Source organism: Thalassophryne amazonica, chromosome 15, assembly GCF_902500255.1.
Source record: "Thalassophryne amazonica chromosome 15, fThaAma1.1, whole genome shotgun sequence".
Lineage (NCBI taxonomy): Eukaryota > Metazoa > Chordata > Actinopteri > Batrachoidiformes > Batrachoididae > Thalassophryne > Thalassophryne amazonica.
In genome coordinates this window covers 94144833-94216034 of record NC_047117.1, presented here as the reverse complement: position 1 = coordinate 94216034, position 71202 = coordinate 94144833, and the positions used below count along the sequence as shown (strand labels likewise).

Below are 71202 nucleotides of genomic sequence, written 5' to 3'. Positions count from 1 at the left end.
TCTATGCGAAGGAGATGTGTTGCACTGCATGAGGCAAATGGCGGTCACACCAGATACTGACTGGTATCCCCCCCCCAATAAAACAAAACTGCACCTTTCAGAGTGGCCTTTTATTGTGGGCAGTCTAAGACACACCTGTGCACTAATCATGGTGTCTAATCAGCATCTTGATATGGCACACCTGTGAGGTGGGATGGATTATCTCAGCAAAGGAGAAGTGCTCACTATCACAGATTTAGACTGGTTTGTGAACAATATTTGAGGGAAATGGTGATATTGTGTATGTGGAAAAAGTTTTAGATCTTTGAGTTCATCTCATACAAAATGGGAGCAAAACCAAACGTGTTGCATTTATATTTTTGTTGAGTGTATATACGTAATACTTGTTCAGGTGGTGGGCATTTTATTTTTTTAGGTCTGAATACAATCACCATTTCTGGAAGCAATTCCATTTTCAGAACGAGGGTCCAAACCTGTATCAGCTGCCTAGCAACTTGAAATTTTTTATGTTTGATGGGTTAGGATTAGAATTTGTAAAATACAGAAAATGTTGGGAAACTGGACCAACATTTCTGCTTCCAGACCATGACACTGTGCACTTCTGGAAGTCTTGTGCAGTCACACAATTTCTACTGTCCAGGTCCCATTTAGCAATACGTAAAGGTCCTGTCACACCTTGATGATTTAGCCTGCGTATGTCGGCTATATTAAAAACTCTGGCGCACGCTGGCGTACGTCTAATAAATAATGCAGCTGTCACACCTTGATGATTATCCAGCATCTGACGACAGCCACGTTTCCACTCAGTGGTTCTGGTCAGTACTGCACGGTGTGGTGCACGTCAGAAACAGAGTAATTTAACATTATTTTATTTTTTATTTTCATTTTTCATCTTGGTGGACCATTTTCATTGTGGACAGAATGCTGATGAGTGGATTGGCTGTGAGAAATGCTGCCGTGAATGAATGGAGTGCTGTGACTCTTAACTTTTATAGCGTCTGGTGCTTCCTGATCAGCGGAGCTGAAAGCGCCGAGTGGCTGCTTTCAGCTCCGCTGATCAGACTTGATCATCCTCTGATCAGGTCATCACAGACCTGAATAATGAAATGCTATGATGATTTATACTTTTAAAGCGCCAGTTGACTGCGATCAGGTGTGATCTGAATGAAGTGCTGTGTGATCTGTCGGTTTGGTGATCACCGACAGCGATGGCGCTTTAAATGTTTAAAAAGCGCATTAATCAGGTGTGATCACCCTGATCGATTGATCAAGCCATGTGATGATCACACCACAGCGACGGCGCTTTAAAAGTTTAAATCATCACAGCACTTCTGTGAGCGCAGCACCGGCATGAGAAACGCACCTGGAGCAGGAAAAACCACAGAGGGACTTGCTTTAAAACGCTAAGTTTCCAGCCACAAATTAAAGAATTTTCTGAGGTCATTTTAAAAAAAAAAAATCAAGAGATTTCTGTGGATTCATGTCCATCTGTGATGGTGAATTGTACTGAAATTAACAGGTCAGATTTACTCCGTGTAAATGAAACAGTCTGTCTGCATGAGGACCACAGCTTTCAGCCAATCACTGGCCACCATTAATGGACCGATTTAGACTCATGAGTAAATTACAAGAAACATCTGCCAACAATCACATAACTTACCTACAACTTATGTCCAGCATGTGCAGGACATATGAGTCACACGCTGGCACTAACTGAAAATTTTCAGCATGCCCAAATTTTTTTGAAGAGCTCAGCTTATTAGGACGAACATCAGCGAGCTTCAGTGTGTTTCAACGTGCTCTTAACTTATAAAAAACTTACCATTAACTTATTGGACTTATGCCAGCTTGTTTAATACGGTTGGCATGCGGTGGCTAAATCATCAATGTATGACAGGACCTTTAGATTTGCAAAATGCACTGAACATATTCAATACACAGTTCTAATTTATGTTAACAAACATAACAGCATGCACTGAGGTTATCCATTTGACCAAATCATTTTATAACTAGCTCTTCATGGTCAATGTACATTACACAACAAAGCTTTGTTGGAGCAATCCAGCTTGAAGCATTAAAAAATGAAAAAGTAAATAAATGGAAAATATGATTTTTTTTTCAAATCATTATGTATTTTATCATTATTAATGTACCACAGCAAACATTTAACTGTAGAAGAGATATCACTTATAAACAGGGTTGGGTAGGATTACTTTGAAATGTAATCCAAAAGTAATCAGATTACAAGTAATCCAAATGTATGTACATACATCCATGTAATCCATATGTATTCTTTCAAAGTAATCCTACCCAACCTTGCTTATAAATCATATTCATCTGATGAATGCTAAGTCAGCATGTTAGTCTTCTTCTTGTAAGTAATGGTGGTTGTCAAACCTGTTGGTGCATTACCGCTACCAAGTGGACAGGTGTGTACCAGCAGACTGACAATGACAAAGCAACAAAGGCTAAAAATACTGTATAAAATGATATTTTTGCATGTAAAGAACCTGCAGTGAAAATGTTTTACATTGGGTAGCGTTTATAAAATAGGTAGCTGACATTATGCAAAGTTTCTATAATGAGTTTGAATGACCTGTGAGTGCAGAATGTTTTTAGAACATCAGACCTCAACAGTTTCTAGAAGAAAAATTCAACACTTTAACTGTTAATGACGTAATTTTTTTAAGTTAATTTACTCTCTTAATGTATTTATAAATTGTTTAGGTTCTTGTTATCATAAACACACAATTATCATCAACATCAGTATTATTTTTAGATTTTATTATTACTTCTATTTTGTCATTTGATTTTTAAATGGACCACATGTTGTATGGCTGGGGGGCCTGGCTGCCTTTTTGTTTCTGTCTTTTGTTTTTCCTTCCAGGTGGCTTGCATTTGGAACTGAGTGGCTGTGTTGCTGAGTTTATCAGGACCTCACCCTGATCACCTGAGGCTGATCACCTGCGGCTCATCAGGACTCACAGCTGTGGTGCATCTGCATGGATTGGAACATGGTGGCATCTAAGACTGGAGTGCACAGTGTGTATTTGCCAGAGACACGACCTTGTGACCAGACGGGTGAGATCGTCGTCTCGGGAGCCATCTCATCATCAGTGGATGCAGAGAACGTCCAGGTTTGATGCACGGTCTGTGAAAGAGGAGGGGGTGAGGTCTCACGCTCGTCAGCACACTTCCTGAGGTACGTTAGATTTTGTGACTAACATTTATACAGTCAGTAAATGTGGTGTCCCTCACACCTTTTTATATTGAGCTGTATGTTAGTCATGTATCAACTTCCCCTGCAGTGGAGTTTTGTGAACTGGATGTTCCATGCCTGCAGGTTGGGAAGTTGATTAGTAATCAAGCGAGGAAGTGTTTGCTGTTTGTACACCTTAAGTGTTCTCTCTGTGTGTAGAGTGTGGACTCACATAATGGTTCCTTCTTTCACAGACTCAGTTTGTTGCGGCCACCTGGGGGGTGTCGGCGGGGTCCTTGGGTCCGAACGGCTTCTGGCTCCGGACCGTTAGCGCTGCTGGGAGCGCACCACGCCAGACCGCACTTTGTTCTTTATGTATCACTGTTATGTATTAAATTCAGTTAGCCTTTGTACCGTGCTCTGCTTATTTCATACTGGGTCCTTCAAACGCTGGTCGGTTCTCCGAGCTGCGTCCGACACATAACACCACAATGGAAATAAGCGTCCTCACTTTCTTGTGCCATCCATGTATTTTTTTACATTTTTACAATTACATTATGTACTTACACACACACACAAGCACACCCCTGATTTACTGCCCCTGCTGGATTGGCATGCGAGTCCAGAATGTAAATATCAACGTCCATTGTTCAGTGTTGTTAGCTAATATCCATGATTTCTTCAAAAATATTAGTTCTATAAAAATTCCATTTTGGCAGCGTTTACCCAAAATACATAAACATACCAAAAAGCAAATGTCAGCTCTCCGCAGTTTGCCCATGTTCAAAATTGCATGCATGCACTTATTTTTACACACACACAGAAATGGTGCTGAAAGACATCAAACACACTATCCTTCTCACTCATGGAAACAGAAACCTGACACTTAACTAAACTGACTGAACCAATCGAACTACAAAAAGACAATAATCAACAACACTAACAACACTGTTAAACTAACATGGACCACAATAACATTTAAAACCCCCAAAACCCTGAACTCCCTTGGTACATTGCAGTACAATATCCATTGTTCACTGCTGTTAGCTGATATTGCTAATTTCTCCAAAAATATTTGTCCTATTAACTTTTTGCAGCGTTCATCCTTGACCCAAAGTACATAAGCATACCAAACGGCAAATGTCAGCTCTCCCTGGTTTCCCCATGACTGAACACACACGAACACACACACACACACACACACACACACACACACACACACACACACACACACACACACACACACACACACACACACACACACACACACACACACACACACACACAGGCCATCTGGCTGTTATAATATAGCTTGCCACCACCCAGGGTTATTTTATTTTGTTATTTGGTTATTTTATATTGTCTTGTTTGGCATAAAAGTGTGCAACATGTCTTCAGATGATCCAAAACACAGCTGCTAGAGCCCTGACTGGAATTAGGAACTTTGACCATATCACACCTTCCCTATCTGCCTGTGAGTGTCTGAGCAGGTTTTGAGGTTCTGCTGCCAACCTAGAAAAATACTGAAAGGATGTCCTTCCTGTTATCTTTTGGAACTTATTAAGCCTTATGTTCCATTAAACGCTTTGCACTCACAGGATGTTCATAAACAAGTTAAGAAGCCTGCAGGATGTAGAGCCTTTTCTTATCGCGCTCCAATTTTCTGAAACAATTTGTTACTGGAGGACAGAAGGTCAACCCCTGCTGAATCTTTGAACATCAATCTTAAAACACACTTTTTTAGTGTAGTTTATAATTAACTTTTATTTTAGCTCATTTTATTTGAATATTTTATGTTTATATTGCCTGTATACTTGGTCAGCACTGTTGCCTCACAATGAGAAGGTCCTGGATTCACTTCCCATCTGGTCCTTTCTGTGTGCAGTTTGCATGTACTCCCCGTGTTGTTGTGGGTTCCCTCCGGGTGCTTCGGCTTCCTCCCACTTCCAAAGACATGCATGTTTGAGTAAACTGGAAACTTTAAATTGGCAGCAGGTCTGCCACAGAGTGTGAACGTGTTTGTTTGTTTGTCTATATGTGACCCTTTGACAGACTGGCGTCCTCTCAGAGTGACCCCGCCTCTGCTGGGCTAGACTCCAGCCCCCTGCGATCCTGAACTGAAGTGGGTATAAAAAAGAATGAATGAATGTTTGTTTCATGTCAGATTGATATTGTAATGCACTTTGAAATACACTTATCCTGAAAGTGTCATCGAAAAAATAATTATTACAGGTTCTTTAGCTATATGGAGGACGAAGAAATTGAGATTATACATGTACGCATTTTATTAGAAATAAGTTCTTTGGGCTTGTTGCTATTTGTTTGGGTTCGCCACAGCAGATCCGATATGGATCAGATTGATTTGGCACAAGTTTTTCACCGGATGCCCTTCCTGACTTAACTCCACATCGCAAACAAGTGCACTATCCACTTATAAATTAGTTATTATTATTATTATTGTGTATTAATACAGTATGTACACCTGACAATACAATCAGCCACAAACCAATAGATAAGGTCCACTCGTGGTAAAAACAAACAACGCCAGAATCTTTATTACAAACATAAATTAAAATTCTGCTAAACAAACGTTGATAAATACCGTCCAGCGCGACTTGAACGGACTTTATTTTTGACACAGCTGAGTTCTGAATTGAAACAGAAACCTGCTTATGATCCCGAACCGAATTAGAAACAACTTCATCTTTGCAGAAAACAACTTGTAGGACACTGAAAATACGTCATAACAGTCTGTTAAATATCAGCTAAATGTAAGATCCACGCGCCAGCCGACAGCAGCTCTAAGGTTTATCATTAAATCCGGTTACAGGGCGGTTTAAAAACGCTTTTTGGTCGTTTTTGTGACGAACTTTAAGCCGTAAACACATCGGGCCCGCCGCTAACGTTAGCTTAGCTGTCGGCGCTAGCATCCTCAGCCTGTTCGGGTTTTTCCTCACAAACAGCATGAAGTGACACTTTGTGCCACAGTAACAACACTTTATTAACTTATAACCGAGCCCGAGGTGCGTTATGTCGGCGTTTATCCAGCGGCTAGTTAGCTGGTTAGCTCTTACCTTCTCCACTGCAGACTCTGTGGGGGTGACGGCGGCAGCAGCGTTCAAAAACAGCCCCATTTTTTTTAAACAACACCTGTTGTTACCGGAAGATATTCTGATCGTCCATTTCAATGAACACCGACAAACGCACAGACCGCAGCAACTGGTGGACGTCGGTGCCGCTGACGGTCGGTAACACCGGACCTCCTCTGCGTGGGCGTGGCCTCAGCCATGTGCAATAAACATGTCAATCACAACTGGTGCCCCGCCCCCTGCTTATTATAATATAATAGCCCTGTAGTAAATAGTAGCTACATGAACAAGGTCTCTTCAACTTTTTAAAATGTTTCTCCAAATAAAAATCATGCATTTTCTTTAGCTGAATCAAATCACAACTGATGTACAAAATTTGTCTTGCAATTAGGAGATTTCTTAACGATTAAATAGCTAGTAAGTGTTAACACCTATGACCTCACAGAGCTACTGAGATCAAGTCAGGTCAGGTCTAGGAGCATGTTCATGCCAGGAAACGCCAAATCCATCACACCATGGAAGCATTCCGGACCCTGGCTGGCAACCACCCAGGCAGACAAACGGTCCATTCCCATTTCCTGAAGGTAGCTGCCTATCTGCTACAGTGAAGTGAAATGTGACTGTGTTCTTGAACTTTTTCAGTAGCTGAGGTCCTCAAAGTCTCAACAGCTGCACACCCAAGAACATGCAGTATCTGCTGCCACCAGGGAGTGACTGAAAGCCAGCATCTTAGTCTTAATCCAGGACAGTCACAAACCCAACTCCTCTCTCAGCTTCACAGGTCCTGCAATTAGGGCATCCTTTGATTCCACAAAAATCACACCCAGACAGATCAGCAAATCTTTCCCCACTAACAAAAGGACCTAAACAGCTGTTCACCACAGCCCAACTCAACACCCAGGTCCATGCAAATACTGAGCAGAGCAGGAGCCAGAACACATTCACAAGGAACACCAGAATTCACTGGGAAGAAGTCACAGACTTACTCTCCAAAAGAACATAGCTGTGTCCTTGGCCAGGTGGATCATGACTGTGTCCTTGGCCAGGTGGAACGTGGCTGTGTCCTTCGTCAGGTGGACCGTGACTGTGTCCTTGGCCAGGTGGAACGTGGCTGTGTCCTTGACCAAGTGGAACGTGGCTGTGGCCTTGGCCAGGTGGAACGTGGCTGTGTACTTGACCAAGTAGAACGTGGCTGTGGCCTTGGCCAACTGGAACGTGGCTGTGGCCTTGACCAAGAAGAACGTGGCTGTGGCCTTGGCCAAGTGGAACGTGGCTGTGGCCTTGGCCAGGTGGATCATGGCTGGGTACTTGGCCAGGTGGAACGTGGCTGTGTACTTGGCCAGGTGGAACGTGGCTGTGTACTTGGCCAGGTGGATTGTGGCTGTGTAGTTGGCCAGGTGGAACATGGCTGTGTACTTGGCCAGGTGGAACATGGCTGTGTCCTTGACCAAGTGGAACATGGCTGTGGCCTTGGCCAAGTGGAACATGGCTGTGTACTGGTGGAACATGGCTGTGTACTTGGCCAGGTGGATCATGGCTGGGTACTTGGCCAGGTGGATCATGGCTGTGCCCTTGACCAAGTGGGACATGGCTGTGGCCTTGGCCAGGTGGATCATGGCTGAGGCCTTGGCCAAGTAGAACATGGCTGTGGCCTTGGCCAGGTGGATCATGGCTGAGGCCTTGGCCAAGTAGAACATGGCTGTGGCCTTGGCCAGGTGGAACGTGGCTGTGGCCTTGGCCAAGTGGAACATGGCTGTGTACTTGGCCAGGTGGAACATGGCTGTGTACTGGTGGAACATGGCTGTGTACTTGGCCAGGTGGATCATGGCTGGGTACTTGGCCAGGTGGATCATGGCTGTGCCCTTGACCAAGTGGGACATGGCTGTGGCCTTGGCCAGGTGGATCATGGCTGAGGCCTTGGCCAAGTAGAACATGGCTGTGGCCTTGGCCAGGTGGATCATGGCTGAGGCCTTGGCCAAGTAGAACATGGCTGTGGCCTTGGCCAGGTGGAACGTGGCTGTGGCCTTGGCCAAGTGGAACATGGCTGTGTACTTGGCCAGGTGGATCAAGGCTGTGTCCTTGGACAGGTGGAACATGGCTGTGGCCTTGGCCAAGTGGAACATGGCTGTGTACTTGGCCAGGTGGATCATGGCTGTGTCCTTGGACAGGTGGAACATGGCTGTGGCCTTGGCCAAGTGGAACATGGCTGTGTCCTTGGCCAGGTGGAACATGGCTGTGGCCTTGGCCAAGTGGAACATGGCTGTGTACTTGGCCAGGTGGATCATGGCTGTGTCCTTGGACACGTGGAACATGGCTGTGTACTTGGCCAGGTGGAACATGGCTATGAACTGGTGGAACATGGCTGTGGCCTTGGCCAAGTGGCACATGGCTGTTTTCTTGGCCAAGTGGAACATGGCTGTGTACTTGGCCAGGTGGATCATGGCTGTGTCCTTGGACAGGTGGAACATGGCTGTGTACTTGGCCAGGTGGATCATGGCTGTGTCCTTGGCCAGGTGGAACATGGCTATGAACTGGTGGAACATGGCTGTGGCCTTGGCCAAGTGGCACATGGCTGTTTTCTTGGCCAAGTGGAACATGGCTGTGTCCTTGGCCAAGTGGAACATGGCTGTGTCCTTGGCCAAGTGAAACATGGCTGTGTCCTTTGCCAGGTGTAACGTGTTATGTCTTTCGCCAGGTGGAACAAGGGGGAGACCTTGGTCTTCTCAGGGTACTGGGGTCCTCAACAGAGGTGACTGCATACTGAATCATGTCCAGAGAAACACATCACATGGACTAAATAGAGTAGCTGATGTTCCCCCACAGTGTCAGTGATCTTCCTTATCTGAGTTTCACTAAGTAACCATTCATTTGACAAAGTCATTCCACCGGGACCCAAGGATCCTCCAAAGAGACCTGGTATCAAAGACAACCAGACCTTACCTTAGGTCACTGGTTAGAGTCCACGTCTAACAACCATACAGCTAGACAGGAAACACCGGGACCATAAAGACTTGGACCATCACTGAAGAGTAAAACTCACCTAAACTGTCATCATATAAACCGAATATTTGCACTCATTGGACAAAAGTCCCCGTGTTTTTGCATGTTTTTCCATGAAATAAACACCGTATGTATCAGATTTTGTATAACAGATTTTTGCTCACATCTGACGAAACATCCCGTCCAATCGCAATGTATTTCCATCAAAAAAACCCTTGCATGTACCGGACAGAGCAGTCTGGACGTGCTCAGTAACTGAGGTACAAAACAGAGTTCAGCACTGACACCTGCTGATTCAAGGAAAGTGCGTACTGTATTGTACTGTTTCTTTTCAGCACTGTAGCCAGGCTGACAAAGAGTCAGAGCTCTATTGAGCTGAGTATTCCATTAACTTTAACTAGTAATGACTTCATGACTTTCTTTGCTAACAAAATTTTAACTATTAGAGAAAAAATTACTCATAACTGTTGTGAAAGTGACGTGACACGGACCCACAACAGGGGGCGTTAATGAACCGACAATGGATAAGCCAAAAGTAACAATTTAATGTTGTGAATCGCACAACAACGTACAGACAACAACAATATGGTGGACTGTCAATCATACACCAGGTGACGTGTGGGCAGGCTCGACGATAGAAGACGCCTGGAGAGAGAAGAGCTGGATCCCACACAGCTCCACCACCAACGGAGCCGAAGAACACCGGAGCCGCCAAGCCCTGCGCCCCAGGTGGCCGCTGTCTTCAGCAGTCAGACCCGGTACTGCTGGCAGAAAACAGAGACAGTCCAGATGAGTGTGAGTTCGCACACTCAGTAATCCCACAGTCTGTCTTAAGTAAAGGAGGGAGAACCTCCACCTCCAATCACACACACTCGTGCAGCTCCTGGTCAACCACTTATCTGAGTTGGGGTGTGAGGCGAAGCCGTCGCTGTCACACCAAACGCCAATCCTCCAGATAAGGAAACACTCCAGGAAAACGGCTGCAATAGAAGTTTAGGTTAAACACACACAGTGTCAGGCAGCAGAGAAATTACCTGAATGGTAGTTGATTTCTTGGCGGGGAGGTGGAGTTGCAGTCCGGCCTTTATGGTGGTGGTGATGAGAAGTGAATGAGTGACAGCTGGTATGGATGATGAGTGACAGCTGTCACTCCTGGTTGCTCCGACGCCCTCTTGTGCTTGAAGCCCGCACTTCAAGCAGGGCGCCATCTCGTGGTGGTGGGCCAGCAGTACCTCCTCTTCAGCGGCCCACACAACAATAACCATCCCAAAGACGTATCGTTATCTTTGGCTGCTTTCAGTGATGCCGGTATTTGGTTAGACTCTTTCTCTCCGATTGTTCTGTCTGAGTTATTTTCATTAGTTACTTCATCCAAACCATCAACATGTCTATTAGACCCCATTCCTACCAGGCTGCTCAAGGAAGCCCTACCATTATTTAATGCTTCGATCTTAAATATGATCAATCTATCTTTATTAGTTGGCTATGTACCACAGGCTTTTACGGTGGCAGTAATTAAACCATTACTTAAAAAGCTTCACTTGACCCAGCTATCTTAGCTAATTATAGGCCAATCTCCAACCTTCCTTTTGTCTCAAAAATTCTTGAAAGGGTAGTTGTAAAACAGCTAACTGATCATCTGCAGAGGAATGGTCTATTTGAAGAGTTTCAGTCAGGTTTTAGAATTCATCATAGTACAGAAACAGCATTAGTGAAGGTTACAAATGATCTTCTTATGGCCTCAGACAGTGGACTCATCTCTGTGCTTGTTCTGTTAGACCTCAGTGCTGCTTTTGATACTGTTGACCATAAAATTTTATTACAGAGATTAGAGCATGCCATAGGTATTAAAGGCACTGCGCTGCGGTGGTTTGAATCATATTTGTCTAATAGATTACAATTTGTTCATGTAAATGGGGAATCTTCTTCACAGACTAAAGTTAATTATGGAGTTCCACAAGGTTCTGTGCTAGGACCAATTTTATTCACTTTATATATGCTTCCCTTAGGCAGTATTATTAGACGGTATTGCTTAAATTTTCATTGTTACGCAGATGATACCCAGCTTTATCTATCCATGAAGCCAGAGGACACACACCAATTAGCTAAACTGCAGGATTGTCTTACAGACATAAAGACATGGATGACCTCTAATTTCCTGCTTTTAAACTCAGATAAAACTGAAGTTATTGTACTTGGCCCCACAAATCTTAGAAACATGGTGTCTAACCAGATCCTTACTCTGGATGGCATTACCCTGATCTCTAGTAATACTGTGAGAAATCTTGGAGTCATTTTTGATCAGGATATGTCATTCAATGCGCATATTAAACAAATATGTAGGACTGCTTTTTTGCATTTACGCAATATCTCTAAAATTAGAAAGGTCTTGTCTCAGAGTGATGCTGAAAAACTAATTCATGCATTTATTTCCTCTAGGCTGGACTATTGTAATTCATTATTATCAGGTTGTCCTAAAAGTTCCCTAAAAAGCCTTCAGTTAATTCAAAATGCTGCAGCTAGAGTACTAACGGGGACTAGAAGGAGAGAGCATATCTCACCCATATTGGCCTCCTGTTAATTCTAGAATAGAATTTAAAATTCTTCTTCTTACTTATAAGGTTTTGAATAATCAGGTCCCATCTTATCTTAGGGACCTCATAGTACCATATCACCCCAATAGAGCGCTTCGCTCTCAGACTGCAGGCTTACTTGTAGTTCTTAGGGTTTGTAAGAGTAGAATGGGAGGTAGAGCCTTCAGCTTTCAGGCTCCTCTCCTGTGGAACCAGCTCCCAATTCAGATCAGGGAGACAGACACCCTCTCTACTTTTAAGATTAGGCTTAAAACTTTCCTTTTTGCTAAAGCTTATAGTTAGGGCTGGATCAGGTGACCCTGAACCATCCCTTAGTTATGGTGCTATAGACGTAGACTGCTGGGGGGTTCCCATGATGCACTGTTTCTTTCTCTTTTTGCTCTGTATGCACCACTCTGCATTTAATCATTAGTGATTGATCTCTGCTCCCCTCCACGGCATGTCTTTTTCCTGGTTCTCTCCCTCAGCCCCAACCAGTCCCAGCAGAAGACTGCCCCTCCCTGAGCCTGGTTCTGCTGGAGGTTTCTTCCTGTTAAAAGGGAGTTTTTCCTTCCCACTGTAGCCAAGTGCTTGCTCACAGGGGGTCGTTTTGACCGTTGGGGTTTTACATAATTATTGTATGGCCTTGCCTTACAATATAAAGCGCCTTGGGGCAACTGTTTGTCGTGATTTGGCGCTATATAAAAAAAAATTGATTGATTGATTTACTTGATTAATAGCCTGGGTGTTTACTTTTTCAAAGTGCACTCAGACCCAGTGTCACAGACCGAACAGTCCACCTCTAAAAATCAGTCCGCCTGCCTTCACTGCACATGCGTTATTTTGGACTACAGCAGCACGTCTGAGACAGAGTCTCTTCACCCAAAGCAATCAAATGGATTAATGTGATTATTAACCATCAGATGATAAAGGTAAAGGGCGTTATTCAAGGCCGGTGATTATTAACAAAATGCTGCTTGCTGCCTGCACTGTGATATGGTGTTAAGTTTCACACATATCCCAGGGTGTGATGAACCAAACCGCTTTAGATCCGAGCCCCTTGTGGGGCTGCGAACCCTCCTCAAATTCTGATGTGCACCTGCTAAATGTAGTGTATTCTATCAGATGTCAGGAAAACTGTAGCGAACACTACATAGGTGAGACGAAGCAACCTTTACACAAAAGGCTATACCAGCACCGCAGAGAGGACGCCAGTGGACCTCAGTCTGCTGTTCATCTCCACCTTAAAGACACTAACCACACGTTTGAGGACAAGGAAGTTAAAATATTAGAAATGGTTTGAGAGGGGTCAAGGAGGCATTCTTTGTGAAACGTTTGAAACCCAGCCTTAACCGGGGAGGGGGTCTGAGACACACTTTATCCCCTGTTTACAATGGGGTACTCAGGTCAAAGCAGTTTCAGTCTTTTGTTCATGGTAATGAGTCATTCACGTCATCAGCAGAGTCGTCAAGGGAGTCACAGCCACCCTGTCATTAGGAGGGTGCTAACTAGAGCACAATAGGTTCTAATTAGAGCTACTGTTTAGCCACTAGCCTATAGCAGTCTGCCTCTCGGTAGGAGGGGTCTGGTTAGGTTTAAAACTCCAGCTTTTGTGACTTTGGATCATTCTTCTCGACAAGAGTCAAGACAGAAGTCAGACCACCAGAGCAAGAATTTTAGCTGAGGAAGCTTCTGCGATTTGAAGCGAAACGTCCTCGCATCAAGCAACCCAGTCCAGTCGAAGATTCAAGCTTCTCTACTATGGAAACCACCTGGACAACTGAGATCCTACACAGAAAACCTGCTAAATGATGAAGACTGCAAAGCTTGTCATTGGTCACTTTTCCTGTTTCGCTCCTTCCTCTTCCGTCATATTTTAAAAGTTTCTGCAGTGCACCCACCAATTACTTTAAAAGGGTCATGCGCACGTCAAGGACATTGCATGGCCACAGAGTTACGGAGATGTAGAAGCATAAATCAGGCTTTAGGATTTTAAGGTACCACTCCGCAGTGGGCTTAGAAAAAAAGAGTGACTCCACCAAATGTAATCTTTTTAACGCACATAATTTATTAATTTGCTTGTTTTAGGTAGGTATTTATTTTTTCAACGTTTTGACCCGACCATTAAATGAGGTAGGTCCCAATTTAAGGTCAGGAGTTTAATCAAAGAAACACGTAATACTAATTGGTGCCGGGAATTCCCCTTACATCGTCCACCGCCTCCTGACTGTCACTAATCCTTTACATACAGTAGTGTTCAGAATAATAGTAGTGCTATGTGACTAAAAAGATTAATCCAGGTTTTGAGTATATTCCTATTGTTATGTAGCGGGATGAAGGTCCCGGGTCCTGATTGAAAAGACGTTCCCGCTAGCTTGGCTAACGGGGAATTCCCCTTTGGCTGACCTGGTAGAGGAATGGTCTTTAGTGCGAGCCGCACGGGTTCGATCCCACCGCCGTCCCGGCCACAAAGGTCCTGCGGTCACAGTTACATGGGAAACAAGGTACCAGTAGATTCAGTAGATTCTCACAAATCCAACAAGACCAAGCATTCATGATATGCACACTCTTAAGGCTATGAAATTGGGCTATTAGTAAAAAAAAAAAAAGTAGAAAAGGGGGTGTTCACAATAATAGTAGTGTGGCATTCAGTCAGTGAGTTCGTCAGGTTTGTGGAACAAACAGGTGTGAATCAGGTGTCCCCTATTTAAGGATGAAGCCAGCACCTGTTGAACATGCTTTTCTCTTTGAAAGCCTGAGGAAAATGGGACGTTCAAGACATTGTTCAGAAGAACAGCGTAGTTTGATTAAAAAGTTGATTGGAGAGGGGAAAACTTATACGCAGGTGCAAAAAATTATAGGCTGTTCATCTACAATGATCTCCAATGCTTTAAAATGGACCAAAAAAAAACAGAGACGCGTGGAAGAAAACGGAAAACAACCATCAAAATGGATAGAAGAATAACCAGAATGGCAAAGGCTCACCCACTGATCAGCCCCAGGATGATCAAAGACAGTCTGGAGTTACCTGTAAGTGCTGTGACAGTTAGAAGATGCCTGTGTGAAGCTAATTTATTTGCAAGAATCCCCCGCAAAGTCCCTCTGTTAAATAAAAGACATATGCAGATGTTACAATTTGCCAAAGAACACATCAACTGGCCTAAAGAGAAATGGAGGAATATTTTGTGGACTGATGAGAGTGAAATTGTTCTTTTTGTGTCCAAGGGCCGCAGACAGTTTGTGAGACAACCCCCAAACGCTGAATTCAAGCCACAGTTCACAGTGAAGACAGTGAAGCATGGTGGTGCAAGCATCATGATATGGGCATGTTTCTCCTACTATGGTGTTGGGCCTATATATTGCATACCAGGTATCATAGATCAGTTTGGATATGTCAAAATACTTGAAGAGGTCATGTTGCCTCATGCTGAAGAGGACATGCCCTTGAAATGGGTGTTTCAACAAGACAATGACCCCAAGCACACTAGTAAACCAGCAAAATCTTGGTTCCAAACCAACAAAATTAATGCCTCGCAGATGTGAAGAAATCATGAACAACTGTGGTTATACAACTAAATACTAGTTTAGTGATTCACAGGATTGATAAAAAAGCAGTTTGAACATAATAGTTTTGAGTTTGTAGCGTCAACAGCAGATGCTACTATTATTGTGAACACCCCCTTTTCTACTTTTTTTTACTAATAGCCCAATTTCATAGCCTTAAGAGTGTGCATATCATGAATGCTTGGTCTTGTTGGATTTGTGAGAATCTACTGGTACCTTGTTTCCCATGTAACAATAAGAAATATACTCAAAACCTGGATTAATCTTTTTTGTCACATAGCACTACTATTATTCTGAACACTACTGTATATATAACAGATTTTGATTATAATGGACAAAATTTGCTGGTCCACCTGAAGCCATTATGTGTGAGTTTAACTGTATTCTTAAATCTTGTTCATTAGATGAAAGTTTTCCAGGCAAGCTGATTTACATTTAGAGGATCGTAGGCAGAACATTGTGTGCTATCAGGTTTCCTCTGTTTTATTATTATTAATGCACCAAGCCGTTACATTCAAACGTATTCATCTGTGCAGTGAAATTAACATTCAAGTCAAACAGTGATTATATATTACCTCACATATCAGTTTGTAAAAAGCACAATTGTAGACTCCGCTATTGTCAAGATTACCATCGTTACTCTGACGAAAGCTAAAAAGCAGTTGATAATCACCAGTCCCGTTCATGGGGCTCCCTGTAAGGTATTCCTAAAAGACTAAAAACATCCTTTTCCATCAGTGTAGGAATCGGAGTGCCACCAAACACCTTCAAACTCCCTCGACGAACCACTTCTTTGTTGAGCGAGTGCTCCGATAAGCTCATGTTTTTGAACTTTGCCAGGGCTCTCATGGAGCGATTGAAGTGCGCCGAGCCAGTGAAATACATAAGTGCACAGGCAAACTCATTGTAAGGCACCACGATGATGTCAAGTCTGCGATGGCAGTGATCTGGTCCCGGCAAGCGGCACACACCCATATATTTCTTCTGTTCCCCATTCTCCTCGTGGCTCACCAGGTCATCTGTCAAAAAACCTTTGGAAGAACAGTTATACCAGTCAGTGCCTCTGTGAAGACTCTCAGGAAAAGCTGGCAAGACACTGAGTTAAAGACAGAGACATTGTGTTTTGGTCATTCAGCTTGGTGGCTTCTTCAGTCTACAAGCAGCGGTCACCAAGTTTTCGAAGACAAGATCATGTTTCATGTCAGACTGAAAGCAAAGATCTAAGAGGTGGAGTGGGACAACTGTTTCACACACCGTCTTTAGCCAAAAACAGCATTTGATGAGTATCTATCTTGTTCACACATCATGTTGGGTGATCTTGTATCATGGAGGCTGTTTGGTTTGTCCAAATTATTTTGTATTGGGCATAAAACACAACACAAACAATGTTGTTTATTTGGTATAAATCAGTGAGGAACACTCAGACCTTTACAGTGGAGAAGCCAACCAACATCTATCTGTACAACTGGAACAACACCTCAGAACAAAAACAGCAGTTGACCTTCACTTGAAGGGCAAAGGACATTCCTTTGAGGACAGGAATGTGCACATATGGAATACGTAACTGTTTGAAAGGTGTGTAAGATAAATTAACTATATCAAAGTGTTTGAGCAAGTAGGTCAGTGGGATAAGGAGTTGGGCTCCTCATATGTAGACCTGAGTTCAGTTCACAGATGCAACCAGTGTTCTTAGACAAGGCACATCATCTGCATCAATTTCAATTTCAATTTATTTTCATTTATATAGCGCCAAATCACAACAAGGTTGCCTCAAGGCACTTCACACAGGTAAGGTCTAACCTTACTAACCCCCAGAGCAACAGTGGTAAGGAAAAACTCCCTCTGAGGAAGAAACCTCAAGCAGACCAAACTCAAAGGGGTGACCCTCTGCTTGGGCCATGATACAGACACAAATTACAGAACAATTCACAAAACAAATGTTCAGGAAATGTTGCATCATCTCAGTCCACCCAGCTGACAATGGAAAACCTGTGACGGGAATGGCTTCCTGTCCAGAAGGAGTTGTCAACTCTTCTCCTTTCCACGCTACAGAATCTGAAGATAAGCATTGGCACCAATAAGCCTCTGGACCAATACAAGACTTGGTTCTTCTATATTAACCTGGAAAAGGCTTCACTTCAGTGAGGTGGGGGTCTCAAACAGCATTTGTCTGTGCCATTTATTATGTAGTGCTTTCTTATGTCCTCATAAAAATCAAGACCAGTTTACACATCAACCAAGGAGATCACAGCAAATTACCTTCTTGGGGGCAAAGTAACCTTAAGAAGACTGCAAAGGAACAATGACATCAATTTCTATTGGTCATCTGAAGAAACACACTTGCTTATTTAGAAAACACTCTCACTACAGAGGTTCAGATTTTGGGTTTCCAAATCTGTTTAACCCTCTGGGGTCCGAGGGCATTTTTTGGACAGTTCACTCGCCTGGCATAAATGTTTTATTATTGCTGTTAAGTTTTATGTCTCTTTTTTTTTTTCAAGACAATCCATGCTTTCATAATATACGAGGTCTGTCCAAAAAGTATCGGACCTTTTTATTTTTTTCAAAAACCATATGGATTTGAATCACGTGTGATTGCATCAGCCAAGCTTGAACCTTCGTGCGCATGCGTGAGTTTTTTCACGCTTGTCGGTTGCGTCATTCGCCTGTGAGCAGGCTTTGTGTGAGCACTGGTCCACCCCCTCGTTGGATTTTTATTGTGAATAAATGTCTGAACGATTTGGAGTTTTGCTGCATCAAATTTTTTTCAGAAACTGTGAGAGACCTCCAGGTGGTAACCATTCTGAAAATTCAAATGGCTTTGAGGGACGATTTTATGGGGATTACACAGATTAAGGAGTGCTCCAGCCGGTTTAAAGACCACCCACAGCTGCTGAGAGCACGCCGCACTCCGAGCGCCGATCGACAGGCTGAAACCCCACTGAAACAACCAGATCATTTCCAACGTGAAGGCTTTGTTGATCCGGGACGTCGTCTGACTTACACAAAAATGGCAGGAGACGTGGACATCAATACTTTTTCGGCACATTCCACTGTTACAGGAGTTTTTTTCATGGAAAGAAAAGCGGACGGATGCGGCACAAAACCACCTCCATGTTGGTCTCACAGAACGGCTTTCAGATGGCTTTCAGACAGCTGTCGGTTGCTTTTCAGTCATGTGACTAACCGAGAAATTGTGGATGAGCCTGGACATGCCAGAACATGTCCTGTGAGGCTTCATCACGGCGTTGCATTGCGCCATGCGGCTCCACCGCGATGCGCGGAATTCCTCCGCACGTCTGTCTCAATGTGCCGAAAAAGTGCTGATGTCCACGTCTTCCGCAATTCCTGTGCTAGTCAGAGGATGTCCTGGATAAAACACAGCGTCCAGTTTGGAAATGAACGGCACATTCCACTGTTACAGGAGTTTTTGTCATGGAAAGAGGAGCGGAGGAATTCTGCGCATCGCGGTGGTGCCGCATGGCGCAAAGCAACGCCGTGTTGAAGCCTCACAGGACATGTTGGGGCATGTCCAGCTCATGCACAATTTCTCGGATAGTCACACGATTGAAAAGCCACTGGAAGCCGTCTGAAAGCCAAAAATTTGATGCAGCAAAGCTCCAAATCGTTCAGACATTTATTCGCAATAAAAATCCAACGAGAGGGGTGGACCAGTGCTCACACAAAGCATGCTTACAGGCGAATGACGCAACCGACAGGCGTGAAAAAACTCACGCATGCGCACGAAGGTTCAAGCTTGGCTGATGCAATCACACGTGATTCAAATCCATATGGTTTTTGCAAAAAATAAAAAGGTCCGTTATTTTTTGGACAGACCTCGGATATGTTTTTGTTGTGTTTTATAAGTGTAATAAAGGTTGACAATCAAAAATAAGGAAGGAAAAAGTAAAGCGGAAAATTATTTTCCACACACATTTATTCAAAACACACAGCAAACTATAATAAACAACTGTTTTTAAACTTTATAAAGGTAATTTGAGGTCTTGTGTGAAAGACTGTACAACAAAAAGGTTCAAACAATAAACACAAATGCATTTTGAACAATATATACAAAATGGTCTATGCATCTTTTTTTTTTTGCCTTCATGGTAAAAGCAACAGAGTTATTCAGTAACATTCACATGCAAACTAGTGGAGCAATCCTGATAGTTACACACTCTTTGTTTGAGCATGTGAGATTGTCATCAGAGGCTCTCCGTCTGCTTTCAGTGATTGCTGTGAGTAATGGCGCAGGGCGTATTTGGAGCCCAATAGTATGTACTCATTGGAGCACCCAGGGGGCTATTCAAATGGGTCAACTAGTAACATATCACTCCTGAAAACGATCTTTGGCTTTTCACGTGAGGTAAATCTGCCCTAAGATTGGATTTTGGAAAACCATGTGATGGTGAACCAATTCCGATTGGACACTCACATTGCACACGTCGTCACACAGCTTCTATGAGGAGTACAAAGATGGCCGATGGCTGGCTCAAAAGTCCGTGGAGTTAACTTTTCAGCAAAAAAAAAAAAAAAAAGTAAGTTTCTATCTCATATCATTAAAAAGTTATTGATAATTTGGTAAAGCTTGGTCTTAGCAGTTGTATACGACGGTGTTGGCCTCAGAGGGTTAATTTAGAGGGAAGAAACTACTTCAATGAGAGGGACAACATCTTGAACACCAGAACAAAAAGTCCACTTGCTTTTGATTTAACATGTGGAACTATCTCACTGAGGTTGATAATACCTTAAAATATGATTGCATGGTTACACAGCTACATATCACAGCTGCTTAATGCAGAAGAACGGTTCATACACTGCGCTGATTGCCGTTACCACAGTGTGCTCTTTTTAGCAAAGAAGGAGGACCCAGGACCACAACAAGAGGTTGTGGTTTCATGCAGAGGCCAATCTAAAGTGTTGTGGAGTCCCTCATGCATGAGCTGGCAGAGGACTACATACTCTGATACCAGTCCTTCCAGAGGCTGCATCCACACTTGTTTGAAGAGTTGCTGGTCAAGATGACCCTTCTCATCAAGACAAAGGACACAGCCATAAACCATGGGCACACAATAAGAGTCAAGACACTGCAGGTTTTCCTTGCAACCAATTACCTTAACAGATGATTTAACTGCTGAGCTCCACCCCTCAACTTAAAGTCCTGAAAATCTATGAAACCACCTCCTGAGATGATTGGCAGCAAGGAAAACCTGCACTGTCTCGTCCCATCTTAGCACACGATTGTCGGCCTCTGCAAAAAACCATGGATCCAACTATTATTATATATGGGTGAGTGTATCATCCATACATGTGGTGTATGTCTTTGTCAACAAATGCAAATGTGCAGCTTGTAATTTTTTAATGACGAGATAATATATGGCCAGATTTTGCTGTCATTGTAATTCTGTTAACATAGAGTCGTCCGTGTACGTATGTATGTACCGCATGTGTGCCTTTGAATTTTAGAGAAAAAAAAACTTTCAATATGTCTTTACAATAAAATAGATCACATCACAGAAATTTCAGGCAAGCTTGTAATCAATGGCAGCACAACGCCATGTGACCAAAACACAGGATTGTATGGCGAATCCTGTGTACTGTACAATCCCATTGTATCAGTGTGATGTGTGTGTGGCTGTCTTCAGACATGAGGAAACCATATCTTACCACTGTCACAGAGGAGCTGCAGTACTTTACTGAACACACCTTTGTGGGATTTGCCATCAGGATGAGTTATAAGCACATCAACATCCCCACATGTGGCCTTTCCCCTGCGGTACGAGCCGCACGCCATCACCAGCAGGCCTGGGTTGACAGCCTGCGCAGCATCCTTGACCTACACATCATGAATAACAAATAAAAGAACTAAGACCTGTCCATCCGAATCCCTTCACACCTTGATCAGGCGGCTTGTGGTATTTTGTCACGTTTTAAAAATTCCCTCCCAAAACAGAACTGTCACATCTGAACTGCTCATCTTAATATACTCTTCCTTTAAAATGATTATTTCTCCTTCCATCCACACTGTGATACAACAGCTTGAACCCACCTTTAGATTTGGCACATTTTACACCAGATGTCCTTCCTGATGCAACACTACTCGTTAATCCGGGCTTTGGACCAGTACTCAGAAACCAAAATTAAATGTCAGTCACACTCTGATGGAGTGAGGAAATGTATGAGTGAAGTACATGAAAGTCTGATACCTGTTTGTGTCTGTTTGTGTTCTGTAAAAGTCCCTTTCTTGTTTGTTAAATGCACCCTTTGTCAGCTGATGTCCGTCGAGTCCATCAGAAAGTTTTGTGTGTGTGTGTGTTCAAACTTTAAGCGGACATCAGACAAAGAGCTTTCCTGGTGGCTACACGCTTGTTTATTGTTTTGTCTCATACTTGTGTGTTATTTCTACAATACTCATGTGTTCAGACTGGGCTTCTGATCGGCCAAAGCTCCAGCACAAGCTGTGAATTGAGCACCAGCGGAGAGAGGACAGTTCTCAGTGCAACAACATGCAGCGTGACTGTTCATTTAGCCAAGGTCAGGCTGAACTGAAGAAAAAGACAATGCAGCTGTGTGCTCTTTTATCTGGATGTCAGCGCACAATGAGCAGACTCTCTTGACGAAAAGGCGCTGCAGAGAAACAAGATTGTAGCCACCGGACAAATTATTTAAATCTGTTCGTAATCATTTTACTCAATCTGTCATAGTGTGACAACACTTTACCCACCTAGTCCAATTAAAGAATGTGCTCTCATTCAGGCTTTTCAGATCAAGGCAACATTAAAGTTTTCTAAAAAAGATTTTAAACATCAGCATTTTCTCGAGAAGTTGTGTCAAAACAGTTTCTACAGCACACGTGACAAAGCACAACAAAGTACCTTTTGTTCATTAAATGTCAAGGCTGGGGTCTCTAAATTTATCAAGAAAGAACACAAATAAAGTGATGAACACAAAGATGTTTTTACAGTTTGGACAAATTTGTTTCAGATGTTTTTTTCACCTGTACTAAAATGTATTTAAGGGTTTGCCTCAGTTAACAGTTCATTTTTTATGTCTGAAGATGTTAAATATCAAATGCTGTGTGGGTGGGGCTGCTGCCTGTGGACTCCCAGTGGAAATGCCGCTGTGTGTTTCTGTTTTTTACATTTTGGATCCTACAAACAGGGAACTGTTGACTTTTTATGCTCTGTTGTTCCCGGCTGAATATTGGCTGACTTGTGCATCACGTATTACTTTGACAGGTCTGCAGGAGTGCACATGCTTTACTCATTGACCTTAATGACTCATTGACCTCACGTGCAGCTTCTTTATCTGGCACCTTTGGAGGAAAATCTAATCAAAGTATTATTGTGCGAAAAGGGTTAGCACTGCCGTGGCTGAGGAGATGCAGCGAGCGTCAGCAGTAACTTTCCTCTTTCAGGACTCTGTCACAACACGTATGGTTTCTCCATTAAAACGTAGTCCGAGAAAACATCTAACTTTATTGAGCTTCCGCTTCCACGTTTTTGAGGTTAAAAGTGGGAAATGTTCAAAGGTATCGCACCTCAATGCAAAATAAAACCAAACATATTTCAGTACTCATTAAGGAGTTAAAAAAACTGTTTCTCCATATGCTGAGTATAAATTACCATTTTCTCGATGGCTGCTGCTTCTTCTCTGGGCATTCGGTCAAGAAAGTCGTCGTAGTGTTTAAGTCCTATTTTCTGACAGTTGCTAAGGTGAGCTTTGGTGCGGATGTCGTCCAAAGTCCGAAATCCCTGAGAGACAAATAAAATGTTCAAGAAAACCTGATCCCAGACAAACTGTTACTTGTTGTCCACAAAACCAAACCTGCCAAAAGCTACTTTTAAACATGTAACTGTACAATAAAGGAGGAGAGGCATCTGACATGTGACAAGAAAAAGGGTTTCTGAGAGCTGGACCATACCATTTGTTTGTTTTAAATGAAGTCTCCTCTGGTTCTGAATGTTCACCTCTGACCTGGACTCTGCTGAGTCTCACCTGTTGGTACCACAGCTGAGCCGTTTTGGTACCCGCGCCCCAGATGTTGCTGAAAAGCTCCAACACGGGCACAGCCTCCCCGATGTGGTCGAGCTTTCGCAGGTGACCACTCTCCATGATCTCATCAATTTTGTCAGCCATTCGTTTTCCAATTCCTGGAATCTGACAGGCCTCCTGTATCAGACGGGAGGGGGAGGGGTTGACTCACTCATTTTAAATATTACACATGATACTTCTTAAAGGTTTAATTAATAAAACTCTGCTAAATAGCTAATACTAACAGATACGTGTAAATATAGTTAAATGCCACCACATTACCCATTTAAAAACATACATTTAAGCAACAGAATGACATAACTTCTGTCAGGTGGCCTCCTGCAGCCCACGTGAACATACATGACTCCATCATGACTCCACTCATACCAATCAATCACTAACATTTCAGTGATCAATATAAACTTCAGATCATCACTCTAGTCCAGGGGTGGGCAATCATGTGCCATAAAGGGCCGAGACACTGCAGGTTTTCCATGCAACCAATCGCCTCAGCAGGTGATTTCATTAAAGATCAGGTGTTTCAGCAGGTGATTTCATTGACAACCAGGTGTTTATGTTCAGAGCAGAAGCTCATCAGCAACCCACCTGCTGAGGTGATTGGTTACACGGAAAACCTGCAGTGTCTCAGCCCTCGACGCCCACCCCTGCTCTAGTCCTATTGGCTGTGGAGATACACGTAGCAGAAATGATGTTTTTTGGCATCCTGTTTTTGTTGACCTGGATCTTTCTTCAATCTACTCCAAAAGTGAATCATCTTGAGACATCTGTCCAAGTAATGTTCCCACCAAGTTTGGTGAAAATCCGTCCAGCCTTTTTTTATGTTATCTTGTTCATAGACACACAGGACCAATTACAATACCCTGCTTCACCAGCATGCAAAATAATAAAACAGTTTTCTTCCAAGTGATACTGTCAACTCAATAATATTTTCATCTACTACTTACTATAAGCAACAGGTTGGCTGTCTTTGTATCTCAGAGCAGTCTGTACTCAAGGTTATTGACATTAGTGTGCCTTAATTCAGAGAGTGACGTCAACTCAGAACACGGCGCCATTTTGGTTCCAACTGCGCTGACCTACTGAATGAACTTTTAATGTTTTCAACATTTTTTTTTATCATTTAACCACATCCAGCAACACATCCAGGTACAGGTGCTATCAAAATAAATATAAAACAATTAAGATATCAAATTTACATACATTTACAATTAATGATGATTTATTTAATTAATTTAAAGGCTGATTTATGCAGCTGCAGCTCTGTAACTCCGTGTCATACAATGACGTGTGTGACAGTTTTAAAGTTCTCAGTCTCTGGATTCTCCTTTATTTTGGACTAATTTGATCCTCAACAAGCTTTTCTTTCTACAATCATCACCTCCAAATCAAAGGTAAGATGAGCATTTTCCTCTTTTACCAACTTCGTGCTGTAAATGTGCCGACTTTGCTGATCTATTTATCAGCGCAAGCGCTATATAATATGATGGGAGACAAAGGATTAAAAGCAGAAAAATGTCAAATCACAGCCTTTTGTGTCTGATTTAACAGGTGCACGTCAGGCTGCGGGTCAGAGTCTGAACACAGTGTGAAAAAAATAAACGGTCGGACTTTTAATCACAGAAATGACTCCGGTCCCACTTTCCACAAATTGGCGAGTGTCAGAGCTGAACTTCAATTTGTACCTTTGTTACTGTGCACATCCAGACTGCTTGGAGTTTTTAATTGAAATACATTGCAATCGGACAGGACACTTTATCCGATGTGAGCAAATAAGGTTTGTGGGATTTCAGGTCCAGGTACTTTCCGTTTAGACTTTCTGCATATATTGATTTATGAATCATTGTCACAGTTTTCTATCCAGTCTTTGACATTTTAAACATGTTGTTTTTCTTCTTCTTTTCCAATAATCCATTAGCAAACCGCGCGACCTGCTGTAGGAGCTGTGCACAGTAATGATACAGTGGAGTCGATGATGACATGTTGCCATGGTTACCTGATGTGATGTCACAGGCTTGTGGTGGCTCTTCAATGCATTGATGGCTTTGGAGTAGCTGAGCACCCTCCACTTGTCCCCCTGGTGAGTGTAGGCTTTGGCCAGCACTTCCAGTTTGTCTGTGATGTGTTTGTTGAAGTTGTTGGTTTTGGACTGGGAGGACTGGGCACAGACCCACCTCCCTAAGAACCCTGTCTGAGCAGCAGAGTCTGGTCCAGGGTCTGGACTGAGGCCAGGACTGTCCTCCTTGGGACACTGACCAGTGATCAGTGCTTCCAGGCTGCTCTGTGAGAGTCTGTCGTCTTCTTCTTCTTCTTGTACTTCCTCTGTGTACTCTGGGATGATCTGATGATGGGAAAAAAAAAAAGACTAAAACAACCAAATACACCAAGTCTTTTTATTTCTTCTACCCAACACGGCCGCGCACCTTTTCAGTGGATTCCTGCTTGGCTTGATCACTCGTGGCCTCTACAGATGTATCTGCGGCAGCTTTGGCATCGTGCAGGTCTTCTTTTACACCTTCATGTTGGGTTTCAGAGTCCCTAAGTGCGGAGAAGACAATAAGTTGTTATGATTGTCAGAGACTGCACACAAAGACAAACGTGACCTAAATCTGAAAGGTTTTTTTTTTCCTCTTTCAGGTTGGAAGACTTTTCATCCTGGACACCTGTTCACACCTGTGGGGTCCATTTTTGGTCCCAGTCTTTATTCTATGTGTCCACGGAACTCAAAACCTGGATGTCACTGACCATTCTTCATGCTGTGTTGACCTGCAGACTTTCTCAGAGCCCCCAAACTGTTTGACTTTTATTGAAGCTTTTCTTTCTATGAACAGTCATTGGCTCGGTTATCGTAAATCCTGACTCCCAGGACTCAGCAGGTCATCGCTCTCTCGTCTCCAGCAGGTCCACAGCACTGCTGCTGCTGAGGTTCTGATGGGGAACACTACACTACCTACACTACCACTAGGTGGCTCTTCCATTAAGATGTTCTGAGACCCAGCTTTAAACTCAGGTACCTTTGCAGTGGCTCCTCCCACAGTTTATTCATCCAAGTTACACTGTTCTCTTTTATTTTCTACTTTCTTTGGCTGCAAAACCCGAGTCTAAAGTTTTATTCTGCGTTCTAATTTAAATGTGTATGCTGACTGATACTGGTTCGTGTACTTATTTGGTAAACTGTAGTGACTTATTTTTCACATGTCATGACCTCTCAAACGTTAACATCCCACAGAAACACTTGTTCTGGTCATTAACCTCGTGGAGAGCAGCAGGCTGTAGCTGCCAACGTCCAGCAGATGTTTCTTACTGATGCACAAACTCAACCAAGTGCATTTGACCAGCTGGACTCCAGAGGGCATACTGTCCATGCCTAGCAAGCGCAGAGCCCTGCTGCTGTCCATCTTATCATCGACAACAACATGAGTGACACCAGGACACAGTGAACTCTCCGTCTGTCCACCATTCTGCTGAATCTGCCGCTGGAAGATCTGACACCTGGCATTTCCGATTCCGGCAGGTAAGATGTACACAGAGACACCGCTGAAGGTATTCCCTAAGAGATGAGAAAATCAGTGTCACACCTGGGAAGTTCTACTTGAATTTTTTAAGCCATTTTCAACGTTTGTCATTAAACCACCACAAAAACAAAAGGAAAAAAAATAAAATAAACAAACACCACCAACCCGTCCTGCTACAGTCGCTTTGTTTCACTTTTAGCGGAGGGCCGTCCTTTTCTGGACGCACTGTAGCTCTTTTGACCTTAGGGAATGCTTTCATGATTCCATGACGAGGCTCCATCTTGATTGTTGGAAGGTGGAGGGTGGGCGGGGCCAGGGGCCTGTGCAATGACACACAACCTTTAAGTAATGCAAAACTGCTAAGCTCAACCATAGCTACATGACATGTTCATTATCAGTGTGTACGACTGGAAGCGTAAGTAGAGTGCATGCTAGGAATGCCTAAACTTTTCACTGTCACGCTGAAGAATGCTGCTGATCTTCTTTGTGAAAAATTACAAAACCTGCCAGACATTTTACCAGACAAATTATAAAAACTACCAGACATTTCTTGGTTTGTTCTTGTTAAATGTGAGGACTTTATGTTTCCTCTGCTTTGTATCATTGAGTTTTTTATTCTTTTCTTCTTCTTGGTATTTGAACCTTTTTCTAAGTAGAAAACAAGAAGATTTTCTGCCCACAGTCTGCCACACTGATGAACACCTGGTCACTGTAAACCAGGAGTCACCAACCCTGTTCCTGGGGAGCACCTGCCCTGCATGTTTTCTAACTCTCCCTGTTCCACTCCCAGGTAATTAATCAGGTGTTCTCAGCCAATCAAGAGCTGGAAGATACCAATTAAAAAAAAAATCAGGTGCAACTTGAGTAGGCAGACATGCAAAACATGCATGGCAGGTTCTCTCCAGAAACAGGGTTAGTGACCCCTGCTGTAAACAATACAAAAACACATGTCACTCAATAACTACTTATACTTCTGTATCAGCAGCAGGTGTCCAACACACAGATAAGACAAACACATCATTCATTCTCGATACACATTTATTCCACTTAATAGTCACAGGGGGCAGAACCTATCCCAGCAGTCATTGGGCTAGAGGCAGGGTTCACCCTGCACACAACATCAGTCTATCGCAGGACCACACACACACACACACACACACACACAATTTAGAGTCACCAGTTCATCTAACCTGCATGTCTTTGGAAGTGGGGGGAAGCCGGAGCGCACAGAGGGAACCCATGGAAACACTGGGAAAACATGTCAACTTCACACAGAAAGGACCAGGCGGGAAGTGATCCCACAACCGTCTTGCTGTGTGTATAATATACTATATAGTTCCTTTTTGGCACTATTCAACACAGCGTCCTACTTCATCTTTACCACGTCAATACTACGAGAGCAATGTTAAAGCGGAGTCAGATTCTCTGTATGTGCAAATGCAGCGGCTGTACTCTCTTTCATCTGCGTTACATTGTGTTTAACTCCTCCCACTCGCTCCCTCCAGGACGCAAACTCGTGACCTCCGGCATAGGAGGCTAATGCTCTGACCAGTCGGCCAAAACTAGGGATCTGGCCTGAGTGGCCCGAGTATCCTTTGGCTGTCGGGAGAGTGAGGCCTATTGACTATCACATGCACAGCGCCTCCTGCTGGCCTCCATCACACAAACATACGCTGCTAAAAAAAAACCAATTCTAATTCTTGACTTTGATGTTAGCTGTCTTTTTTGAAGCATGTTCTGTACACACTCATAGCTGGAAGCTACAGCTTTAGAGGATCAAGTGCTTTGTTTAAGGGTGCCGCAGCATAAGGGTGACCAAAAAGGGCACCTTCACATGGAGTAAGAAGGTCAAAAACTAAAGCAAACAAACAAACACATAAACCAAGACCAATGAGAACTGAATTTAATAGCGAGTCTCCAGGGTCCTCTCCACAGACTTTTGTTGAAATCAGCACTTTTTTGTGCACAATTTTTTTATTTACTTATTTATTTATTTTGGTTGGTTGGTTTGGTTTTCTGGTTGAATTTTTTGTACACAAACATAACATAAAAACCGTAAGTGATCATATGACCTTCTCAGAACTTCTTCAGAGGAAATGAATTTATTTAATTTAGTAATCTTAACTGTCAGAACAGGGGTGGTGGCCAAGAGGTTAGTGGTTTCAGTGCAGAAGGTTCCCGGTTCAAACCCCATCTCTGCCACATTTCTCCATGTAATGTGGAGGTGCGTCAAGAAGGGCATCCAATGTAAAATTTGTGCCAAATCAACATGCTATGGCGACCCAGAATGAAAAAACAAGGGAGCAGCCGAAAGGACTTAGAGTAGACTCCAGCGAGCTGAGGGCGCTGGTGGTTTATCAACGGCACAACAACCAGAAGGAAGAAGAAGAAGCGTTTACTGTTTAAAATCTAATTTCACTAAGTTAGGTAAGAATACGATTCTCACACAGGACAGGGTGTTTTTGTTTTTAGCCGTTAGATAATTGTTAAAATCAGTTGTTTTTAAAGTTAATTTTGTGTGACGTTAGCTTTTTCATGCTAACATAAAAAGGACCCCGGATCAATTGCATTAGCTGGCAGATTAATTACGTTTTAATTATAACCTATGTTATATAATATGAAGCCATATTTGAACCTGGAGACTTTTAAATTGTTAATAATTTCATTCTTACCCTATTTACAGCGTCAGATCAACACTGACCCCAGCCACATTTTAACTTCCGGGTCAGTTATTTTGTATTATTTACTAAAAAGTCCAACTATGTATATATATTTTTTAAATATAAGGAAATTATTTCTTCAGGTAAATTTTACATTGTTAATAGTTTTTATTATTTATAAATGTCTATCTTTTTAGGTTTTGCGATTGAAGTCGGTTGCTGTGGTAACAGTAAACATGGCGGTTCAGAGCTGGATCGATCTGCTAAAATCATCCAATAAAACCGTTTTAATCCACGACGGTGAGTTTTCTTTAAAGTTACATTTACAGCTGAGAGTTTAGTAGGAGAGTGCGTTGATTTGTATGAGTTTAAATATGTTCTTTTTAGTTAGTTTTTGATTTGTTTTTCAAATAAACAACCGAAACATCTAAACCCTTACCAAAAAGTAGTATATGCAAGTATGTTTCAAGTATACTTCTAGTTTACTTTTTATATACTTATCAGTACTATTTTTTGGTAAGGGAAACTAGTCAGCAAAAATATAATTAAAACATATTTAAGTCTAAAAACGTACCCCCCCCCCCCCCACTATAATTTTATTTTCAATTTTATAATATATTTGTTGTAGTTATTATTATATTTTATAATTTTATATATTTTTTAAATTTTATATAATATAATTTTAATTATATTTCATTTAATTTTTTTGTATTTTTGTTTTATAATTTTGTTTCTTAGTGTTACAATATGGTAAAAAAAAAAAGACTATTCAGACACAATGTGCAAAATTCATAGACAAAAAAGACCATTCATAGACACCAAAACTATAAAATTAAAATTATTTACTAAACGAATGTGTCAAAGGAGATGTGAAGATACTCATACTTCTGAAAGACCACACCTGTGTTAAAGGAAGTGTCACATATAAAAAGAGCTGCACCAGACATAAAAATAAGTATGCAGCTGGAGCCAACACCATGGAATATCCTTACATCATTTGCCATAAACCAGTCCACAGTCATCACCTGGCCATCACCTGTGACAGCTGTGACCAGCTGCAATACAAGGATTCACAATCTTGATCAAAATTATCAAGATGTTTTCCTGGAATGTTCCTCCTTTGAATGAATGCAAATATTCTTTCCACTGCATGAATGGAAAACATTAATTATTTGTTTTATATGACACCTAAATAGATCATAATCAAGGCAAAGTCCACATGCTGTAGGTGTAGATAGTGTCCTCGTATCACGGACACATTTTTACGAAAAGCTACTGGAGTCGTTCTGTTGAGCGAAACATATTGAATCGAATTGAACAGTCAGTGGAACCAACATGCATGAAAAATTGTGTCACTCAAACAACAGACTAGTTTTTTATGCAATGGGACAAATAATGAATGCCTTATGGCATACAGTCTACCAATCAAATGACAAGGATCAAGGATTTAGGTGTTATAGTAAAGGAAACTAAATGCTTTCTGTGGTGACGTTGTAGATGATGTGTTCGGCTTTTCTGAGCCTCCACATGGTGGAGCTGAAGTAACACACTCAAAAAGAAAAAGACACAATTGAAGGAGAAGAAAATGACGAATACAAATAGTGGCCATGGGTGACCATTTGGGAAAAATTCAGGATAATATCTGGACTTTCACACTAAGGTTTTGTTGGATATCTGCTGGACAGGTACAAAAACACTCACATGGGTCTGCTGTGTCAGTTGACAGTTCAAACTTTAGTTACAGTTTGGTTTCCCAAAATGAATCTGTGAGGAGATGAATGTTTCATCACAGGTTCTTCAGACTAAGGACATGTTTGCTTTGTTTTTGTTTTTTTTTTGTTTTTTTCCTGTTGTAAAGTTTGGTGTAAGGTGGCATTTCCATCAAATGCAAAGTAAACTCTGAACTTTTGCACATCCTTCATCGGCCAGATCTCATGGACTGAACTCACTGTATTTGCTGTGGAACTGTCCAAAGTAAAATACTTAAAATTAGCTGTGGTTTTGAGACACACACAGAGACATTAAGGTACTTTATAATTATATTTCATCATGAAGTCAGTTTTAGTAATTTTGTGGAAATTGACACCTGTAGTGAGTGATGATGGCAAATACTAAAACTGGAAGGGCACTGAAAGTGCAAATACCTTCACCAGAACATAATTACCTCTGCAAACCACCACACTCACAGTTTCATAACTGTGATGTCATAATCCATCTGCCACTTTCTCAGTTTTCTCCGGCACAAACAGGTGATCACATAACTTGCCTTTTTTAACAAGAAGTGTGTGTGTGTGTGTGTGTGTGTGTGTGTGTGTGTGTGTGTGTGTGTGTGTGTGTGTGTGTGTGTGTGTGTGTGTGTGTGTGTGTGTGTGTGTTGTAATTCCCCTCCAGGTAAAAGGAAGATCCACTACGTCTTTCCAGATGGAAAACAAATGGCAGAAGAGTACGACTTGAGTACTGATGAGCTCCTCGGTAAGCACATGTACTGCTTTCTGTGCACCCTGGTGGATGGAAAGTGTTTTTAATTGCAGCTCTGGTTGTTTGGAACGTTTCAGGACGAAGGTGGTGTCATAAAAGCACCCTCGGGGCCCCGGGGCCGTGGCAGGTAGAAGTTGGGGAGCCCCCTGCAGGTGCTGCTGTGTTGTTGCAGTCTGAGGGGATCATGGAGAGCCGCTGTAACGTGAGTCTCCTTCTTTGTTTTCTGAATTTGAAAAAGCTCAGGTCTGCTAAACAAATCTGTTTTCACAGCCTGTGTTGGTGCGTAAAGATACCAAGATCTGTTTTCAGTGGAGAATCCGGAACCTTCCATACCCTAAGGAGGTCTTCAGTGTGTCGGTGGATCCAGCTGAGAGACGCATCATCATAAAAACCTCCAACAAAAAGTAAATATTCTTCAACGTGCTGCTTTTCATTCCTCTTTAAAGTTTCAAACTGGCAACATGAGGGCCAGATAAAGACAGAAACCGAGCACTTTATGCCACCTACAGGTGACCTGTGACTTTGCACAGTGACCCTTTGAAAGGTTTCCAAGTGATAATTATGCTGCTGCAAATGAAATAAGTTACAGAATATTTAATAACCGGATGTTATAGTTTAGCATCATTACGGTAAACCTGCGAGTCAGGAGCTGCTGTCAGTGTCACTTAAAGATGTCAGTCAGGGTGAACTCTGAGTGTGTTTTGGATTAATGACACTTCTTTTTTTTTTAAAATCAGTAAACATGGGCACATTTCGTTCCACTTCACAATTTTTTTCCTTTTGTTTTCTGTTTTTCTTGAAACGTTCTCATTCTCTGGACAACCGTGTCGGTGGTGGTTTGTGCTCACTTGGTGCTCTATGTGCTACCTGTAGATGGAGCTGTTTGTCTTTCTTCTAGGTATTATAAGAAGTTGAGCGTTCCGGACCTGGATCGTTGTCAGCTGCCGTTGGAAGGTTCGGCCCTGAGTTTCACTCACGCCAACAACACTTTGATTATCAGCGTAAGTCCAACATGTTAAAGCGAAATGACATCAGCTGTTCCAACATCATGGTTTCACCTGAGATTGATGAGTGAACGAATGACAACATGAGAGCATTAAGATTCAAACTGAAGGCCATTTGTCAGCAGAAAAGTCAGAATGGACCTCAGTCACATTTGGTCCTCAGGTGGGTTTTGGGAAATGCTGATTAGATTCTTGTGGATCTGCTGATCTGACAGTTATTGATTAGTTTAGGTAACATTTGGAGAATACACACTCACACACTCATCTTCAACCGCTTAGTCCAATCAGGGGACGCGGGGGGCTGGAGCCTATCCCAGCAGTCGTAGAGCGTGAGGCGGGGTACACCCAGGACAGGACGCCAGTCTGTCCGTTTGGAGAATAGGTTATTACTATTATTATTATTTGTAAACTGTGCATGAATCTGCAAGAAAAAAAATCAGACGATAAAACACTTTAAATTTGTGTATCTGTGTGTACTTGTAATTCAGTTTCAGATAATCTAGATCAGGTGGATTCAAATTCAGGTGAACTTTTTTACCTTTCTTCAGTTACTGCACAACAACAATTTCAACCAAAATCTGCACGCAGCGCCACCATATATAATGTGGACTATAAGGAACCCGTGGACACTGTGGACGTATCATTCTGATGATCTGTATTTTGGACTGATGTTCTACAGTTGCTGTTTTCTAAGAAATTGTCTCCTCAAATGTGCAGTCATGTCCTTTTTTGCTGCAGAAAGTTCCAGGATCGTTTTGAGGTTTGGCCTTCTCATTTGACTTTGGGTTTTCTGTGAAGACGATCCCAGTGAAGAACGTGCACTGAGGGACAACGCTAAAGTCATTATTTTTCTTCTTTCCTGTTCAGTACAAGAAGCCTAAAGAGATTTTAAGTGTTGAGCGAGAGCTGCTGGACGAGGTGAAGACGCTAAAGATGACTGCTGAAGGAGACTGCAAAACTCAGTGAATTCTTCTGTTGTGACTGAGTGAAGTCGGCAGTTGTGACTGGGTGAAATTTTACTTTCAAAGAAAAAGGACACTGCACCATTTTCTCTCATTTACTGTATCTTCTGGAGTATTTTCAGCTTGTTAATTTGGGATTTTTGTGTACTGTTGCAGTATATTTTTTGTTGTCATTGGAGAGGTGCTGTTATCACCACATGTAACTCAGATACAAAAAAATGAAACAAATCCTCCTATAAGGGGCGCTATAACAACATATTTGTGTTTTGGGCTATAACTCTCAAACAGTACATTGCACATTCAACTTCTTTATATGAGCATGTTCACTGGCTCCAGCTGTATCTCTTCTTTGTGACAATATAGTTTTTTTTCAGAAATTAGCAAAATATGCAGAACTTGCTTTTTGAGATGCAACCGAGGCTGTTGCTCTGATCAACACCAAACATTGCACACAGAGTCTACTAGACCTCAGAAGCTTAAGTTATTAAAATGAGCTTGATGAGCCTTAAATTACTTGAGAAATAAAAGATGAACTTCCTGTTTAAAAAAATAAGTGACAGGAAGTTGGACTTGTCTCCATAACAGTAACTCCGATCTGAATGAAACTCACCTGTCTTATGCACAATGGTGCAGAGAGGCTGCCTGATTAAAATAGTTTTGACTGGACACTAGAGGGCGCCATCAACCTCAAAAGTTTATATCTCAGAATTGGCTTATCACAATTGCACCAAATTTCACAAGGGTGAGAAAACATGTGGAATTGCACAAAATTCACCTGGTATGATTGGGGAACATGTTTGAGTTGAACCCAACAATTTGATGAATGCATGAAGTGGGTGTGCCCCATTAGACAAATTACACCTGAAAAAAATCCTCCCCCCGACCTCAAAATTTAAAAAATTCACCAAAAATCACCCATTTATCCTACAAAGTTGAAACTTTTTCAGCATATCCCGTGATTATAGACCAAACTTTCATACACTAGTACATATGGTGTATTTTGAAGTCTGTCACTCTGTATTTTTCAAATATGAAAAATAACATGAAAATGAACATCTTTCCATATTACATCAAATACCACCAAAGTTGACAGAAACATTCTCTTTCCTGTCAAAATGAAGTGTTTAATTTCTTTTTACATCTGGTCCATCTTTACTATTTCTTTAAATTTTTCTAAATAAGACTTGTAGTATGAAAGAAGGCATGGCCCACACTGTAAAACTTTTTCAAGCTGAAATTGTGATGGATGATAAAGATCTGTTCGTGTTGGAATGTGATATTGCGCCACAAATGCGGCAGTCACTCAAAATCACGTTGCTTTATTCGCGTCGCATTGCGTGGCTTGGATTTTTGTGGCGCCACAACGCATCCTTCCATAGGGATTACATGGCAACCTCTCGCCGCCGTCGCTTGCGTGGAGTCCGGTGTGAACACAGCATTACTCATATAACAAGAATTACATTTATTCACCTGCAGGTGGCACTATAATAAAGGAAAATGCATTTTGGGCTGAAACAATGTCAATATTCAAACAGTAAATCAGAATTCATACATTCCAACATTTTTTTACATGCACTGAATGTTTCACAATGAGCTCCACCCATTTCTTTATTTTAAATTTTTGTTGCAAAATTGCAGCAAAAATAAAACATACACTCAACAAAAATATAAATGCAACACTTTTGGTTTTGCTCCCATTTTGTATGAGATGAACTCAAAGATCTAAAACTTTTTCCACATACACAATATCACCATTTCCCTCAAATATTGTTCACAAACCAGTCTAAATCTGTGATAGTGAGCACTTCTCCTTTGCTGAGATAATCCATCCCACCTCACAGGTGTGCCATATCAAGATGCTGATTAGACACCATGATTAGTGCACAGGTGTGCCTTAGACTGCCCACAATAAAAGGCCACTCTGAAAGGTGCAGTTTTATCACACAGCACAATGCCACAGATGTCGCAAGATTTGAGGGAGCGTGCAATTGGCATGCTGACAGCAGGAATGTCAACCAGAGCTGTTGCTCGTGTATTGAATGTTCATTTCTCTACCATAAGCCGTCTCCAAAGGCGTTTCAGAGAATTTGGCAGTACATCCAACCAGCCTCACAACCGCAGACCACGTGTAACCACACCAGCCCAGGACCTTCACATCCAGCATGTTCACCTCCAAGATCGTCTGAGACCAGCCACTCGGACAGCTGCTGAAACAATCGGTTTGCATAACCAAAGAATTTCTGCACAAACTGTCAGAAACCGTCTCAGGGAAGCTCATCTGCATGCTCATCGTCCTCATCGGGGTATTGACCTGACTCCAGTTCGTCATCGCAACTTCGCACAGCTATTGAAGAGGAGTGGACCAACATTCCACAGGCCACAATTGACAACCTGATCAACTCTATGCGAAGGAGATGTGTTGCACTGCATGAGGCAAATGGTGGTCACACCAGATACTGACTGGTATCCCCCCCCAATAAAACAAAACTGCACCTTTCAGAGTGGCCTTTTATTGTGGGCAGTCTAAGGCACACCTGTGCAATAATCATGGTGTCTAATCAGCATCTTGATATGGCACACCTGTGAGGTGGGATGGATTATCTCAGCAAAGGAGAAGTGCTCACTATCACAGATTTAGACTGGTTTGTGAACAATATTTGAGGGAAATGGTGATATTGTGTATGTGGAAAAAGTTTTAGATCTTTGAGTTCATTTCATACAAAATGGGAGCAAAACCAAAAGTGTTGCATTTATATTTTTGTTGAGTATACCTATTCAGCCTCTGCCTTGATCATGAGTCTCATCTGCACCAAGAGTTGGACTACACATTCAGTGGATACTCACAGGCTTATGTTATTAAGATGAGCTTGGAACTCAAAAGGTGCCAAAGTTGTACAAGGAAATCCACTGCAGGTAGTTTTCACAACAGGAAGGCTTGAATATCTTCAAAAAGTAAGTCTAATAAACACAAACATGGTCCAATGCCACAGAAAAATAATAATAAAAAACTGCCTGCCAAATTTAATAGCAGTCAGTTGCACATTGGTGCCACAAAGGGGAAAGTAATAATCTGAAATTATGTGCCTAGAAACGCATAAAATTAATACCTGTGCAATGTATCCATCAAAGTTCAAAGAAGAATTTTCTACATTTCGATATGAACAGCTTTAAATTGCACTCAGACTGAGCACTGCAGATGCAATATTTGCTCAGAGAGTGATGCTGGACTAGTGTAGAGAACACCAGAAGGAATTGCATTGTTTCATTGTTTGTGTATTTAAAGAATGCTAATGACACCATACCAAGAGACGCGTTGTGGTGTTATATGAGAAAGTCTGGTGCGGCAGAGAAGTAAATAAGGCAGGTGCAGGATGTATCCAAGGACAGTCACCACACTGATTCTGGTCGGCTTCATGTTTCTTGCTGTCATCAAAATGCCTGAGGAAGTTTTTTTTTCTTCTGACCACTGTGGCCAATGCGTTTGCTCAGGGGATGGGTCAGATTAAATTTCATTCACATGAAGCACCTTAAAGTCACTGATATTGTGATTGTCATATTTGGAAAATATTCAACTCAATCCCTTGCTCAGTCACCTCTAACCTTTATGTGTACCATAAAGAGAATATTTCTATCAGTGTTGTTGCTATTTGGTAGAACACTTGGTTGAACAGATATGGAGGTAAATTAGATTTTGAATATCGATAAATATAGATGGACACATACGGCACAGTTACCTGGACGTACAACACTTCATACACATGATGAAGCAAAGGCTGTGATTCAGTGGGCATACTGGAAAAGTACGGCCGTCTTTGTTACACAACAAAAAAGGGGTGTCTAAAAGCAAGATAAAAACCCTAAATCTGAGGAAAAAGGTCGTCAAAACAAGTGAAATTGTCGGTCCATGCAGCAGGTTAATTTCACTTGACAAGATTCTTGAATTAAGATCGTTAAATCTAGAAATGAGCATGTTGAACACTTAAAAATAACTTAACTCTTAAAACATGATAAATTATAGTTTTTTTTTTTTGGTAACAGCCAAATAATTTGTAGTGTAAATTTATTCCTCTTGATGGCAAAGTTGGCATGACAGCGCCGTCACCCACGTGGCTCTGCGGGTCAGGCCCACATCTTACAGCTTCTTCATTACGAGTCACATGGGCCTCCCAGGGGCTCGGGAGGCAGCCCACATACGGGGCTTGGACCCCGTGTGTACCTGCTGGCAGGTATACTTTATTTTTTATGACTGTAGTTTGTTTATTGATTTGATTCTTTGGAAAGTTCTATGTAAATATTCATTATAATTTTTATTACAAATAGTAAACCTGTAGGCGGCACAGTGGTTACTGGTTAGCACTGTTGCCTCACAGCAAGAAGGTCATGGGATCGATTCCCACCTGTGTCCTTTCTGTGTGGAGTTTGCGTGTTCTCCCTGGGTTTGTGTGGGTTTCCTCCGGCTGCTCCGGCTTCCTCACACATCCAAAGACATGCAGGTTAGGTGGACTGGAAACTTTGAACTGTCCCGTAGGTGGGTGTTTGTCTGTATGTGACAGACTGATGTCCTGTCCAGGGTGAGCCCACCTCACACCCTATGAATGCTGGGATAGGCTCCACCCCCCGTGACCCTTAATTGGATTTAATGAGTATAGGAAATGCATGGATGGATAATGAACTTGTGATGTTTTGGTATATAAGTTGCAGCAGAGTCCCCAAACTATAAAACATAACTTCTTCTCTGTAGAATACAGTATGCCTTCCCATTTATTGTTTTATTTTTTTCTCAGTGCCTTGTGTCTTCTCTTTATGTTTCCTTTTTTGGTTCCATTTGTAATATAAAGGAATTTAATCATCGTCGTGTGCCATCGATACTCTGCAGGGAAACATTTCACTAGATATTTCACAGCAAATTTAAAGGCTTTGATGTGTTTGAATATGTTGAACACTTTAAACTCTTTTTTTTTTTTAAATGACTTGTCTGCTCGTGGAACTGACCTGTTGGACACTTTACAGGGTGTCACATCACACCCCACCCCCTTGATGTCCTTGTAAAACACTGAACACACAATACCTCATGGCTGCCGTTCCAGGGTCACTGTTACGAGCACATCCCATTTGTTTAAAGTGAATACTCTGATGTTCCTTCCATGTCGTGGGCCACCCTGAAAGTTCAGACTCCGCCCTGTGACCCCTCGCCGTGACAGCACCGTGACCCTGGAGAGGAAATGTCACAGAATGCACCAAAGGGATTTTTTCCCAAATAATTTTTGGCATTCAGTCACATTGTGTGAACAGATTAAACATAATAATCATAAAGTTCTTCACAGCATTCAGTTAAAAATGGATGACTGGAGCTCAAGAGTCCAGTTATAATCCAGATTTTTACATAATCCAACCCTCAGAGAAATGTAGCATTAATCAGAATAACACCTGTAGAATTTTTTACTTTGTGTCCATCGGTGTGTTTTTGAGACATTATTTCCTGATGTACCTCCACCAACCAGCTGAGGGATGCAGAGGTTCAGGTTGCTGCTCCTATTTATTTGTGGACACTTTAAACTCAAAAAGTGGTTCACAGATTGGGATGAAGAACTGTGAAAATTGTTCCTTGGGTTGGAAAAGAGGTGAACAAATTTTCAGCAGTGATCCAAATCTGCCTTATATGTTTTTCCTTTTATCTCTTCTTTGTCAAGGCTGTTTTACGACATCATAAGGACCTGATGGAGATAAAAGTCAGAGTTCTTAATGTCCTGGGTTTGTGGACGTGGGCACTTTCCGAGTGCCCTGATATTTTATTTAAGCTTTTATTTAGTTTTAAAGGGAAAAAAAGCTTTAAATCTGTGCCAGAAGGTGACTTATTAAAATAATATAGTATATAGTAATATAGTAGTTGCTGTTTAAAACATAGAACATGAGTTTGTCAGTGTTGTTTTTAACTTCTTTGTTTTTAAATAGGACGATATTAAACAGCTGAAATTTTAAAATAGTTTGGTCAGTCTCTCGTTGGAGTAAATGGTTTTAAACATTTTACTTATAAACTGGCATGTAGAATTTAATGCAGACATTTTTCTCTAGTTGTAATTTAGTTTTTCATTTGTAGTGTTTTGTCAGTTTTAGTGTAAATGCACATGAACGTTGGGTCCCTCCTGTTTTTCAGGGAATGATTCTGAGGAAATAATATTAATAAAAATAAAATAAAATCTGGGAGAATATTTGAAACTGAACTTTTGAATATGTGTGAGGAGGAAAGGGAGACATTATTGTTAAGCGCTTTGAGCATCTGATGCAGATGGAAAAGCGTTATATAAATGCAGTCCATTAAAATAATATAAACACCAAAATGATCAGATTTAAAATGTTCATTTATTCACAGGGATTTGACAGGACATTTGATTTTTGTTTAACTTTTCATTTATTGAGTTAAAGATGGTGTTGAGGTTGAAGGTGTTTGGTCTTCAAAGCTTCTCGTCCCTTCAGATTAAAGTTGAGTTTGCTGCCGTCAGATTGTTTCAAATGTGTTTTTTTTTTTGGTTTTTTTTGCATTTTGTCCAAACCCAGAGAGCAAACTGCAGGTCTCCCTTTGTGCTCTGTGTCCCTCCAGATGGAGAAAGACAGTTCTGTCTCGTTTCTCACAGAATGATGAATTATTTTAAAAGGTGCTCAGAGAGCCCAGAGTTCTGCCAAGAGGCCGAACAATCCTGGAGTTCTGCTTTGCGATTATTGGATCCTTTTTTCTCACAGTAACTTCAATAACATGAATTCTGCACTTCCACAAGAACAAATCCTGACCATAAGTAAAACCTGGTGGACGTATTTCCTTTTTTTTTTTTTTTGTCTTAATAAAATGGGTCATTTCTCTTGAGTTTCAGGGTGACTGGAATTGTTTTGAGTAATTGAAATGTCAAAACAATAATGAAATAAATATAATTGTGAAATAAAATACACCTTATTTTCTGGAGTATGTCATACTTTTTTTTTTTTGTCTGTAGAACTCAGTTTCGAACGCAGCGTTTCTGTGGGAGTGAGTTTAACAACAGAGGAACTTGGTGTAGCACATGTGTGCATCACAGCCTGTGATGTTACTTAACATAAGGACTTTTAAATTCTAAAATGAGTGAGATGAATAAATAAATGTGTGATGGACAAAATGATGGATGTTATGTGACTCGGGTTTAACAAAATAAATCCTCAGATGAATGCAGTTTGCTGACCCATATGTTGCAAACACAACAATAAAAACAGTCCATTTTACTTTTTTTAAAATCAGCTCTTCTTTTTGGGACTTTTGTGCATTTTTGTAAGTGTGCCTTTAAGACTGGTGTTTGTTTATTATTGGAGTTTATTTTGATTAGTGCAGTGATTCTGGGAAAGTCCAATAGTGATTTTTATTTTTATTACTGGACACATGATGTTTCGGTACGTAAATTGCACCAGAGTATAAGTGGCAGAACCTCCCAAACTAGCAATAAAAAAGGGGCTTATCCTCTGAAAAATACAGTAATAATAATAATAATAATATTCCTTAAATCCCATTTGGATCCATGTTTCTGTTATATCAAGTTATTTTTGGAAACTTGAGTGTCAGATGTAGAAACCCTGTTGGTGTATAAATATATAAATAATAATAAAGGGTTAATGTGTCTGTATTTGTGTTTAAGATGTAAAATATTCTGATGCAGTGGACGTCTTAATATGTTTTTTTTTTTGGTGTCTTAAACCTGCTGTGAAACATTTGTGCGGTGAACAAATTGGCGGTCCAGCTGAGGCGCGGCGTTCAGGCTCGTCTTCTTCCTCCCCTGTCGTTTGGCCTCCGATGGTCATGCTCAGCTGCTTCTGGGAAGGAGGTTTCTTTTCTGCCTCCTTTCACTGTCGAATGCCTCTTCCCAGCCGTTCCCTCTCTTTCAGTCGATGCCACATTTTGCCACACAGAACCGTGGAGTCCTTCGCCACAAACCCCCTCCGACCCCTCCCTCTGTGACTGGCTTCTTTTTGATAACTGACCCCTCCTCGTGTTATTATTCGAACCCACTATTGTATAACATGCCCTTTTATATGAGCGCTCACAAAGGGCCCATTTGATCAGAGGGTTACGGTGCGCGATCGTGAGAAATGCAACTACATGGTGGTAACCTTTGTTCACACCAAAATGGTGGGCTGACCTCATTGCTTTTAACGCATAGCTCGGCCCATTCAGACCCGAGTCTCACTCGCTGAGCACATTGAATCGACTGGCCCGTCACAGATATCGGCCCTCAGTTATCTGGGTCTCCGACTCGAAGGAAAACAACATTTTTGGGGGATGACCAACAACCAATGACCGACGTGAGCTTCCATCCCAACACCATTCAAAGACAGAAAACGCCTTCTTTAGTTGTTTTAATATACACTCTACAATAAATATTTTCAACATTTGAAGTATTTTACATTTTTACAGTACAAATATATTTGTAAAAAAAGTTAGGAATTGTCCAACTCGGCCTAGCATGTGAGCTGAGCCGTACATGCTAACCACAGATAGCTGCCGCGTGGATTCACTGCATTCAAACATTCTTTGCTGCTCTGGTGCCATAAGAAGTACTCAGGCCTTCAGTTTTACACATCATAAGAAACAAAAGCTTCTTTCCTTCAAATCACTCACTTAAAAACGTAAGACGTGTAGCAGACGGCTGCTTCTCCAATCAGCTCCACGGTGAAACAGAGGACACGTCAAATCTGCACTTTGTGCCTCACGTGCTGCCAACAGCGGCCCAAGATTCACTTCTTTATTTTATTACATCTCTATGTGCCACTCAGCCAAAAGCTCCCATATTCATAATGCCTCCGATCACAGACGCTGAGCTTTGGTTCTGGCCGTCTCGGTGACTTCAGTGTGCCTTAATTGAGAGAGTGATGTCAACTCAGAACACGGCGCCATTTTGGTTCCAACTGCACTGAACTACTGAATGAATCTTTAATGTTTAACTTTTTTTTTAAAAATCATTTAACCACATACAGCAACACATCCAGATACAGGTGCCATCAAAATAAATATAAAACAATTAAGCTATCAAATTTACATACGTTTACAATTTATGATGATTTATTTAATTAATTTAAAGCCTGATTTATGCTTTTACAGCTCTATAACTCTGTGTCATACAGTGACGTATGTGACAGTTTTAAAGTTCTCTGTCTCTGGATTACACTTTATTCTGGACTAATTTGATCCTCAACAAGCTTTTCTTTCTACAATCATCACCTCCAAATCAAAGGTAAGATGAACATTTTCCTCGTTCGTGACTTCGTGCTGTAAATTTGCTGCCTTTTGTGATCCATTTATCAGCGTGCGCACTATAAAAACTACTATAATATGATGAGAGACAAAGGATTAAAAGCAGAAAAGTGTCAAATCACAGCCTTTTGTGTCTGATTTAACAGGTGCACGTCAGGCTGCAGGTCCGAGTCTGAACACGGTTTGAAAAAAAATTTAACGGTCAGACTTTTAATCTCAGAAATGACTCCGGTCCCACTTTCCTCAAATCGGCGAGTGTCAGAGCTGAACTTTAATTTGTACCTCTGTTACTGTGCACGTCCAGACTGCTCAGGATTTTAATGGAAATACATTGTGATCCGACGGGACATTTTATCTGATGTGAGTGAAAAATCTGTTAAACGGAAAAACTTTGGGACTTTTTGTGTCTGGTGACTGAATATCTGGTTTATACGATGACGGTTTAGGTGAGTTTTACTGTACATGAGATTGAACAATAAATTTACCTCTCAAAGCTTTGATGATGAAGTCACTTTCATCCCACATGGCTGACTTAATTTTCACAAATGTTTCTTCTGTTTGGATCTGAAGGGAATCTGTGCATCTTGAAGCCCTTTTTTTGAAGACCTTTTTTTTTTCGACTCGTCATGTCGCCACGCTCTCAATTAAGGCACTCTAGGTGGCTTCCCTCACTCTGCTGCAGACACACTCCATGTACTCTGTCATACATCTTTAAATTCCTGTGAGATTGCTTTAACTGAATTACAGAAGATCATTTTGGATCCATCCCTTGATTTGTCTAAAGACACCTGAAACAGGATGAGATAGCTTTTTTTTTTTACATAAACCAGTAGAATCGTGTAAAGGTCGTGAGGGCGAGTACTTCCTGCAGGCACAGAACTTTTTTTTTTTTTTTACATAAACCAGTAGAATCGTGTAAAGGTCGTGAGGGCGAGTACTTCCTGCAGGCACAGAACTTTTTTTTTTTTTTACATAAACCAGTAGAATCGTGTAAAGGTCGTGAGGGCGAGTACTTGCTGCAGGCACAGAATTTTTTTTTTTTTTTACATAAACCAGTAGAATCGTGTAAAGGTCGCGAGGGCGAGTACTTCCTGCAGGCACAGAATTTTTTTTTTTTTTACATAAACCAGTAGAATCGTGTAAAGGTCGCGAGGGCGAGTACTTCCTGCAGGCACAGAACTTTTTTTTTTTTTTTTTTACATAAACCAGTAGAATCGTGTAAAGGTCGCGAGGGCGAGTACTTCCTGCAGGCACAGAACTTTTTTTTTTTTTTTTTTTTACATAAACCAGTAGAATCGTGTAAAGGTCGCAAGGGCGAGTACTTCCTGCAGGCACAGAACTTTTTTTTTTTTTTTTTTTTTTACATAAACCAGTAGAATCGTGTAAAGGTCGCGAGGGCGAGTACTTCCTGCAGGCACAGAACTTTTTTTTTTTTTTTTACATAAACCAGTAGAATCGTGTAAAGGTCGTGAGGCCGAGTACTTCCTGCAGGCACAGAACTTTTTTTTTTATTTTACATAAACCAGTAGAATCGTGTAAAGGTCGTGAGGGCGAGTACTTGCTGCAGGCACAGAACTTTTTTTTTTTTTTTTTTTACATAAACCAGTAGAATCGTGTAAAGGTCGCGAGGGCGAGTACTTCCTGCAGGCACAGAACTTTTTTTTTTTTTTTTTTTTACATAAACCAGTAGAATCGTGTAAAGGTCGCGAGGGCGAGTACTTCCTGCAGGCACAGAACTTTTTTTTTTTTTTTTACATAAACCAGTAGAATCGTGTAAAGGTCGTGAGGGCGAGTACTTCCTGCAGGCACAGAACTTTTTTTTTAATAAACCAGTAGAATCGTGTAAAGGTCGTGAGGGCGAGTACTTCCTGCAGGCACAGAACTTTTTTTTTTACATAAACCAGTAGAATCGTGTAAAGGTCGTGAGGGCGAGTACTTCCTGCAGGCACAGAACTTTTTTTTTTACATAAACCAGTAGAATCGTGTAAAGGTCGTGAGGGCGAGTACTTCCTGCAGGCACAGAACTTTTTTTTTTTACATAAACCAGTAGAATCGTGTAAAGGTCGTGAGGGCGAGTACTTCCTGCAGGCACAGAACTTTTTTTTTTTTTCTTTTTTTTACATAAACCAGTAGAATCGTGTAAAGGTCGCAAGGGCGAGTACTTCCTGCAGGCACAGAACTTTTTTTTTTTTTTTTTTTTACATAAACCAGTAGAATCGTGTAAAGGTCGCGAGGGCGAGTACTTCCTGCAGGCACAGAACTTTTTTTTTTTTTTTTACATAAACCAGTAGAATCGTGTAAAGGTCGTGAGGGCGAGTACTTCCTGCAGGCACAGAACTTTTTTTTTTATTTTACATAAACCAGTAGAATCGTGTAAAGGTCGTGAGGGCGAGTACTTGCTGCAGGCACAGAACTTTTTTTTTTTTTTTTTTTTTACATAAACCAGTAGAATCGTGTAAAGGTCGCGAGGGCGAGTACTTCCTGCAGGCACAGAACTTTTTTTTTTTTTTTTTTTTTTACATAAACCAGTAGAATCGTGTAAAGGTCGCGAGGGCGAGTACTTCCTGCAGGCACAGAACTTTTTTTTTTTTTTTACATAAACCAGTAGAATCGTGTAAAGGTCGTGAGGGCGAGTACTTCCTGCAGGCACAGAACTTTTTTTTTAATAAACCAGTAGAATCGTGTAAAGGTCGTGAGGGCGAGTACTTCCTGCAGGCACAGAACTTTTTTTTTTACATAAACCAGTAGAATCGTGTAAAGGTCGTGAGGGCGAGTACTTCCTGCAGGCACAGAACTTTTTTTTTTACATAAACCAGTAGAATCGTGTAAAGGTCGTGAGGGCGAGTACTTCCTGCAGGCACAGAACTTTTTTTTTTTACATAAACCAGTAGAATCGTGTAAAGGTCGTGAGGGCGAGTACTTCCTGCAGGCACAGAACTTTTTTTTTTTTTTTTTTTTTTACATAAACCAGTAGAATCGTGTAAAGGTCGTGAGGGCGAGTACTTCCTGCAGGCACAGAACTTTTTTTTTTTTTTACATAAACCAGTAGAATCGTGTAAAGGTCGTGAGGGCGAGTACTTCCTGCAGGCACAGAACTTTTTTTTTTCTTTTTACATAAACCAGTAGAATCGTGTAAAGGTCGTGAGGGCGAGTACTTCCTGCAGGCACAGAACTTTTTTTTTCTTTTTACATAAACCAGTAGAATCGTGTAAAGGTCGTGAGGGCGAGTACTTCCTGCAGGCACAGAACTTTTTTTTTTTTTTTTACATAAACCAGTAGAATCGTGTAAAGGTCGTGAGGGCGAGTACTTCCTGCAGGCACAGAACTTTTTTTTTTTTTTTACATAAACCAGTAGAATCGTGTAAAGGTCGTGAGGGCGAGTACTTCCTGCAGGCACAGAACTTTTTTTTTCTTTTTTTTTTTACATAAACCAGTAGAATCGTATAAAGGTCGTGAGGGCGAGTACTTCCTGCAGGCACAGAACTTTTTTTTTTTTTTTTTTTTACATAAACCAGTAGAATCGTGTAAAGGTCGTGAGGGCGAGTACTTGCTGCAGGCACAGAATTTTTTTTTTTTTTTTTACATAAACCAGTAGAATCGTGTAAAGGTCGTGAGGGCGAGTACTTCCTGCAGGCACAGAACTTTTTTTTTTACATAAACCAGTAGAATCGTGTAAAGGTCGTGAGGGCGAGTACTTCCTGCAGGCACAGAACTTTTTTTTTACATAAACTAGTAGAATCGTGTAAAGGTCGTGAGGGCCAGTACTTCCTGCAGGCACAGAACTTTTTTTTTATTTTACATAAACTAGTAGAATCGTGTAAAGGTCGTGAGGGCGAGTACTTGCTGCAGGCACAGAACTTTTTTTTTTTTTTTTTTACATAAACCAGTAGAATCGTGTAAAGGTCGCGAGGGCGAGTACTTCCTGCAGGCACAGAACTTTTTTTTTTTTTTTTTTACATAAACCAGTAGAATCGTGTAAAGGTCGCGAGGGCGAGTACTTCCTGCAGGCACAGAACTTTTTTTTTTTTTTTTTTTACATAAACCAGTAGAATCGTGTAAAGGTCGCAAGGGCGAGTACTTCCTGCAGGCACAGAACTTTTTTTTTTTTTTTTTTTTACATAAACCAGTAGAATCGTGTAAAGGTTGCGAGGGCGAGTACTTCCTGCAGGCACAGAACTTTTTTTTTTTTTTTTACATAAACCAGTAGAATCGTGTAAAGGTCGTGAGGGCGAGTACTTCCTGCAGGCACAGAACTTTTTTTTTTATTTTACATAAACCAGTAGAATCGTGTAAAGGTCGTGAGGGCGAGTACTTGCTGCAGGCACAGAACTTTTTTTTTTTTTTTACATAAACCAGTAGAATCGTGTAAAGGTCGCGAGGGCGAGTACTTCCTGCAGGCACAGAACTTTTTTTTTTTTTTTTACATAAACCAGTAGAATCGTGTAAAGGTCGTGAGGGCGAGTACTTCCTGCAGGCACAGAACTTTTTTTTTAATAAACCAGTAGAATCGTGTAAAGGTCGTGAGGGCGAGTACTTCCTGCAGGCACAGAACTTTTTTTTTTACATAAACCAGTAGAATCGTGTAAAGGTCGTGAGGGCGAGTACTTCCTGCAGGCACAGAACTTTTTTTTTTACATAAACCAGTAGAATCGTGTAAAGGTCGTGAGGGCGAGTACTTCCTGCAGGCACAGAACTTTTTTTTTTTACATAAACCAGTAGAATCGTGTAAAGGTCGTGAGGGCGAGTACTTCCTGCAGGCACAGAACTTTTTTTTTTTTTTTTTTTTTTTTACATAAACCAGTAGAATCGTGTAAAGGTCGTGAGGGCGAGTACTTCCTGCAGGCACAGAACTTTTTTTTTTTTTTTTTTTTTTTTTTTTTACATAAACCAGTAGAATCGTGTAAAGGTCGTGAGGGCGAGTACTTCCTGCAGGCACAGAACTTTTTTTTTTTTTTTTTTTTTACATAAACCAGTAGAATCGTGTAAAGGTCGTGAGGGCGAGTACTTCCTGCAGGCACAGAACTTTTTTTTTTTTTTTTTTTTTTTTTTTTACATAAACCAGTAGAATCATGTAAAGGTCGTGAGGGCGAGTACTTCCTGCAGGCACAGAACTTTTTTTTTTTTTTTTTTTTTTTTTTTACATAAACCAGTAGAATCGTGTAAAGGTCGTGAGGGCGAGTACTTCCTGCAGGCACAGAACTTTTTTTTTTTTTTTACATAAACCAGTAGAATCGTGTAAAGGTCGTGAGGGCGAGTACTTCCTGCAGGCACAGAACTTTTTTTTTTTTTTTTACATAAACCAGTAGAATCGTGTAAAGGTCGTGAGGGCGAGTACTTCCTGCAGGCACAGAACTTTTTTTTTTTTTTTACATAAACCAGTAGAATCGTGTAAAGGTCGTGAGGGCGAGTACTTCCTGCAGGCACAGAACTTTTTTTTTTTTTTTTTTTTTACATAAACCAGTAGAATCGTGTAAAGGTCGTGAGGGCGAGTACTTCCTGCAGGCACAGAACTTTTTTTTTTTCTTTTTACATAAACCAGTAGAATCGTGTAAAGGTCGTGAGGGCGAGTACTTCCTGCAGGCACAGAACTTTTTTTTTCTTTTTACATAAACCAGCAGAATTGTGTAAAGGTCGTGAGGGCGAGTACTTCCTGCAGGCACAGAACTTTTTTTTTTCTTTTTACATAAACCAGTAGAATTGTGTAAAGGTCGTGAGGGCGAGTACTTCCTGCAGGCACAGAACTTTTTTTTTCTTTTTACATAAACCAGTAGAATCGTGTAAAGGTCGTGAGGGCGAGTACTTCCTGCAGGCACAGAACTTTTTTTTTTTTCTTTTTACATAAACCAGTAGAATCGTGTAAGGTCGTGAGGGCGAGTACTTCCTGCAGGCACAGAACTTTTTTTTTCTTTTACATAAACCAGCAGAATTGTGTAAAGGTCGTGAGGGCGAGTACTTCCTGCAGGCACAGAACTTTTTTTTTTCTTTTTACATAACCAGTAGAATTGTGTAAAGGTCGTGAGGGCGAGTACTTCCTGCAGGCACAGAACTTTTTTTTTCTTTTTACATAAACCAGTAGAATCGTGTAAAGGTCGTGAGGGCGAGTACTTCCTGCAGGCACAGAACTTTTTTTTTTTAAATCTTGCTGTTGTTGAGATGGTCGCCCAGATTCAGAATCTGCACTAAAGTCTTCAGTCTGATGGGAAATAATGAGCAGATTAGTTGAGGCTTACGTACGACTTGTGCACAGTATTACGTGAAGCCGGATGTGCACGTGAGCAGTTGTGGTCCTGCTGTCTCGGGTTCCGGGTTCAGCGTCTGCCCAAGCGGCGCTGGCTGGAGTGTTTAGTCCTCTTGCTGCTGGAGTGGACGGACACGGGCAGAGGTAGTGTATCAAAGGGCCTCCTCTCACTCAGTAAGTGGCCCCGCGGGAGGCGTTTCATGAAGTGGGCCTCTCGCTGGTGCTGCTTGGTCTTGGAGGCCTTGCGCGGACGCCCCTTACGTGTGAACGCCATGTACCAGCCTTCGTACTTGGTGTTCTGCAGCGCTGTGTAGTTGTTTTCCAGAACGATCTCGGTGAAGATGCAGTCTTTGCCGCGTCCTTTCTGCTGCAAGGAAAAGAGAGAAGTTGAGCTTTTAGTGTAAATTCCATGTGATTTTTTTTTTTAATGATGCGTCAGCGGCTGTGATTGGAGAAGCGCTGCAGACAGTCTGCTTGTTGCTTCATAAAAAGTAGGGACGTGATATCTGGAGTTTGATTGGAGTTGGGTTTGGGTCCACACCTCTTTTCTGTGAATCAGTCTTTTTAAAATGACTGTTTTTATGATGTCACAAAGTGAAAAAAGTGTAAAGTCCGCTCACCTTCCCGATCAGCTTCCCTCTCTTGTTCATACAGATGTAGTATCCCGTCTTGATGCCTTTAATTCGAACGCGGCTCCCAAACGAATCCGTCTCCACCTCCAGCTTAGCTGCAAAGACAAAACACAGCACAGTTACTTTGACCTCTGACCTCTTCATGCACAGCAGGAATGGTAACAAACCACGTGAGGCTGACGGTGGATAGCGACAGGTTTCTGACACTGTAGTTGTTAAATGTGCTGTGATGCTGTTTGGCCCTAGACGAGATCCGCTCCCACCCAGGACCAGGAACATCAACGACAGGAGACGCAATGAGGGGAAAAGGTAAAACGTGAAGAAGCTGACCTCACAGCTCCACATGCGCACAGTGTAAAGCAGTAAAAAGTCCTCATAAAGACGGTGGACGAAGGACACACACAGACATCCAGAGGACACTCAGAGTGCACGTATGTCCACCAGAGCAAAGGTCCGTCTCCAAGGAACAAACTAAACAATGATTCAAACAGGACAAAAACCCTCACAGAGGAAGGTGTGTGTGTGTGTGTGTGTGTTTGTTTTTGTGGCATCACAGTAACAGCTCAAAGCTCAGACCAACATCAGTTTGTATTTTTATCCATCAGATTCAGATATTTCAAAAACTTAAAGATGCTTTAATATGTATGTTCTGAATCCACAGGAATTTACACATTTTTTCCGTGTTAATTCTAAATGTAACTGTAGTTCACTGGATACTTTGTTTTAATTTAGAAACAAATTAAATTTTGTGAATTAGTGTGTGTATTTGAGATAATAGACAGACCTGGATAACAGAAAAAAAAAAAAACAAAATTCAAATGTGTCCACAAATGGTCAAACTCTGTCCATTGCTTTTTGAAAGCTCATGCTTTGAGACATTGAGAGCCAGAGGTCATCACATGACCTCCAGTCCTCCTGTGTTGGCTGGACAGATTGTTCCAACCTTCAGATGTGGTTTAAAATTATGTGTAAAATCATAGGGGTCATATTTAATAGTTCTGCAAAGACACCTCTGTCCAGCGACCTTGTGACTTCTTAAGCTCGTCCTCGGTGTCCATCGATCTCACAGGCAGAGAACCCAGAGACGTGACCCAGTGACCTAAAGCAACAACTGGATGTCTTTGTCAACAGGTCTCTTTGGACGATCCTCTGTCCCGTTTCTGTGTAGGCTCTCAGTTGTCCAGGTGGTTTCCATAGTAGAGAAGCTAGAATCTTCGACTGGACTGGGTTGCTTGACGCAAGGACGTTTCGCTTCAAATCGCAGAAGCTTCCTCAGCTAAAATTCTTGCTCTGGTAGTCTGACTTCTGTCTTGACTCTTGTAGAGAAGAAGACCAGACCAGAACCAGACCCCTCCTACCGAGAGGCAGACTGCTATTGGCTACTGACTTAACAATTGCTCTAATTAGCACCTATTGTGCTCTTGTTAGCACCCTCCTAATGACAGGGCAGCTGTTCCTCCTAATGATGGAATGGACGCCTCTCCTGATGGCTCCCTTGACGCCTCTCCTGATGACGTGAATGACTCATTACCATGAACAAAGTTGGTCCCGTTGGAATGACTTTGTATCAAAGGAGAGGTTACTGAGAGATACGACAATGAGGACGGTCACCTGCTCTGTGAGGGCACATCAGCTTTGATATTTTGTCCATGTGGCCCATTTCTCTGTGCATGAACCAGCTCACAGGTCCCTGAGTGCTGAGGATGGGAGCGACTGGAGAAGGTGAAGGACACATCCATGTTTCACCTGGCTGCAGCAAGTATATGGTTATTTTAGAGATGTGTGACTGGTTGTCTGCCTGGGTGGTTACCATCCAGAGCCCATGCCGGTTCCGTGGTGTCATGGACACATTGGAGCGCAGCACCAGCACATGCTTCCAGACTTGATATTTAGTATTAAATAACAAGGCCAGAAATATGTGATTCATGGGCCACATCCAGCCCTCGAGCTGCCAGTTTAAAAACACAGCTTTAAGAGGTTTTCTTTCACGCTGACAGGTTTATCCATCCTGAAAATGTCTCGAGCACAAAGACACCGAAGAAATAAACGATCTTCATGAGGCCATAAAATCACTGAAACCCAAAATAACATCATCTGAAGCACTAAAGTGAGTTCAGGTCAGTTCTTTTAAACGTGTTTCTGAAGGTCCTCTTCAGAAGATGAAGATGGAGAAGAAAACATCTCAGACTGTGAAGAACATCAATGAGGCCATAAAAACTAGCTTCATATTTTTAGAAATGATTTTAAAAAGTGCTTCTGCTGATTGAATCATCTTCTTTCAGGACCGTTTTGCATTTCAGAGCCAATTTCAAAAGAGAAAAGCAGCTGGAGGCCCTGGGGCCAAATACAGCCTCATCTTCAATCCATCAGCCTCCAGATACCTTTCCAATTAACAAAAGAAAAACCGTGAAGGATTTTGTTTTCCAGTTATCCTGCCTCAGCAGAGGGCGCCAACTCCTCACTGGCGCTGCATTTACAGTCGTGTTGATGAGTCGTCAGATGAAGGAGTGAAGATGAGTGTAGAAAAAGAAGCCATTCACGGAAACATTCACTGCCGCTTTATTCCTCACTGGGCGTGATGGCAGGTGTGTTTGGAGCAAGAAAGTCCAGATCCTGCTGTGATGTCATCGCCACACTGTGACTTCCACAGTGTCCACAGTCGGAGCACCTGGAGGGAACCCACGTGAATATGGTGAGAACACGCAAACTGCAAACAGATAGGACCGGGAGGGACGCGACCCTGCAACCTTCTATTTGTGAGGAAACAATGCTAACCACTAATCCACTGTGCCACCCTGTTATGGGCAAAATGTTCAAATTTACAACAATAAATTTTGTGGATATGTGCTGCCCCCTGCTGGTGGTATGAAGACCCAGACATTTATCAGCCCTTCTGGGTTGATTGAGGTCTCAGGAAATTAAACAAAATTGATTCAACTTGTTTTATTTAAAATTACTGTTTTACAACATTTACAAAAAATAAAATAAAAATATTTTCTCATTAAAATGTACTTTTTATTAAATAAATAAATAAACTGATATGCTTTGTCTCCAGAAGGATTTCAACCTAAGTTGCCACGGTAACGCTGACAAGCAGCTGACCTGAAAGCAAAATGTAAAAATTGATATAAGTGAAGTGAAAATAAACAAGTCTTCAACGTAGGGATTTACAAAACAGTTACTATAATAACATAGCTAAAATTTTGTCGGATTATTGCACTGATTTAATATTTTATTGGTTCAGAAAACGTGCAAATCTAAAAATTTGTCTCATTCGAATAAAATTAAAGTTTGTGCACAGAAACAAAATGTGTGGGTGTGCGTGCGTGTGCGCACCGTGCACGGCCCCGTCGTCTCCGTTGGCGTTGACTCTCTTGTTGGCCAGAACCTGGACGTGTTTGCCGCTGGTTCGGCTGTAGAGCTGGTAGGTTCGGGTCAGCCTGCGGCTCATGCGGTCCGACAGTCGGCTCTGCTCGGTCACGTGGTGCTTAAAGTTCGGGGGGGACTGCACGGAATTCTGGCGGACAGGAAACATGAATAAGCTTTCAGTCCAATAGTTGAGCGGTTGTTTGGTGAGTCGGTTCGGGTCTGAGGTGTTCGGGGAGACGCCTGGTGGATTGTCACCCTATAACTTAACTTTCTTCTTTTTTTCCATTTCATCTGCGCTCACATGTGTTTTAACAATTACCTTTTGGACCGCAGCTCACGTCTTTTCAAGATGTTTGAATTGTTGCCAAGCGCTCATAATAAAGTGTTTTCATTGTTATTGCAGATGGAGAGTCGGTGGATAAGCAGCTCAGGCCTCGAACACCTGCTGAGTTTGATTTAAAAGAGAAATTAGACACAATCCGTGTGATTTACCTGTGCGTAAAAGCCAAGCGCCGCGAACTGCAGCAGCCTGGGAAGAAACACACACACACACACACACACACACACACACACACACACACACACACACACACACACACACACACACACACACACACACACACACACACACACACACACACACACACACACACACACACACACACACACACACACACGTGTGTATGTTAAAAGCTTGTCTGAAATCAGTGACTTCAATGTTCTCCATCTGGACCGGGATTTACTCACAGATAACCGAACCTCGATGTTCTAAGCCTCATCCTGTAGTAAGTCCAGTACTGCTTCATGAATACTCCGCTGGTTCGGTGCTGGACGTCCTCTGAAATCAAGTTGCTCCTGATAATGACAACTGCAGCCACGACAGGTCCAACGTGCTGCCCAGGTCCGGATCATCCAAACGTCCAGAACTTCTCAGTCCAACTTGCAGAGGCTGTCCGACCTGGAAGTCCAGTAACAAGTTTGGTGCCGTCAGATCTTTCTCGAAGGTCCTGATACCGTTTCAGTGATCCTTGATGATCGAGCAGTCAGCGGTGGTTGTGGATGGATTTTACGCACGGACTTTTACGCACGTTACGCAGACTGTTATTGGTAAAGATGCGCGGTGAAATTCTTCCACGCTTTGATTTGTTTTCTCTGCACGAACAAGTAAGATGTCCGTTTTTTAAGATGCGATTCTTCCCACGCGTGGATTTCTGCCTCCTCACAGCATCTGTCTCGTCCACATTTAAAGACATTAACTTGCAGGGAAAGTCCTCCAGAGAGGGCGGGGCTTTCAAGTTGGAGCGTTTTGAAACCGAAAACTTACAATCAATCAATCAATCAATAAATAAAAAAAAAAAAGGAAATTAAAACGAAAACTCCCAATAGTTAAAAAAAAATCTTTAAGCCACCAATAAAGTCAATATGAGAAACTGGCATATATATTTATATATGTGTGTGTGTGTGTGTGTGTGTGTGTGTGTGTGTGTGTGTGAGAGAGATCCCTTTATTCGGTTTTGAGAAAACAAATGCCAAAATAAATAAATAAGTAAATACAGTAAATGATATAAAGTTCTTTCAAAATATATGATTTTCATTCACATCTAAACCACAGAAATTAAATGACTTCTACCTCATAGTAAAATTGACCCAAATAAATACAAAAAAAAAAAAAAAAAAAAAAATTCAAGATTAAAACCGAGCTAATTAATTTTTTAAAAATGGTACAGAACAAACACCCGCATCCCAACACCAAGCTGAAGTTCTGCCTGTGGGAAACAATTTTAACATTTCCCCAGTAAGTTCAAATAAATGTCCCACCAGAAAAGAAACTTCAAAATATTTTATTTTATTAAAGTCCTTGCAGCTTCCAGATCATGACAGAGTTCTTCCTCCTGAGATATTTGGTCATGCCATCGAGGTTCATGGAGATCACCAAGAACTTTCTGGACCAGCACAAACATAACTTCTGAGGTTATAATGGAGGACAGCGAGGAGCAGCAGGTTACACACTGCAAACGTAACTTCTGAGGTTATAATGGAGGACAGCGAGGAGCAGCAGGTTACACACTGCAAACATAACCTCTGAGGTTATAAAGGAGGACAGCGAGGAGCAGCAGGTTACACACTGCAAACATAACCTCTGAGGTTATAATGGAGGACAGCGAGGAGCAGCAGGTTACACACTGCAAACATAACCTCTGAGGTTATAATGGAGGACAGTGAGGAGCAGCACTTTGAAGCCACAAAGAAGAAAACTGACACCAAATGTTGTAAAATGAGCACTTCAAGTAAACGTCACATGTGTCTACGTGTGTGAATCTGTTTTTCTATCAATTGAAATGGAAACGTTTCTGGCGGAGTCTTTGGGAAATCGTACATGCAGGTATTCCCCGGCTGCAGGGTCGAGGTGCTCTCTGGCCCCTCGGGACTGACCCTGATGTTCTGTTTCATCCTACATGTCTAAGTAATACAAATTCCATGTGACTTGTCCACAGAGCACTTTCCACAGAACTTCTCTCTCAACCACTGAAGCTGCCATCAAAGGCAACATATTTCATTCATTATTTTAATGTTCCTTTAAAAAGACAATAAATACATATTAATATTTCATTTAAAATGTTCAAGAATAAATGAGTCATCATTTCAAGTAAATTCATGGAAATATAGTACATTCATTTTTGTTAAAAAAAAACTTTCAGGTGCACTGTTCAGGTGCACAGTTCAGGGGTCACACATTAAGAACCACACAAAGTGAAGCTGTTTGGAGTAATACGTTTTTTCCTTTTGAGTAAATGCAACCAATGAGGTAATTTTTTGTTGGTTTCTGTGGTATTTGCTTTATTTGTCTGCTTATGTGAATTTCTATTGTGTCTATGTATACATTAGTGTTCAGAATAATAGTAGTGCTGTGTGACTAAAAAGATTAATCCAGGTTTTGAGTATATTTCTTATTGTTACATGGGAAACAAGGTACCAGTAGATTCAGTAGATTCTCACAAATCCAACAAGACCAAGCATTCATGATATGCACACTCTTAAGGCTATGAAATTGGGCTATTAGTAAAAAAAAAAAAGTAGAAAAGGGGGTGTTCACAATAATAGTAGCATCTGCTGTTGACGCTACAAACTCAAAACTATTATGTTCAAACTGCTTTTTTTATCAATCCTGTGAATCACTAAACTAGTATTTAGTTGTATAACCACAGTTTTTCATTATTTCTTCATATCTGCGAGGCATTAATTTTCTTGGTTTGGAACCAAGATTTTGCTGGTTTACTAGTGTGCTTGGGGTCATTGTCTTGTTGAAACACCCATTTCAAGGGCATGTCCTCTTCAGCATAAGGCAACATGACCTCTTCAAGTATTTTGACATATCCAAACTGATCCATGATACCTGGTATGTGATATATAGGCCCAACACCATAGTAGGAGAAACATGCCCATATCATGATGCTTGCACCACCATGCTTCACTGTCTTCACTGTGAACTGTGGCTTGAATTCAGAGTTTGGGGGTCGTCTCACAAACTGTCTGTGGCCCTTGGACCCAAAAAGAACAATTTTACTCTCATCAGTCCACAAAATATTCCTCCATTTCTCTTTAGGCCAGCTGATGTGTTCTTTGGCAAATTGTAACCTCTTCTGCACATGTCTTTTATTTAACAGAGAGACTTTTTGGGGGATTCTTGTAAATAAATTAGCTTCACACAGGCATCTTCTAACTGTCACAGCACTTACAGGTAACTCCAGACTGTCTTTGATCATCCTGGAGCTGATCAATGGGTGAGCCTTTGCCATTCTGGTTATTCTTCTATCCATTTTGATGGTTGTTTTCTGTTTTCTTCCACGTGTCTCTGTTTTTTTTGTGCATTTTAAAGCATTGGAGATCATTGTAGATGAACAGCCTATAATTTTTTGCACCTGCGTATAAGTTTTTCCCTCTCCAATCAACTTTTTAATCAAACTACGCTGTTCTTCTGAACAATGTCTTGAACGTTCCATTTTTTTCAGGCTTTCAAAGAGAAAAGCATGTTCAACAGGTGCTGGCTTCATCCTTAAATAGGGGACACCTGATTCACACCTGTTTGTTCCACAAAACTGACAAACTCACTGACTGAATGCCACACTACTATTATTGTGAACACCCCCTTTTCTACTTCTTTTTTTTTACTAATAGCCCAATTTCATAGCCTTAAGAGTGTGCATATCATGAATGCTTGGTCTTGTTGTATTTGTGAGAATCTACTGAATCTACTGGTACCTTGTTTCCCATGTAACAATAAGAAATATACTCAAAACCTGGATTAATCTTTTTAGTCACATAGCACTACTATTATTCTGAACACTACTGTGTGTGTATTATATATATATATATATATATATATATATATATATATATATATATATATATACACACACACACACACACACACACACACACACACACACACACACACACACACACACACACACACACACACACACACACACACACACACACACACACACACACACACAGCAACAATCATATACATACAAAACACAGATGTGCTTCTTTATACACTGAGGAGGAGACTCAACGGACACACACAAAAAAATGCACAGTAAGAAAAATCCCTGTGACCTGTAGTCTTCTTCTGTACCTCAGGTACACACTCAGAGCGCCAAGCACGGGCCAGCACGTAAGGTTTTAGTAGAACTACAAAGTAGGATGGTGCATATCCTTTTAAAATTTTATAAGTAACATTAAAACTTTAATAAAATTGGACCTTAGGTCCCTGTCACACCCTGACAATTTAGCCAGCGTATGCCAGCATTTTTAATATGGGTGGCATATGCTGCCGAAATTGTCATGGTGTGACAGAAGTGCAACATGAACAGAGAGCCAGTGAAGTGAGGAAAAAATGGGTAATGTGGTCAAACGTGCTGATCCTGGTAAGATCTCCAGCAGCAGCTTTCTGAACCAGCTGAATACCTCAAATATAAGTGTTTGACAAACCAGAAAACGTTACAGCCATCAGTTCTAGATGAAACAAAAGCACCAAGCAAATGTCACTGCATCAGCTATGGACACCTAACAGACCTCCAAGATCTTTCTATGAGACAGATTCATAGCATTTCTGGATATTTAAAATTGACTATTGCTGAAGTCGAGTGTTTTCACTTTACAAAGCACCTCTTTGACAATAGTCCCAAAACAGAACCCTGAAGTACCCCACATTTCAACACAGAGAATTTGGAAGTGCCGTAACTGTGCAAAACACATTGTGGTCCAACGAGCAAATTCCAACAAGGCAGGAACCTAACCAGAAAATCTTAAATGTTATCCAGTCTGTCCAGCAATATGGATGGATCAATATTACCAAAAGTTGCACTATGGTAAAAAAACAAACAAACAAACAAAAAAACATAAAATCTTGCACTGTGTTTTTCAAACAAATTGGAGATCGTTGCCCTTGAAAGAGTTTGGCTGCAGATTCAAACAAGAATTCTGAGTTATGCTTGTTGTTAGTGATCAGATCAGAATAATGATTAATTTTCATATTTATTACTCAGTAATTGTAGTTTAACAAGTGGCAAAACTGAATCCAGTGATGAGAACTGCATTTAGGCCAGAGCAAGACTCTTCAACAAACAGTCCTGTTTGTAGAGTTACTCCAGAACTGATCTTTGTCACGGAACCAATGTGGCACGTTAGTAACATAAACACTTTAGTGGTCATCAGGCAGGTTCAAGCCAGGACAAAGTTCAGTGTCTGTCCCTGCACATACAGACTAAACCCAAACATCTCAGCAGAATTCTGAAAAGACTTTTAAAGGGGATTTGAAAGTCAGTTAAATCTGAAACAAACTCACTTAATCCTGTACAAATTTGGTACCAAGACACCAACCACTGGCCCTGTGACAGACTGGCGTCCTGCCCAGAGTGAACTCTGCCACATGACCCTATGACTGCCAGGATAGGCTATGGCAACCCGTGGCCCTTAATTGGAGTAAGCAGTTGAAGATGAGTGAGTGAGTGAGACACCAAACCACTTGTGTGATTATCTACTACTACAAGCAGCAGGTTAGTTGTGTCCCACAACTCTTGAAATGAAGCAATATATCCACCTAGTGGACATTTGAAAGAGCAAAGAGCTTGAGTACAATTACTAATTTAATTTAACCTTTATTCAGGGCCTCTTCACACATAACAGGATTGAAGCAGACTAGCGCACAAAAGAGGAATTGAATGCCATTCGTGAAAAATTGGAGCTGCCTCAAACGCCTCGTACACCTGTCACTACAACTATTCGTGCACGCCAGTGGCGCAAAGACAGAGAGTGCCCTGTGAGAGCTCATTCAATCCCTGTCACGGCAGTTGTCAGCAAAATTCCAGGTGACACACACAAACATCTAACACTGCTCACTGGGCACTTAGAAAATGTGGTGAAGTTCGCACTTTCAGCATGAAAACAGTGAGCAGACGATCACTTTTGAACAGGCTGTGGAATTTGTCTAAGTACTCCACGAGTTTGGCGTTGCAAAGCAACACACATGTGGCATGTGTGTGAATCGCACGTGTTGTGCTCCCCCGACAGTTTTGTCAGTTTATCTCCTTGTTGATTTTAGACATTTTACGCTCCTGTTATAAGACAGTGAATGTAGTGCAGTGGTAAAGTTTCCGTCTGTTAATCTGATCTTTTGTAAACTGCAGGTTTGAATACTGCAAGTGGCTTTTTTTTAACCAGGGTTATTTAACTGCAGGGTTCTGTATTGCGTCCCATTTTATTTATCATTTATATCAACCCCGTGATTTTCACTAATTATACAGCTGGTTTTTATGTTAGTTTCCTCCAGATCAGCGACGCGATGTGGTGCAACACGTTCCAGCTACTCGCACTGTGTTCGTGCACGCACACAAGTGTGCACAAAACTGTTGCCGGTGTGTTGTGCACGCATGTGCGACCATGCGTCCCTCACGACAGCTGGTGGATGGTTCATGGTTCCTCATTTTGTGTTTGGTTCGTGGATTTCTAACAATTTCTGTGTCTGTTGTGTTATGTGTGAAGGGGCCCTTAACCAGGTTAGTCCCACTGAGATCGCAACCTGTTTTACAAGGGAGACCTGGACAATTTAAAGTTTCCAATCCACCTAACCTGCATATCTTTAGATGCGGGAGGAAGCCGGAGCACCCAGAGGAAACCCACACAAACATGGGGAGAACATGCAAACTCCACACAGAAAGGCCACAGGTGGAAATCAAACCCATGTCCTTCTTCCTGTGAGGCAACAGTGCAAACCACTAAGCCACCGTGCTGCCATTCAAGGTTGTAAATACGAATCTTCCGTGAATATTTGCTGAGACTATTTATTTTAACATTGGGGCTGTCGAGTCATCAGCGAGTCGATGAATCATCTTTCTTGTAAGACCCTTTGGCTGCTCCCTGGTTGTCACTCGGCATCGCCACAGCAGATCCGAGGTGGAGCTGCATGTTGAATGGGCAGGTTTTACAGCTTCCTGACGCAATTCCACATTACATGGAGAAATGTGGCAGGGGTGGGGTTTGAACCACTTTGCCACCACCCCTGCTGACCCTCAATTTTCAGATTCTTGCTATTTTTCGGTACTTTTCAAAATTTTGAAATTGTTCTGAAAATATGAAGTTTTACCTCTGCGTACTTAGAGCCAGACTTAAAAAATATTCTGCACACATTACTTTACAGCCCCATAAAAATAATCACTTTGATTATTCTAGCAGCTGTGGAATGCATAAATGGATTTTCACGTGCAGTTCCACTAAATTAGCAGATGGTGGCGCTATATGGGATGAGACCAGCCAAGGCTAATTTTTCCTTTTTTGACTACATAGGGGTCTGCACCCAAGTCACCTCATATCTGTTATTTTTGACAGATCCAATCTGACTCTGGAGCGAGATAACGGGAAAGACGCTCCCGATGTCCTGCTGAGTTCTTTGTTGACGTCCCAACATCGGTGTCTGTCCCCGTAAATGTCCATTTACCAAAGCTGAGAAATAGCAGAAAACACGAAGGTTCTGATCATCATTTTACCTCATGAGGTTCGGGTTTGGGCCCGTGTCAGGGTCTGGATCTGATGTGTCAGTCGGTGACCTGTGAGGTTTGATGCCTTCAGGCTCATGTTCTCTGTGGGAAATCTCAGCGCAGCTCACACTGAACAGCTGTAAGAGGAAAATAATGTGCAGAATTATGGAATTATGCGACTTCAGTCAAACTCGGCCATAAATCAGTTCTGAGGATTTAGAGGGTGAAAATGGACCAGTCTTATTAGTTCCAGTGGGATTTTGACACCTGGAACAATTCACCACTTTCATATTTTGACTTCTGTGATGCCACAATTATACATTTAAATCATTTTTTTTTGTTTTTACAAAAACAACATGCATTTATTTAGTGAAAGCTGTTGTATATTTTTCAGGTGTTTGGATTTCAGGTCACTCAAAGGAAAGCTTTAGAAAAGGAGGCGGAGCTGCCACATTTCAATTCTGTCTCCGCCCACTGACAAGTGATGTCACTCTTAATTTGTTATCAGATTATCTGCAAAATAAATTTCTGAAGGTTCTACAAGAAAATCTGAGACACAAAATCTGAGCAGTGTTGAGGTCTCACTGAAGCTGACCAGCAAGAAACCAAACGTTCTGCTATCCCCAGCAACAGTGACCTTTGACCCTGAAACTAACTGTTCATTCATTCACTACATTTATGTTTAGGTGCACTTAAACTGGACATGTGGTGAAGCGGTGCATTTGTTGTGTATGTTGGGAATAATTTCATTCAGGTCTCTGGGTCCTCGGCCTTTGAGATCCAGAGACACCTGTGAAGATGTTATGGAGTCATGAGGTCAAAGGTGATATCTTTGCAGGAGAACAAAGGTCCAAGTCTTTAGGGTCCTGGTGTTTCCTGTCTTACAGTCTGGGTGTCAGACTTGGACTCTAACCAGTGACCTAAGATGAGGACTGGATGTCTTTGGTACCAGGTCTCTGTGGAGGATCCATTTGTTTCACTGGAATGACCACCTGACTGTGGACGACCCCTACAGCTGGAGAAGGTCAAGGACACGCCCACATTTCACTTACTGCAAGCTGCAGCAGATTGGAGAGGTTGGATGGACCAATTGTCTATTAGGGTGGTTGCCATCCAGTGCTTAGGGTGGTTCCATAGTGTGGTGAATTTGATACTTCGCCAGGTTTAGTAGCCAGGAGTAGTTTGTGGGTTTTAGTAGTGGGGTGGTTTTGAGTAGTTTATGGGTTTTAGTAGTTTTGGTGGGTTTGAGTAGTTTTGGTGGGTTTTAGTAGTTTTGGTGGGTTTTAGTAGTCGGGTGATTTTGGTACTTTTGGTGGGTTTTAGTAGTTTTGGTGGGTTTTAGTAGTTTTGGTGGGTTTGAGTAGTTTGTGGGTTTCGGTAGTTTTGGTGGGTTTGAGTAGTTTTGGTGAGTTTTAGTAGTTGGGTGGTTTTAGTAGTTTTGGTGAGTTTCAGTTGTTTTTGGCAGGTTTTAGTAGTTTTGGTGTGTTTTAGTAGTTTTGGTGTGTTTTAGTAGTTTTTGGCAGGTTTTAGTAGTTTTGGTGGGTTTCAGTTTTTGGCAGGTTTTAGTAGTTTTGGTGGGTTTCAGTTTTTGGCAGGTTTTAGTAGTTTTGGTGGGTTTTAGTAGTTTTTGGCAGGTTTTAGTAGTTGGGTGGTTTTGGTACTTTTGGTGGTTTCAGTAGGTTTGGTGGGTTTTAGTAGTTTTGGTGGGTTTCAGTAGTTTTGGTGGGTTTCAGTTGTTTTTGGCAGGTTTTAGTAGTTTTGGCAGGTTTTAGTAGTTGGCTGGTTTTAGTAGTTTTGGTGGGTTTTAGTAGTTGGCTGGTTTTACTAGTTTTGGTGGGTTTCAGTTTTTGGCAGGTTTTAGTAGTTTTGGTGTGTTTTAGTAGTTTTTGGCAGGTTTTAGTAGTTGGGTGGTTTTGGTACTTTTGGTGGTTTCAGTAGGTTTGGTGGGTTTTAGTAGTTTTGGTGGGTTTCAGTTGTTTTTGGCAGGTTTTAGTAGTTGGGTGGTTTTGGTCCAACGACAGACGAGTGAGTGAAACTTCATGCAAACAGTGTTTCTGATGAGCTGGCGGAGGTCTGCAGTCTGAGTGCTGCTCTAGTTACACACTATTCTCTCCTGTGACCGAGCGCACAAAGAGAACATTTGATGGTCTGAAGTTGTTTCTTCGAGGGTCACGATGTGAGAAACCTCCGTTCAGGACATGTTTTCACCAAACGATGAGCTGTCAGACACATTTGGTCGAATGTCTCCAGAGTGGACATGATTTTTTCCCCCTGAAACCAGATCAAACGCCATCATTTGGTGCTCTTGTTTTCTGCATACCTGACTCAGGCCCATTAATGACTGAACCCGCCTCCTGCTGCATTTCTCATTTGGAGCTCTCGAACACGCGGCCTCAATATCAGCGATCCGAGGACAAAGACGACAAAAAGAAAAAGTCAGAGAGGAGCATTTTGGCGAAGGTGGCTGCTGGTTATTCTTAGCAGAAGAGTGACTGAATGTCTGAAAAGGCCTTGAGCAGACGAGCAGACCCCCCCCCCCCCCCCCCCCCCCCCCCCCAGCTAATGTGACACATAAAAATACGCCAGTGGAAAGGTAGACACGTGCATAGAAGGAAAAAACTGAACAGACGAGTGTCACATGCTCACACATCACTCACCGCCAAAACTCAGCTTCTCTTTCAGCAACAAGTCAAGAAAATACAACAAACTGACAAAAAGTACACACAGGAAATGAACACGAATGTTTGTGTTAATGTCGTCAGCATTAACGCACCGACTGATTTCTTCTGACCTGAAACTAATGAGAGAGCGACAAGTGTCACAGCAAACTTCATTCATTCACTTCACTTTATGTTTACTTTGTAAATAATTTGTACCTTCAGTGGTTGATGTGGTTACAGTTTCATGTTCAATGTCAAAGTACCACAATTTTATTTTACATGTTGAAATTCATTGATATCCATCAGAACCATCTTTTTTAGAGCTTTGTGACATAAGACACAGAAGTATGGAACTGAACTGACACACCCTCTCATGTGGTCTGCACTTTGACACGCCCCTAATGTGGGCTGCACTCTGTGTGACATGCCCATTCATGTGGGCTCCACTCTGTGTGACATGCCCATTCACGTGGTCTACACTTTGTGACACTCCCCCTAATGTGGTTTGCACTGTGTGTGACATGCCCGTTCATGTGGTCTACACTTTGTGACGCACACCATAATGTGGGCTCCACTCTGTGTGACATGCCCGTTCATGTGGGCTCCACTCTGTGTGACATGCCCGTTCACGTGGTCTACACTTTGTGACACTCCCCCTAATGTGGTTTGCAGTGTGTGACATGCCCGTTCATGTGGTCTACACTTTGTGACACACATCATAATGTGGGCTGCACTCTGTGTGACATGCCCGTTCACGTGGGCTCCACTCTGTGTGACATGCCCGTTCACGTGGTCTACACTTTGTGACACTCCCCCTAATGTGGTTTGCAGTGTGTGACATGCCCGTTCATGTGGTCTACACTTTGTGACACACATCATAATGTGGGCTCCACTCTGTGTGACATGCCCGTTCACGTGGGCTCCACTCTGTGTGACATGCCCGTTCACGTGGGCTCCACTCTGTGTGACATGCCCGTTCACGTGGGCTCCACTCTGTGTGACATGCCCGTTCACGTGGGCTCCACTCTGTGTGACATGCCCGTTCACGTGGGCTCCACTCTGTGTGACATGCCCGTTCACGTGGGCTCCACTCTGTGTGACATGCCCGTTCACGTGGGCTCCACTCTGTGTGACATGCCCGTTCACGTGGGCTCCACTCTGTGTGACATGCCCGTTCACGTGGGCTCCACTCTGTGTGACATGCCCGTTCACGTGGTCTACACTTTGTGACACTCCCCCTAATGTGGTTTGCAGTGTGTGACATGCCCGTTCATGTGGTCTACACTTTGTGACACACATCATAATGTGGGCTCCACTCTGTGTGACATGCCCGTTCACGTGGGCTCCACTCTGTGTGACATGCCCGTTCACGTGGGCTCCACTCTGTGTGACATGCCCGTTCACGTGGGCTCCACTCTGTGTGACATGCCCGTTCATGTGGTCTACACTTTGTGACGCACACCATAATGTTGGCTCCACTCTGTCTGACATGCCCGTTCACGTGGGCTCCACTCTGTGTGACATGCCCGTTCACGTGGGCTCCACTCTGTGTGACATGCCCGTTCACGTGGTCTACACTTTGTGACACTCCCCCTAATGTGGTTTGCAGTGTGTGACATGCCCGTTCATGTGGTCTACACTTTGTGACACACATCATAATGTGGGCTGCACTCTGTGTGACATGCCCGTTCACGTGGGCTCCACTCTGTGTGACATGCCCGTTCACGTGGGCTCCACTCTGTGTGACATGCCCGTTCATGTGGTCTACACTTTGTGACGCACACCATAATGTTGGCTCCACTCTGTGTGACATGCCCGTTCACGTGGTCTACACTTTGACACTCCCCCTAATGTGGTTTGCACTGTGTGTGACATGCCCGTTCATGTGGTCTACACTCTGTGACGCACACCATAATGTGGGCTCCACTCTGTGTGACATGCCCGTTCACGTGGTCTACACTTTGTGACACTCCCCCTAATGTGGTTTGCACTGTGTGTGACATGCCCGTTCATGTGGTCTACACTTTGTGTGACATGCCCGTTCATGTGGGCTCCACTCTGTGTGACATGCCCGTTCATGTGGGCTCCACTCTGTGTGACATGCCCGTTCATGTGGGCTCCACTCTGTGTGACATGCCCGTTCATGTGGGCTCCACTCTGTGTGACATGCCCATTCATGTGGGCTCCACTTTGTTATACCCTCCCTAATGTGGTTTGCACTGTGTGTGACATGCCCATTCATGTGGTCTACACTTTGTGACACACACCCCGATGTGCTCTCCTCTCTGTGTGACACGCCCCCTCAGGTGGTCTGCACGTTGTTGGACACACCCACACGGTGTAGAGAGACAGCAACATTTCTGTCTGAAGGGAAAGTGAGGAGCAGCTTCATTACAGATAAACACAAAAACAAAAACCAAGCAAACTGTTGGCGGGTTGGACTGAGGTTTGGGGTTCATGCGGTTGAAGGGTTTGTGTGATGGAGTGAGAGTTCCTCTGTTCTGTACTGAGCGGGTCAGAACATCCATCCAGTTTTTACTCCCGTTAAGTGTCCGGGGGGGTGCAGGACCCGGAGCAGTGGGTGGGCGGTGGGGTTCACCCTGGACAGGCTGCATGTCCATTAAAAGTGAGGTAAGGGCTGGGGGCGTGGCTTCAGTCTGCCTAAGAAAACGTGCAGGCAGAGAATTTGGAAAATGAAATTGTTGCCTGAGTGACGGTTAAAGTACTTAGTGGAGTTTGAGCCCAACGACTTTTGAAGTGGAGCCAACAACTGTCTGGGAACAACCCGCTGTGCAGGAGCGATGAAACCCACGAAACGTGCTGTAACCCCACAGGACGGCTGAGAGTGACGGCTGCTGAGGTCATCATGCTGACATCACTGGAGGTGTGTAAAGTGGGCGGGGCCTTTTAGTAACATATGACACTGATGTGCCATTTAACTTAAAGTATATCTAAGATGTTCCATTTGTATGTATTTGGATGAAAACTATCAATATGAACTAAAATATCCTGAGAGATAAAACGAGCTCTGAATTAAAAGTGTATTTAATTAATGGTGTCAATATTTGACATTTTTAAATTGGCAGAACATAAAAACATTAATAATGCTGAGTGAACATAGCATGTAGCATGAAACATGTAGCAAATAGTATCTTGCACATAGCAAATAGCATTTCGCACATAGCATGGAGCATGAAGCATGTAGAAAATAGTATGTAGCACATAGCATGTAGCTCATAGCACATAGCATGTAGCACATAGCACATAGCATATAGCAAATAGTATGTAGCACATAGCATGTAGCTCATAGCACATAGCATGAAGGAAATAGCGTGTCGCACATAGCATGTAGAATGTACACCGTCAACCCGTTCACAATCTCTAACCGTTTTTCCCCACTCGACGATACACTCGCCGAGGATCAAACTCTGGTTATTGGCGACTCTGTTTTGAGAAATGTGAAGTTAGCGACACCAGCAACCATTGTCAATTGTCTTCCGGGGGCCAGAGCAGGCGACATTGAAGGACATTTGAAATTGCTGGCTAAGGCTAAGCGTAAATTTGGTAAGATTGTAATTCACGTCGGCAGTAATGACACTCGGTTACGCCAATCGGGGGTCACTAAAATTAACATTAAATCGGTGTGTAACTTTGCAAAAACAATGTCGGACTCTGTAGTTTTCTCTGGGCCCCTCCCCAATCAGACCGGGAGTGACATGTTTAGCCGCATGTTCTCCTTGAATTGCTGGCTGTCTGAGTGGTGTCCAAAAAATGAGGTGGGCTTCATTGATAATTGGCAAAGCTTCTGGGGAAAACCTGGTCTTGTTAGGAGAGACGGCATCCATCCCACTTTGGATGGAGCAGCTCTCATTTCTAGAAATCTGGCCAATTTTCTTGGATCCTCCAAACTGTGACTGTCCAGCGTTGGGACCAGGAAGCAGAGCTGTAGTCTTATACACCTCTCTGCAGCTTCTCTCCCCCTGCCATCCCCTCATTACCCCATCCCCGTAGAGACGGTGCCTGCTCCCAGACCACCAATAACTAGCAAAAATCTATTTAAGCATAAAAATTCAAAAAGAAAAAATAATATAGCACCTTCAATTGCACCACAGACTAAAACAGTTAAATGTGGTCTATTAAACATTAGGTCTCTCTCTTCTAAGTCCCTGTTGGTAAATGATATAATAATTGATCAACATATTGATTTATTCTGCCTAACAGAAACCTGGTTACAGCAGGATGAATATGTTAGTTTAAATGAGTCAACACCCCCGAGTCACACTAACTGTCAGAATGCTCGTAGCACGGGCCGAGGAGGAGGATTAGCAGCAATCTTCCATTCCAGCTTATTAATTAATCAAAAACCCAGACAGAGCTTTAATTCATTTGAAAGCTTGTCTCTTAGTCTTGTCCATCCAAATTGGAAGTCCCAAAAACCAGTTTTATTTGTTATTATCTATCGTCCACCTGGTCGTTACTGTGAGTTTCTCTGTGAATTTTCAGACCTTTTGTCTGACTTAGTGCTTAGCTCAGATAAGATAATTATAGTGGGCGATTTTAACATCCACACAGATGCTGAGAATGACAGCCTCAACACTGCATTTAATCTATTATTAGACTCTAAAGTAAATGAGTCCACCCACCACTTTAATCATATCTTAGATCTTGTTCTGACTTATGGTATGGAAATAGAAGACTTAACAGTATTCCCTGAAAACTCCCTTCTGTCTGATCATTTTTTAATAACATTTACATTTACTCTGATGGACTACCCAGCAGTGGGGAATAAGTTTCATTACACTAGAAGTCTTTCAGAAAGCGCTGTAACTAGGTTTAAGGATATGATTCCTTCTTTATGTTCTCTAATGTCATATACCAACACAGAGCAGAGTAGCTACCTAAACTCTGTAAGGGAGTTAGAGTATCTCGTCAATAGTTTTACATCCTCTTTGAAGACAACTTTGGATGCTGTAGCTCCTCTGAAAAAGAGAGCTTTAAATCAGAAGTGTCTGACTCCGTGGTATAACTCACAAACTCGTAGCTTAAAGCAGATAACCCGTAAGTTGGAGAGGAAATGGCGTCTCACTAATTTAGAAGATCTTCACTTAGCCTGGAAAAAGAGTTTGTTGCTCTATAAAAAAGCCCTCCGTAAAGCTAGGACATCTTTCTACTCATCACTAATTGAAGAAAATGAGAATAACCCCAGGTTTCTTTTCAGCACTGTAGCCAGGCTGACAAAGAGTCAGAGCTCTATTGAGCTGAGTATTCCATTAACTTTAACTAGTAATGACTTCATGACTTTCTTTGCTAACAAAATTTTGACTATTAGAGAAAAAATTACTCATAACCATCCCAAAGATGTATCGTTATCTTTGGCTGCTTTCAGTGATGCCGGTATTTGGTTAGACTCTTTCTCTCCGATTGTTCTGTCTGAGTTATTTTCATTAGTTACTTCATCCAAACCATCAACATGTTTATTAGACCCCATTCCTACCAGGCTGCTCAAGGAAGCCCTACCATTATTTAATGCTTCAATCTTAAATATGATCAATCTATCTTTGTTAGTTGGTTATGTACCACAGGCCTTTAAGGTGGCAGTAATTAAACCATTGCTTAAAAAGCCATCACTTGACCCAGCTATCTTAGCTAATTATAGGCCAATCTCCAACCTTCCTTTTCTCTCAAAGATTCTTGAGAGGGTAGTTGTAAAACAGCTAACTGATCACCTGCAGAGGAATGGTCTATTTGAAGAGTTTCAGTCAGGTTTTAGAATTCATCATAGTACAGAAACAGCATTAGTGAAGGTTACAAATGATCTTCTTATGGCTTCGGACAGTGGACTTATCTCTGTGCTTGTTCTGTTGGACCTCAGTGCTGCTTTTGATACTGTTGACCATAAAATTTTATTACAGAGATTAGAGCATGTCATAGGTATTAAAGGCACTGCGCTGCGGTGGTTTGAATCATATTTGTCTAATAGATTACAGTTTGTTCATGTAAATGGGGAATCTTCTTCACAGACTAAAGTTAATTATGGAGTTCCACAAGGTTCTGTGCTAGGACCAATTTTATTCACTTTATACATGCTTCCCTTAGGCAGTATTATTAGACGGTATTGCTTAAATTTTCATTGTTACGCAGATGATACCCAGCTTTATCTATCCATGAAGCCAGAGGATACACACCAATTAGCTAAACTGCAGGACTGTCTTACAGACATAAAGACATGGATGACCTCTAATTTCCTGCTTTTAAACTCAGATAAAACTGAAGTTATTGTACTTGGCCCCACAAATCTTAGAAGCATGGTGTCTAACCAGATCCTTAGTCTGGATGGCATTTCCCTGATCTCTAGTAATACTGTGAGAAATCTTGGAGTCATTTTTGATCAGGATATGTCATTCAAAGCGCATATTAAACAAATATGTAGGACTGCCTTTTTGCATTTACGCAATATCTCTAAAATCAGAAAGGTCTTGTCTCAGAGTGATGCTGAAAAACTAATTCATGCATTTATTTCCTCTAGGCTGGACTATTGTAATTCATTATTATCAGGTTGTCCTAAAAGTTCCCTAAAAAGCCTTCAGTTGGTTCAGAATGCTGCAGCTAGAGTACTGACGGGGACTAGCAGGAGAGAGCATATCTCACCCGTGTTGGCCTCTCTTCATTGGCTTCCTGTTAATTCTAGAATAGAATTTAAAATTCTTCTTCTTACTTATAAGGTTTTGAATAATCAGGTCCCATCTTATCTTAGGGACCTCGTAGTACCATATTACCCCATTAGAGCGCTTCGCTGTCAGACTGCAGGCTTACTTGTAGTTCCTAGGGTTTGTAAGAGTAGAATGGGAGGCAGAGCCTTCAGCTTTCAGGCTCCTCTCCTGTGGAACCAGCTCCCAA

The 71202-nt window shown here is 42.0% G+C and overlaps 4 protein-coding genes and 1 long non-coding RNA gene across 8 annotated transcripts in view; 1 reads left to right on the top strand and 4 right to left on the bottom strand.

Moving 5' to 3' along the window:
- The window catches only part of wbp1lb (WW domain binding protein 1-like b), a 59504-nt gene extending 52972 nt beyond the window's left edge, over window positions 1–6532 (bottom strand). The window contains 1 exon segment of the mRNA XM_034187570.1: window positions 6274–6532. Within this exon segment, the coding sequence (XP_034043461.1) occupies window positions 6274–6333 (60 nt within the window). The 5' untranslated portion in view covers window positions 6334–6532.
- LOC117525659 lies at window positions 428–2188 on the bottom strand. Its single transcript, XR_004565113.1, has 3 exons — window positions 1896–2188; window positions 1547–1553; window positions 428–629 (listed from the first exon to the last, which is right to left on the bottom strand). It is a non-coding gene; the product is annotated as an uncharacterized LOC117525659 (long non-coding RNA).
- Window positions 6533–15930: 9398 nt separating the features above from the next.
- On the bottom strand, window positions 15931–29719 carry poll (polymerase (DNA directed), lambda). Of its 3 annotated transcripts, none has more exons than XM_034188343.1 (9): window positions 29665–29719; window positions 27165–27312; window positions 26730–27028; window positions 25901–26015; window positions 25474–25818; window positions 23424–23597; window positions 23051–23179; window positions 21093–21261; window positions 15933–16456 (listed from the first exon to the last, which is right to left on the bottom strand). In XM_034188343.1, exons 2-9 carry the CDS (start codon window positions 27270–27272, stop codon window positions 16095–16097), a joined length of 1701 nt encoding a protein of 566 aa, XP_034044234.1. In that variant the 5' UTR covers window positions 27273–27312; window positions 29665–29719; the 3' UTR covers window positions 15933–16094. The 3 variants fall into 3 exon arrangements, with proteins under 3 accessions (XP_034044235.1, XP_034044234.1, XP_034044233.1); XM_034188342.1 differs by having other exon boundaries at window positions 15934–16456; window positions 26730–27027; window positions 27158–27312; XM_034188344.1 differs by lacking the exon at window positions 23051–23179 and having other exon boundaries at window positions 15931–16456; window positions 26730–27027; window positions 27158–27312.
- On the top strand, window positions 29674–40862 carry dpcd (deleted in primary ciliary dyskinesia homolog (mouse)). 2 transcript variants are annotated; one of them, XM_034188346.1, is made up of 8 exons: window positions 29674–29716; window positions 29850–29952; window positions 32044–32124; window positions 32208–32332; window positions 32401–32534; window positions 33029–33131; window positions 34002–34142; window positions 40695–40862. In XM_034188346.1, exons 2-7 carry the CDS (start codon window positions 29889–29891, stop codon window positions 34098–34100), a joined length of 606 nt encoding a protein of 201 aa, XP_034044237.1. In that variant the 5' UTR covers window positions 29674–29716; window positions 29850–29888; the 3' UTR covers window positions 34101–34142; window positions 40695–40862. The 2 variants fall into 2 exon arrangements, with proteins under 2 accessions (XP_034044237.1, XP_034044236.1); XM_034188345.1 differs by lacking the exon at window positions 40695–40862 and having other exon boundaries at window positions 34002–34223.
- Window positions 40863–49664: 8802 nt separating this feature from the next.
- Window positions 49665–54752, bottom strand: fgf8b (fibroblast growth factor 8 b). Its single transcript, XM_034188101.1, has 5 exons — window positions 54351–54752; window positions 54096–54132; window positions 53571–53751; window positions 50223–50329; window positions 49665–49969 (listed from the first exon to the last, which is right to left on the bottom strand). Exons 1-5 carry the CDS (start codon window positions 54407–54409, stop codon window positions 49673–49675), a joined length of 681 nt encoding a protein of 226 aa, XP_034043992.1. The 5' UTR covers window positions 54410–54752; the 3' UTR covers window positions 49665–49672.
- Between the last annotated feature and the right edge of the window lie 16450 nt (window positions 54753–71202).

Bases quoted from the DNA above. Each gene is read 5' to 3' on its own strand.
- dpcd (XM_034188346.1), top strand. From the start codon at position 29,889: ATGGCGGTTCAGAGCTGGATCGATCTGCTAAAATCATCCAATAAAACC. The intron at 29,953-32,043 runs GTGAGTTTTCTT...ATTCCCCTCCAG, and splicing joins AACCGTTTTAATCCACGACG to GTAAAAGGAAGATCCACTAC. The intron at 33,132-34,001 runs GTAAGTCCAACA...TTTCCTGTTCAG, and splicing joins ACAACACTTTGATTATCAGC to TACAAGAAGCCTAAAGAGAT.
- poll (XM_034188342.1), bottom strand. From the start codon at position 27,272: ATGGAGCCTCGTCATGGAATCATGAAAGCATTCCCTAAGGTCAAAAGA. The intron at 21,262-23,050 runs GTAATTTATACT...CATGATGTGTAG, and splicing joins CAGCAGCCATCGAGAAAATG to GTCAAGGATGCTGCGCAGGC. The intron at 16,457-21,092 runs GTAAGATATGGT...GTTCTTCCAAAG, and splicing joins GCAGCTCCTCTGTGACAGTG to GTTTTTTGACAGATGACCTG.
- fgf8b (XM_034188101.1), bottom strand. From the start codon at position 54,409: ATGAAGCAGTACTGGACTTACTACAGGATGAGGCTTAGAACATCGAGG. The intron at 53,752-54,095 runs GTAAATCACACG...CCTGTCCGCCAG, and splicing joins CGCTTGGCTTTTACGCACAG to AATTCCGTGCAGTCCCCCCC. The intron at 49,970-50,222 runs GTGAGCGGACTT...TTTTCCTTGCAG, and splicing joins GAGGGAAGCTGATCGGGAAG to CAGAAAGGACGCGGCAAAGA.